At 56.7% G+C, this 68,711-nt stretch overlaps 3 protein-coding genes and 1 non-coding gene across 17 annotated transcripts in view; 1 reads left to right on the forward strand and 3 right to left on the reverse strand.

Moving 5' to 3' along the window:
- The window catches only part of UVSSA (UV stimulated scaffold protein A), a 28,927-nt gene extending 27,584 nt beyond the window's left edge, over nt 1-1,343 (reverse strand). Inside the window, exons 1-2 of one of the 4 annotated variants that reach the window (XM_002688454.7) lie at nt 1,306-1,343; nt 399-498 (exon numbers count right to left, since the gene is read on the reverse strand). In XM_002688454.7, coding sequence (XP_002688500.3) covers nt 399-496 — 98 coding nt within the window. In that variant the 5' untranslated portion in view covers nt 497-498; nt 1,306-1,343. Of the gene's footprint in view, nt 1-398 lie in introns of all 4 variants that reach the window. The other 3 variants (XM_024993754.2, XM_005208299.4, XM_015471760.3) reach the window with 3 other exon arrangements.
- Nucleotides 1,344-7,998: 6,655 nt separating this feature from the next.
- Nucleotides 7,999-35,424, reverse strand: MAEA (macrophage erythroblast attacher, E3 ubiquitin ligase). 5 transcript variants are annotated; one of them, XM_059887464.1, is made up of 12 exons: nt 35,336-35,424; nt 33,280-33,478; nt 31,288-32,011; nt 21,969-22,151; nt 19,914-20,117; nt 16,447-16,569; nt 15,638-15,751; nt 13,236-13,312; nt 13,000-13,108; nt 9,645-9,778; nt 9,178-9,373; nt 7,999-8,900 (listed from the first exon to the last, which is right to left on the reverse strand). In XM_059887464.1, exons 4-12 carry the CDS (start codon nt 22,074-22,076, stop codon nt 8,805-8,807), a joined length of 1,161 nt encoding a protein of 386 aa, XP_059743447.1. In that variant the 5' UTR covers nt 22,077-22,151; nt 31,288-32,011; nt 33,280-33,478; nt 35,336-35,424; the 3' UTR covers nt 7,999-8,804.
- Nucleotides 16,569-19,917, forward strand: LOC101904569 (uncharacterized). Of its 6 annotated transcripts, none has more exons than XR_009495001.1 (3): nt 16,569-18,646; nt 18,758-18,943; nt 19,054-19,917. XR_009495001.1 is itself a non-coding variant. In XM_059887844.1 (2 exons), the coding sequence occupies exons 1-2, from the start codon at nt 17,653-17,655 to the stop codon at nt 19,172-19,174; spliced, it is 621 nt and encodes a 206-aa protein (XP_059743827.1). In that variant the 5' UTR covers nt 17,457-17,652; the 3' UTR covers nt 19,175-19,917. The 6 variants fall into 6 exon arrangements, 1 of the variants encoding a protein (XP_059743827.1); XR_003035250.2 differs by having other exon boundaries at nt 18,758-18,862; XR_009494999.1 differs by having other exon boundaries at nt 16,569-17,856; nt 18,310-18,646; nt 18,758-19,917.
- A 15,403-nt stretch (nt 35,425-50,827) lies between the features above and the next one.
- On the reverse strand, nt 50,828-58,372 carry LOC100299277 (uncharacterized). Of its 2 annotated transcripts, none has more exons than XR_003035252.2 (2): nt 52,961-58,372; nt 50,828-52,185 (listed from the first exon to the last, which is right to left on the reverse strand). It is a non-coding gene; the product is annotated as an uncharacterized protein (transcript). The 2 variants fall into 2 exon arrangements; XR_009495002.1 differs by having other exon boundaries at nt 50,828-52,430.
- Nucleotides 58,373-68,711: the final 10,339 nt, after the last annotated feature.

Raw genomic sequence — 68,711 nt, forward strand, 5'->3', positions numbered from 1 at the left:
AACCAACAAATTTCCTTGCTTCTGTGGCTAGCACCTGAGAGGCTCTTGGCTAAGAGTTTTGTCCACAGACAGACAGGACCCACCCCCAACAGAAGAGTGCACCTGTGTGACCTCTAACCTTCCTCCCACATATGTTCCAACACTAAGTAACCCTTAAGTCACGCGCGTGCGCTCAAGGACAGGCACCCACACAGAGAGCTGAAGAGACCTGTTCTTCCTAAGGCTGCACACCCCTGCCTGGAACTGCTGCCCCAGAACAGGGCCAAGCACTCCCGGGGAGATGTCCTGAGGGGGCTCCTCTGCTGGTTCTTCCCCAGCAGAGAAGCTGACCCCAGGGTAGCCCCACATTTTCCTAGGGTTGGCACAGACTTGCTGAGACATTGAGCCTTAAGACATACTTGCAAATTTTCTTCAGTTGCTTCATTTTCTCGGGGTTCAATTGGGGCTCTCCTGAAGTTGTGAGCTCTTCGACCAACTCTGAAAGCTTCTGATCCATATCTAGAAACAGGAAACGCAAAGACGCTGAACGACCACCTAGCATCTCACAGCTCTGGGTTTTATTAGACGTCGCTGCGTTCCACTGTGTCAGGCCAGAGTGTTGGCACAACGCTGACGAGTCCTTGCGACCTGGCCTCTGTGACATAACCCCCGATGCCGAAACTTAACAAGTCAAGGTGAGATTCCGGGCCGGGTCAACAAGACATTTTTGATGGTAATTAGGAAAAGGGCAACAACAGGTGCTCTGGAGGTCTGCAATCTGAGCCCACCAGCGAGAGCCACGGAGCACGCAGTCACGCTCGGCGGGAAGGCAAGGACCAGAACGGCCTGAATTACACTCAAGCTAGCTTTCCCGCAGGACGGCAGGCGCACCTCTCCCCTCGCCAGCTCGACCATCCCTCCGAAAGCCACAGGGTGGCCTCTAGACCCGCAGGGCGAGTTGCTGCAACTCGACCTGCTCGCGGGCAGCCGCCTGAAGCGGGTATGGAGGAGGCCGGGGCGCCGCGCCGCACGGGGAGGGCCGGAGTCGGGGGAAGCGAGGACGCCCGGCGGTCCCCGCGTCTCCCACCAACAGTAACGTCCGCCGTCGCTGATGCTCGGCCGCCGGGGCGCGGCCGCCCCGACCTCCGGGACAGAGCCCCAGCTCCCCGCCGCCCTCGGGCCAGTCACGGCCGACGAGTCCCAGTCCTAAAGCCCGGGGCGCGGCCGGACCGAAGAGAGCGGCGTCCAGGGAAGGGCGCGGCGGGGGCATCACGGGGCGGGGGACGAAGGAGGCGCCCCCGAGAGAAGGCTCCCAGCCCCACCTACCGCGCTCCCTGCCGCTCGCCTCAGCCCACCCTTCCGGCGAAGGGCCCGCCCTCCGTCACGTGCCCCACATCGCGACAGTCATTGGCCGCCCTAGCCCGTGCGGCGCGGGGGCGAAGGTCGGAGCAGCCAAAGCCCCGTCTAACCCGCTTGGCCGCCGCTCTCTGGTTAGCCCGCCCCTTCCGGCTCAGCCCCCGCCCTCTCCTGTCACGTGACGCCCAAGCGAGGCGAGCAGTGGCCCGCCTGGACCCCGAGGCGTGGACGCGGGGTCAGGGCGAGGCCGGCGCGGTGACGCAGACGCGCTCCCGGCCGAAGGCGGGTGTGTGGGGCGGGGGGGGGGGGGTCTGACGGCGAGCGAGAAAAAAGGAGGCGGGCGGGCGCGGCAAGGCCTTAAAGGGGCCGCGTGCGCGTGGGCTCTGCCGGCCCGACTAGCGGTGCGCGCTCGGCTTTTCGGCGTCAGCGCCGGAAGCGTGGCGGCTCCCCGGCTCCGGGCCGCCCGGTGGGTGCTGCCCAGAGGGCTCCCCGGGCCGGGGCTTGGGCGGACGCCCCAGCCGTCCCCGAGGGGTGGTGCCCCCGCTGGCAGCGCCCTCCCCGGTCCGTGGGCAGCGCGGGGAGCCCGGCCCGGGGGACCCTCCCCGGAAGACCCGCCCTGGCTCGTCTGCCAGCCGCTCGCTGGCCGCACGTCCCAGGGGCGGGACCGGCGCGGGGCTGGGCGTTGGTCCTCCCGAGGCCGCGGCAGGGACGCCCCCAGGCCTGGCGGCCCTGGCGTGCTCGGACGCCCGCCGTAGCCGGGCCCTCGGGAGGCTCCCCGGGCCCACGGCGCCCGCACGGACCGGCGAGCGGCAGCTGGGGTGTGTGCCGGTGTCCGGCACACCGCGCCTCCGCGGGCGGCGGTGCCCGACGCGCCGGGCTCCCGTCTCGGGACGGAGAACAGGACGCCGATTGGACCGTGTGGTACCGCTGACACAGAACGCCCAGAAGAGGGGGACCCCGAGCGGAGGGAGGGGCGGGGGACCCGGGATCGGGGGTGGTGGTTGCCCAGCCTCGTCTGTGTTGAAATGTTGAGTTGTATCTTTGGAAAGGGTGGCTCTTGTGGTATGTGAATTACACTTTAATAAATAGCTATTAAGAAAGGGTGGCGGGAAGGAACGAAAAATGAGACAAAACAAATTAAAAAGCGAAAGAAGAAATGACCGCCGGCCTCCCTGCGCAGGCCCCCACCTCTGGTCTCCCTTCTGTGGCTACAGAGTGTTTCCCGTGCGAAGGGGACCCCCTCTATCCAGCTCCCCTTCCCGGACTGCCCTCCACGGCTCTCGCCGCCCAGCTCCTGGAGACCTGTCTCTGCCCCACCACCCACTCGTCTCAGCTGATGGAGGGTCCTCTGTCCTTCCACGCTCTCGGGCCAATGACCTAGGAGGACCCCTCGACCGCTCTTCCTTCCCCCAGCCCAGATGTCCGGACAGCCCCACCTTCAGAGGGGATTCAGAATCTGCGCACTTGGTCACCCTACGGCCACCACCAGGTCCCTGCCACATACCCTCAGCCGGTCACCGCAGTCACCCCTGCCCTCCTGCCCCCTAGAGACCATTCACCTCGCAGCAGCCAGAGGGACCCCCTAGAGGCTAAAGTGAGATCGTGTGATCCCCTCGCCCCTTCAGTGGCTCCCATCCCAAGGTGAAGCCAGAACCTTTAACAGACCACGGGGGCCTTCCGGGTCTGTGCCGCTCACCGGGCCACCTCCCTCCTGCACTCCCTGCCCCTACAGCTGGTGGGGCTTCCGGAAGCCACCCCACGCCTGCAAGGCTGTGCATCCCACCCTGCATGTCTTCCTTCAGCCTCTGACCTCCCTTGCTGTAACAAGCCCCCACCTGCCCTTTCTTCTCGGCTGTGCTGGGTCTTGGTGCACACGTGGGTTTTTCTCTAGTTGCGGTGCACGGCTTCTCATTGTGAAGCACAGGCTGTAGGTGTGCAGGCTCAGTACTTGTGGCTCCCAGGCTCAGTAGTTGTGACACACGGGCTGTGTTGCTCTGCGGCCTGTGGAATCCTCTGGCCCAGGTATCAAACCCATGTCTCCTGCACTGGCAGGTGGATTCTTTACTGCTGAGCCACCAGAGAAACCGCCCTGCTGCCCGTCCCACGGCGCTTATAACCCTCACACAGGCTTGTAATCTCATCCTAAGGTTATTGGGGTTCTTCCTCTTCTGTTCTCAGGAGGTATGCTCCATGATGTCAGGCACACAGTAGGTGTCAATACTTGTTGAATGTTGAATCAACAAGAACAAGGAAGCACCTTAAAAGCAGTTGGAGAGAAAAGGGACATCACAAAGATAGGAGAGCAGCGAATTTCTTGGCCAAAACAACACAAGCCGCAAGGCAATGAAGGAAACCCTGCAGCAGGAAAAGAAAACACACTGTCCACCTTGGACTGCACCTGCCGCGGAACGCGCCCCCAAACTAAGGAAGCTGGGGTGCAGGCATTTCGGACAAAAGCTGAGGGAATTCATCACCAGCAGTTTTACGGTTTAAGAAATGTTACAGAACTTCAGAATTAAATTCGAATTTAATATTTGGAAAATTTCCACATATTTGGAAATTAGCCATCAGACATCTAAATAGTCATGGGTCACGTGAAACAATCACAAGGGAGACTAAAGTATTTTTAACTGCGTGAAGATTAAACATTAAAATGTAGGGGTGTTTATGTTAGAGATGAAAGGTTCCACAGCAGTGATCTTCCCCTTAAGAAGCTAGAAAAAGAATAATTAAATCCAAAATAGCCTTTATTTTCTTGGGCTCCAAACACACTGTGGATGGTGACCACAGCCATGAAATTAAAAGATGCTTGCTCTTTGAGAAAGCTATGACAAACCTAGACAGTGTTAGAAACCAGAGACGATCACTTTGCCAACAAAGGTCCCTATAGTCAAAGCTGTGGTTTTTCCAGCAGTCACGTATGGATATGAGAGTTGGACCATAAAGAAGACTGAGCACCAAAGAGTTGATGCTTTTGAACTGTGGTGTTGGAGAAGACTCTTGAGAATCCCTTGGATAGCAAGGCAATCCAACCAGTCCATCCTAAAGGAAATCAGTCCTGAATATTCACTGGAAGGACTGATGCTAAAGCTGAAGCTCCAATACTTTGGCCACCTGATGCAAAGAACTGACTCATTGGAAAAGACCCTGATGCTGGGAAAGATTGAAGGCGGGAGGAGAAGGGGACGACAGAGGATGAGATGGTTGGATGGCATCACCGACTCAATGGACATGAGTTTGATCAAACTCCCAAGAGATTGTGAAGGGAAGCCTTCATGCTGCAGTCCGTGGGGTTGCAAAGAGTCGGACATGACTGCGCGACTGAACAACAACAAACCCAAAATAAGCAGAAGGAAGAAAACAAGAGCAGAAATCAATTGAAAATAGTCAAACAATGGGAGGCAGTAATCCAAAATACGCTTTGTAATATCTATAAAATTGAAATTCTGATTGATAGAAAGCTGACTGTAGCTAAACTGATCAAGGAAAAACTGAGAAACAAATGATCGAGAAGAGGAATGGCTGCACCTCATGACAGGTCCTCCAGGCGTTACATGTAACAGCACATTACAGATGATGCGCTCAGCGAGGGCCCAAGCAGGTCAAACCCAGCAATACATAAAGAACACAACATGCCAAGTGGGGTTTATCCAGGAAGGCAAGTTTTGTTTACCCATTCAAATCAAAGAATGTAATTCTCCGTATCAACAGAATAAAGAAGAAAAATCACATGGTAATTTCCTTAGACCAAAAAAGAAAACATTTGACAAAATTCATCAATTCACGATAATAATTCTCAGGAGACTCCCTCAACCTGCTAAGGAACACCCTGGGAAACCTGCAGAAACATCAAACTTCTCAACAGTGAAAGGTGACACTCTCTGCCCAAGAGTGGAGACAAGGCCACGACACCCCCTCCTGTTTTAACCATGAGCTGGAGGCTCTGGCTGGTACAAGAAGGGAAGAAAAAGACACAAGACATGGACATCAGGAAGAAGTGAACTCTCTATTTACAGATGATACAACCGTGTACACAGACTATGTCTTAAAATTTACCGAAAAGTAAGACTAGGGAGGGACTTCACAAGGCACAGGCTACAAGGTCTATACAAAGTCACTGTCTGTTACCACACTGGAACCCCTGGAAAGGGCGATTTAAAGATTGAGCGTACAGTAGCATTAAAAATCTTGAGGTGATTAGGGTTAACAAAATATGTCCAAGGTATGTACACTAAAAACTATAAAATGTGAATGAGAAAAATCAAGTAAATCTGAGTGAGCACGTGGTGAGATGCGTATCATGGGCTGCAAGACTCAGAACTGCTGGCTTTAAGCCCCTGTTACGGACTAGATCAGGGCCCCTCCCGCAAACCGTTATCTCCCGGTGACTCTGTTTGGAGGCAGTTAAGTGAGGTCACAAGGGTGCGAGGGTAGGACCCCAATGCTGTAGGACCAGTGTCCTCCTGTGTGGGCAGGGGGAGCAGGTGCTGGACAGGGGCTCACCAGGATCCAGCTGCCGGCACCTTATTCCTGGACCTGTGGCCTCCGGGATCACGGGAATATCCTCCCATCTCAAGTAGACAGAGACCGTGCTCAAGTTGATCTAGAGATTCTACGAAATTCCAGTTTAAACCCCACAGACTGGTTTTTTCCCCGGTAGACCCTTATGAGCTGGTTCTAAAATGCAGTTTAGAAAACCAAGACAATGAGTCAACTAAAAGGACCCACACTCCCTGGTTTCAAGGTTTCTGGGACACCAGGACACAACAACTCTACTTGCAAGGCGTCTGCCCAGGAGGAATGAAGACACGTCCGGAGTGTGGTATCAGCCATCCTGGGTACCAACTGTCCTGGGAACTGCCTGCGTGTCCGTGGCGGGTGGACAGCCACACTGGGTGTGCGTGGAGAAGCAGGGCCGCAGGGACCTGGGTGTTTCTGGGTGAGACTTGGCAGAGACCCAGAGCTCAGTCTGTGATTCGTTTTGAGTGGAGGTGAAACTCAACCTGAATCATGAAGACAGGCACGATGGCTGTGTGGGGTGAGTAGAGTCTGGGGGGCCGGGGTGCCGGCTACCTGGGGCTGCTAGCTGAGGTGTGTGAACATTCAGCAAAACTCACCCAGCTGTTGACTCAGGACCCATGTTCCCACACATGCCATGCTCACAGCTGAACAAGCCCATGGCAAGCTGGCGCTGACAGCCAACAGCACATCCAGCGTACATGGAAGGTGGGCGCCGAGCCTGACGAGGGTGTGGGGCCCACGCTGGCCAGCTGTCTAGCAAACATTAACACACAACCAGCAACCCCACATCCTCCCATAGAGCGCAAGTGCGTGCTCAGCAAAAGTCGTGCCCAAGAATGCTCATGGCCGGTTTACCTGGAAGCAACCTATGTCCACTGGTGTGCAGACAGAAAGTCACCCTCATGCGCCAGTGGGCACCACGGGCAGCAAAAAGGATGAGCTGCCTTGCCTGTGGGTGAGCCACCAGGGACCTGAGAGTGGGGTTCTGTTTGCACCATGCCTGAGTGGCCTGGCTGAGTCACTCTCACCAAGAAGCAGGGTTGCCCAGGACACTGGCCTGGGAAGGCCTTGGGGGCAGCCCAGAGGGCTGGACTGGCTTGCAGGCCATGCGCACCAGACACGTGGCCAAAATCCATCTCCTCCATGTGCTCGTAAGACCTACTTCCATAGAAAGCAAAGAGCAAGAAAGCAGACCGAGATGCAGGCAAGGCCAGCAGAGACCCCCCACTGTCCCCCGCCCTGGGTATGGATGGCAGCAAGGAACCCATCACCCCACTGACAGCTCTGCCCAAGTGCCTGCAGAGCCGCACGCCCACGTGTGCCGGGCCTGACAGGCGGCGTGTGGACGCGGGCCCGGGGAGACCCCACTTATAGAGTGCTCTATCCTTGGCCCCAACTAAGCAGAGCAGTCACAACCTGGAGGCCACACTCTCCTTGGGACGTGGACCCAGGGCATAGAGGTCAGCGTGGGCACCTGGCAAGGAAGCAGAGAGCCAGATCGAGGCTTGAAGCTAGAGTGGCCAGCACCAACAAGGAGGCCGGGTGGGCTGAGGGCCAGGGCAGTTCAGTGGTGAGTCCAGGAAGGAGGCAGCCAGGAAACGCGGCAGAGAACAGGCGTGAGGAAGTGGTCAGCAGAGGCCACGGAGCCCACCCTGATCCTCACAGGAGGTGTCTGCAGAACGATGGGGACAGAGGTGAGCGGACCAGAGCTCACCTGGGCTGGGCACCGGGGACTTGATGGACCAGGCGGCCCAGGAGGTGCGCCCTGCCTTCACCAGGCCAAGACGGCCTCAGCTGCTTCCGAGCCCTCTTTGGCCACCGTGATGTGGCCCCCGAGTTCTAACCCTTAACCTCCCAGGGCACCATTCCTGCTGATGGTCAGCAGGCAGGGCTGCACAGCAGCCCCCATTCCTGCTTGGGAGGAGGCGCTTCAGATGCCACGAAGGACCCCAGGGGGACCCCCAGTATCGGGGGTTGCTTAGGGATGCCATGAGGCTGAGGGTGCCCTGGGGCAGGACGCGATCACGTGAGTGCAGCTCTCCGGCGCCCCGGGGCCCACCCTGAACTAACAGCCAGGCGGCAGACACCACCCACAGGGTCCGACGTGCTGCCGCCGCACCCGAAAGAAAAAGTAGAAACGCCTTTACTGGCGAGTCTTACGTTTACAGTTTATTAGCTAATCAACATCAACATGCAAAAATAAGCGCTGAGTACAAACCTCTACCATACGGTTTCGTGTAAACTACAACAGTTCGTCTGATTTGAAAAGTCATTGGTGGTTACTTCAACTGAACTACTGGCTTCTGTAATGAATAGTGTTTAGAGCTAGAGTCACTGAGCCGTCGGCAAGGCCTCTGCAGACACCGGTCCAGTGGGTTTCCACGAGATACATTCTCAGGCAGGAGATGAGGCGGCGCGAGGGACGTCACCCTGAACCCACACGGCTGAACGCGGCCTCTCGGGTGCGGCCCCGGGCAGGCAGCGGTCCTGGAGGCCAGCGCCACCTGCAGCCGTGGTGCCCGCATTTTGGCAGCAGCTCTACAGAGAAGTGACAGGGTCCCTCGTGGCACCAACTCACCACAGGTCGGTCTGGCGTGGCCACCACTGCTCCCGGGCCATGGCCAAGGGCCAGTCCGCCCCGGGGCGGGGGGGGGGGGGGGGTTCCTTGTTAGCAGAAGGGAAGGGACTGTGAGAACACAGGGAAGGAATCAGTTCCTGTGGTGAAAGGTTCCAGCCTCCCTCCGCATGGTCAGTCTGTAAAGAAGTTTCTCTGAAAGGTGAAAGCACTTCAGAAGCGTCAACAGCTGACATGTTTCAAAATCGAGTGCACGCTTGTTAAATCTTTCCTCCTCTCTTCCCAGGAGTGTTGTCGTCGCTCACTGATCTTTGGTCGCAGAAACAGAAAGGCAGGTAGGCAGGGGCCTGAGGCCGCTCGGCGTGGCGACCGCCTACATGATGTACACCTTCTCAGCCTGGGAGAAGTGGAAGACCTCTTTGGTTCTCGGGCAGACGACCTTATCATCCTGCCGGATAGAGAGCAGGGACTAAAAAGAAAGACCAGGCGCATTAAGAAGGGCCAATCCAGTTTACATCAAGGTTTCTTATGAGAAACCCACAGAACCGACTCTCAGGAAACAAATCGCTTCATTTCACTAAAGTCACTTTCTGCAGGTACCCCTGCCAAGAAGTCCTGAGCTTTCTCCACTGCCCCCAACCTGCCTGGCAGACAGAACAGGCACCAACCCGCGGGGCGCTCTGCCCTGGCCCCGCCCCACACGTGACCCCGCCCCCTCCGCACAGGCCCTGCCCCCCGGCCCTCACGTTGTAGCCGTAGACGTAGCCGTTGGGCAGCATCATGGGCGGGTTGTTCTCGTTCATGACATCTCCCGAGATCTTGCAGACGAGGCGCGAGTTGGCGCAGTGCGCCATGGGTAGGGGCTGCGCCAGCTTGTTCAGCGAGCGGCTGCATACCGGGCAGTCAGGGCTCCGCGAGCTGCCGTCCTCCTTGTAGCACTGCCTGCGCACGGGTTAAGGAGGGTGGGCCAGCCGAGGTCCCAGGGTCCCGAGCACCCCACGGAGGCTACTGAGCGTTATGGTCCCTGTCTGGGCACGGGAGCCCTCCTGGCACTGTCTCAACACTGGGGCTGCAATGCAATTAAGGCAGGGGCTGGGGGCTGGGGGCACTGCACAAGCTTCAAGGACAGGGACTAACTGGTGAGGAGCGGGGTCTGGACACCAGCCCCGCACTCGGAGGGGCACGTGGGGAGCACTCCCCGAGAGCAGGATACGGGGTCTTTATGGCCGAGAGGCCGGCCTGCAGGGTGAGGGTGAACACTGAGCTGTTTCCCAGCTGGTGCAGTCGGTAGTTGTCGTACCGGAACTGCTGGATCAGCATCCGCCACCGCGCCGGGTCCAGCAGGTCCTGGAAGAAGCGGGGCAGAGTCGTGATAACAGGAAACAAGCTCGAAGTCTCTTCCCGGCAGACGCAAGATGAGAGCCACCCCGCTCAGCCACGCGCCGGCGCCCAGAGGACAGCCTCGACTTCCGCCCGCTGCCAGGCCACCGCTGACTCCCTTTCTGGGACACCGACTCGTTCTGAGCCTACGCTGATGCTCTGGAGTGTGTGTCCTGTGGCCCGGAGACAAGTCAAGGACTCGGGGCTGGAAGGAAAGCCACTCACTGAGCAAGGTCCAGAACCTCTTGCTAAGAGCATTAAGGTTTGCAAGGAGAAGCCTTATTCCAGGGAACAGCTTATTAGAATAGAAAGTTAAATCTGGCTCATGTTGGTCCCTAAAACCACCTAGGTTTAGACTCAAGAAGGGGTGGGGGCAGGAACGGAGGGGAAGGCAGCCAAGCAAGGGCACAGTCAAAGGTTCTGTGAGCTCCTCAGAGCCCTGGCATAGGGCGCACATCACACTTCCAACATTTACAAAATGATTTTTAACATTTCTTTCATCCAACGGTCCATGGTGAAGGAGGACCACCCCTAGGGGCTGCCACACCCAGCACCAGCTGTGAGCCCTGCAGTCTCTGATGCTGCTGCTGCTAAGTTGCTTCAGTCGTGTCTGACTCTGTGTGACCCCATAGACGGCAGCCCACCACGCTCCCCCGTCCCTGGGATTCTCCAGGCAAGAACACCGGAGTGGGTTGCCATTTCCTTCTCCAGTGCATGAAAGTGAAAGGTGAAAGTGAAGTCGCTCAGTCGTGTCTGACTCTTAGCGACCCCATGGACTGCAGCCTACCAGGCTCCTCCGTCCATGGGATTTTCCAGGCAAGAGTACTGGAGTGGGGTGCCATTGTCTTCTCCGAGACTCTGCTACAGCCCCTCTCAAAACAAAGTACTTTTGTCCATTCCCACTGTGACCCATCTGGACACGTCTGACCTCTTGCCACAAGGGATGAAGGCATCACTCCCTTAATGAGGCGGCTCCAGCACGTGTCAGGAGTGTCTGGTCCCCTGCTCCTGCTTCCAGGACAACCGTCCCAACTCTGTTTCTGAGCTTCCTGTACCTGAGACCCCCCACCTGTCATGGGGGGGTCATGGCACTCCTGTCATCCAGGTCTCTTTGGTGCTACTTAACCTGCCAGACCAGCTTTCTTGGACTATAAAGAAAGCTGAGCATGGAAGAGCTGATGCTTTTGAACTGTGGTGTTGGAGAAGACTCTTGAGAGTCCCTTGGACTGCAAGGATATCCAACCAGTCCATCCTAAAGGAAATCAGTCCTGAATATTCACTGGAAGGACTGATGCTGAAGCTGAAACTCCAATACTTTGGCCATCTGATATGAAGAGCTGACTCATTGGAAAAGACCCTGATGCTGGGAAAGACTGAAGGTAGGAGGCGAAGGGAACAACAGAGGATGACATGGTTGGATGGCATCACCAACTCGATGAACGTGAGTTTGAGCAAGCTCTGGGAGTTGGTGATGGACAGGGAGGCCTGGCGTGCTGCAGTCCATGGCGTCGCAGAGTAAGACATGACTGAGTGACTGAACCTGCCAGACCAACCTTAACAGCCAAAGGCTGTTGTGTCCCAGTTTGTGGAGAACTCTGCCCAGGGGAGGGGACGCCCGCCCTGGGGTCTGTTCCGAGGCTCGGTCCCTCTGGCTCCAACAGCAGCGATGACATTGCTGCCTGGCTCTTTACAGCTGCTGTGAGGCCTCACCAAGGAGTGAAGGGACGTGCTCCACACCCTCCTGAGCTGCTGTGAGGCCTCACCAAGGAGTGAAGGGACGTGCTCCACACCTTCCTGAGCTGCTGTGAGGCCTCACCAAGGAGTGAAGAGACGTGCTCCACACCCTCCTGAGCTGGGCAGCTCACCCCCAAGGGCAGCCAGCCTTTGCTGCACTTTGAAGAGAAAACGCTATGAGTTAAAATCTGAGTTTAGACCTGAAGATCTTTGTGACCTGCTGATTTATTACATTCCCAAACACCACAGAAAGTGTGAATTCAGTTGGGAAGAAGCTTCCAGCAGCTTTCAAAGGACCTGCAGGCACTTTGGGCGGTGGGGGCTGGGTCTGCCCAGAGGCTCCCACACAACACTGAGGGGCAGCGGGGCTGCAGGGCAACACTCAGCCTTGGACAGAGGCCAGCTTCACGGCCCAGAGGACACAGTGGGTCCAGCACCCAAGGGTTTTACCCTCTGCCCACAAGTACACCGCTGAAACACTGAGGCCCACACTGACGGCTGGGAGAGGCCCTCTGGGAGGGGATGAGGTCATGGGCAGGGGCTCACAAATGGGATTACTGTCCTTCTAAGAAGAGCCCCAGAGAGCTCCCGACCCTCCCACTGTGGGAGGACCCAGCAGAAGTGACCCAGGCTGGCGCCTGACCTTGGACTTCCAGCCTCTCGAACCCTGAGCAGTCCACCCTGCTGCTCACAGCCCTGGTCTGTGGTGTGCTGTCGCAGCCGCCAGGAGAGGTTAGCAGAGGACGGCTACCAGGCGTGGACGCTGTGGTGACAAGCACCTGGACCCGGGGGTGGGCTCCACCACACGGAGCAGCAGCTAGACCAACAGAACGGGCCCTCAGAGTGAGGGTTCAGGAAGAGAAGGGAGTGGCAGAGCACACCCCAGTCTCCATAGAGAAATCTAAGAGCTGTGCACCAGCACCATCAAGGCCACTGTGATGAGACCTCAGACCCCGCGAGGACCGAGGTACTGGGAACTGGAGCGAAGGCTCCTGTTACACAGGGTGGCGACCTGGCAGAGCTGTGCTTGTGGACGGGGGCTGTGGGTGGTGAGTCTAGCATCCAGCTGAAGCTGTCTCTGGGCAGAGTGGGGAAGGTGTGGCTTGGCTTCTCTTGGGTGTTTATCCTGGGAGTGGGGGGGTGAGGGGAGATGAGCCCAATGATCCTGACGCAGGGAAGAGAACACAGAGCAGGAACAAACGAGGTCAGCAAAGACGCCAGCAGAACCATGCAGAGGCCAGGCCTGTCCAGCCTTGACCGGGCCTCCAGAGGAGTGAGCAGGCACTCGGAATTGCCCTTTCCAGCAGAAGTGCTTTAGGAGCCATTCTGATCAAAGATTTTGCCAGCAAAACGGGAACAAGGTGGGAAAAAATGCCTAGGTGGTGTACGGGCCATGCTGGTCAGTGGCAGTGACTGCAGGCCCAGCCCAACCCTAAGCCCGGGGCACGCAGTACCTTGTAGGGGGAGATGTGTGTGTCCGGCGGGAAGGCCAGCATGCCCATGACCTGGCGGACCTCGTCCAGCTGGCTCCCCTCAGCCTGGCTGAAGTGCTTCCTCGCGTGTCTGGAAAGGCAAGCGCAGCCTGAAGACGTCTGCATTCCCACCGCCCCCACCCAGGCACCAGCTGCGCCTGCCCACACCTAGCCCGGGAAGGGCCCAGAAGCCTGCCCCGCACGTTGGGGGGTCCTACCTCACTGCATCCAGCCTCTTGTTCTGCCTGATGAGCTCAATGAACTCCTGGATCCTCAGGCTAAACTCCAGGCAGCTCTGAGGGTGAAGACAAGATAAGGACCAGCTTAGCCAGGCCCACCTGAAGCCACGTCCCGGCTTGAGGCCGCACGCACTGCTACAGAAGCTCGGCATTGCCGGGGAGGCAGGGCTGCTGCTGAAATCCTAATTTCAACCTGCCGCCAACACTTGCTGGGTCCTGACAGGCCATGGCCCGGCCCCACCCCACATCTCTCAGGGCCAGGCCAGGGAGGGCCGGGCGGACATGGGGTGAGGAGCAGCAGGGGTGCTCCCAAGCTGCAGCTGGCTGCACGGACGCAACAGCCTGGTCAGCAGACTCAGCACAGTGCCCTCGCCACTCCCTCCTACCCACAGGCCTCCTCTTTCCAGCCCCGGGCCACACTGAGGGCTCCGGGGGGACAGAGCCCCGCATGAGGACCCTCTCACAGTGTGGGCCACGGCGAACCTGGGAATGAGCCAGCTCAGAGGCCCTGGGTGGGCGGGGCCTCAGCACGTGGCCAGGACCGGGCGAAGATGCCAGAGGTGGACAAGCAGGTCAGGGCCGGCTCCTGGAAGAGCCCAGGATGTGCCGCGGGTGCGAGGGCCCTGGGGCTGGGGCTGCTGTGCTGGGAAGCGGCTGTGGCCCAGCTCCATCTGGGAGGCATCTGTCCCGAGGCTCTACAGGAGACCCGGGGGGATGCTAATACGGCCGCATCAGTGGGGCAGCTTGAAAGGAGCCAAGCGAACTTTGAAACCTTAGCAATATCAACCCAATTTGGGCTAAAACTCCTGCAGCTAGGGGTAGAGGACAAGCAGGCAAAATTAACTTTTGTGACCTAAGATAAAAAACCTGGATTATTTTACCAAAAAACTAAGACTATAACATCTTCAGCATGGCTTCAGAAAACACTCAGTGTTTCCAACCAGAAAGAGTATGTGGAGTACACAGCACGGAGGCCAAGCTCAGGACTTCCGCTGTCGTGCCCACAGTGCCCAGGCCCTGATACGAGGCCCTGCCTCATGCCTGCTGCTTCCACAAGTCTGCCAACCTCATGACTTGCTCCCCGCCCCCCAGCCTGGCGTACACACTGCATTCTGGGCAAGGGCCTGGGCTGGAGGGACCCTGGGAGGACACCCTCCACGAGCCCCCAGCCTGGCCCCAGGCACATCAAGTGGAGCGCAGGCTGACCTGACTGCAGACCGTGCCGCCCGGTGTCAGGGGCACAGCAGAGGTGCAGAACCACTCACCTGGTACCCACACGTCCACTCCGCAGGGGCTCAGAAATGGTGGTCTGTCTCCCTGCCCAAGCCCCCCTTCCCAGCCTCTGTGCAGGGCACTGCGCCCTGGGCAGCTATCTGTCCTGACCCCAAATGGGTGGGGCAGGGCGAGGGTGGCGTGGCAGGCGTCACATAAACCAGTGAAGAAAAACCCCTTTCCGAGGCCGGACGGGCAAGGCGGAGCCGGGGACGGAGAGGGGGGCGCTGCCTGCCTCCAGGGAACGGTGACCGCTTCCATCTGGGGCTCCCGGTCGCGGAGCGTTACCAGTAAACCCTAGGTCAGCTCTATAAAACCAACCCAGGGAAATGTGTCTCCTTATTTATGGTGGGTCTTTGCTCTCCAAGTTAACCCTCAGACAGTCCCCTGAGGGCGGACACACGCAGGTGTCCAGACTGGACAAGGACGGCTACCATCTGGTGAGCATATCACACACGACCTGAGCAGCTCTGCGCGCTCCCGTTCACAGCCCCACTGAGGCTGCAGACACAGCACGCACGCTGCCCCTGCCGGCCTGATGTGTCCAGAAACCCGCCTCAACTCACTACTTTGGAGGTATTTTCAACGACGGGAAATGCGGGTCTCAAAGCTTCTTTTCCCATCTAGAGCCTCAGCACGGATCTGAGGGACCCCTGGCATCTGGCATGGGCCCCCTGACCCCCCGCCCCCAGCCTGCACATGTGATCAAGTACCGGCGCTCACGTGTGCCCACAAGGGGACAAGCTGGACAGAGCATGCACACCGGCTTGTGTTCAGCGGAACTCTGTACTGAACGCGTTCTGGTGCCCTCTCAGCTTCTGGACGCGCTTCTGGACAGCTACTTATGTTCCCTCCGGGTACGTGGCGAGACCACAGGAGCCTGCCCTGGTGGGCTCGCCCCGCCAGCCCACCCCCTGGCAGGCAGGTGCAAGGCTCCCCGCTGCAACCCGACCCCCGTGGCGTGCCTGGCCAAGCAGCAGTGTTCTCGGGGAGGGAGCAGGGCTTGCAGAAACTGCCTGTTGCACCGGAGGCCTGTTTTCCTTCTGCCCTGGTTCCCGCCGAGCGCACAGCCGTGGGGGTGGAGCAGAGCGCGGGCGCGTGTTACATACCAATTCTGGCTTTCCTTTTATGGTTTCCATACCAAGATCCTCACTCTCTTTAGGGGAGCCACTGGCCACTCTACTTTTCCGTCCCGTCTTCGCGTCGTGCTCGCTTTGGCGGCCCTGAGTGGCAGAGAGTGTCACCCTTGGCTGGTGACTATGTGCACACGACAAGCTCAACGGGGCGGGGTTAAAGGCACTCGGTTTAGAACACAGTTTTTCTAATGGAGGCAGGAAAGGTTAATACAATCAAGCATTTCTGCAAGCCCTAAGGCGTTGACACCTTTCAGGAAACAAGTTTAAATTCTGCAATTTATGTTTAAGTGTCTATTTTTTAAGCTGCTTCTGGGTCTTAAGAAAGGCTGTATTCGAGAATATCCCAGCCTGGAACTCTGCACCCTCACAGGCGGGCACCCACTCACTCCTCGCAGGGTGCCTTCCTAAGTCAGTGAGTGGGTGGGTAGGAGCTGGGCCCACCCGCTCCCATCCCCGGCAGCACATGCGTGGTCCACACCATGTGCCTTCAGAGCTTCACTCAGCATCTGTCCAAACCACAATGCAGAGTGCCCTTCGGAGGATTTCCCCCAAAACCCAACACCACCCTCTTATGTAACAGCCCCAAACCCACACCAAACCCAACAAGCCCCCGTTATGCATCCACACACAACTCCGAAACAACAGGCTCTGGGGCAGGTGGCGCTGCCCCTCCGGGCTCTGCAAGCTCTGCCCAGGCACGCCCCGCCCCCTCCAGGAGCCCTGCCAGGTAGAGCCCCGCCCCGGCGCGGCCCCGCCCCTCCGGGAGCCCCGCCCCCGCGCACCTTCATCTTGCGCAGCCGGGACTTGTTGTCATGGCACCAGGCCAGGCAGGTGGCGGTCTCGCGCCTCTCCAGGGACTCCTCCACCTCTTTGGCAGTCAGGAACATCTCGATGTTCACTAAGTCCTGCAGTGAAGGGAGCCCTGGCTCAGAGTACTGGACCCCGGGCCCGCCCAAGGCTGGACACGGCGCCCGGCAGTTGGCATCCCGGCCTCCTCTCATGCGAACACCCTATCCGGTGCTGAGACACCCCGCCGCAGGCCGGGTCTGCACAGCACGCAGGCCTGGGGACAGCCCAGGTCCTGCCAGAACCTGGGGCCCCACCAGCTCTCACAGGGCCAACATATGGAGAGCCCGGTGGTCCATACTCTCAATTTCTATGGGTTTTACTCTGCAGATTGATTTCAAGTTTAGGCTTTTGAGAAGGGGCAGCTGGGGGGCTGCACGTCTCTCGTCTCTGTGGTCTGCTTCTCTCCCACCCTGAGGAGTGCAATCTGTGCAGGCCAGCCCAGTACCGCTGAGCTGGAGGATCCCAGCAGAGCCAGGGACCCACAGGAGCAAACCCACCCACTCAAGTTCACACCTGCAAAGTCGAGGGGGCGCTATGGTGCCAGGAAGTGTGTGGGGGGGGGGGGCGGGGACAGGAAGCTTGGGGCCCAAGCAAGAGGTTGGAGTAGCCAGCGAGAAGGACCTCCCTGACCACACTGGGCAGGTAATGGACGTTCCGAAATGACAAATGAGGGGTCGCTGGGAGAAAATTTCAGAAAGTGAGTTTCTCTTCCCTCAGGAGCAGATTGAGGAGGCCATTTTCTGTTAGCAGGTGGAGGGATATCCAGCACACAACAGCCCTGGAGCTCTCGTGTCTCCAGAGCCTCCACCTAGGCCTCGAGGCCATCTGGACCACAGAGCACGGGACAGGACACCGCCTCGCCCGCGCTCTCTCGGCCAAGGCAGGCCACGCAGAGCAGCTCAGAGCTCGCCACGGAGGTTCCGTGTGCAGCACCATAGCCACGTCAAGCTCCGCGCGGGAGCTGTGCTGCAGAAGGACGCAGAGCCCTACTGGTGGCCACAGCACGAGGAAGGGATGCCTGCTCTACTTCAAGAGAAAGTCAGTGGAGGCACACGGCCAACGATGTTGCCGTGAAACCAAGGACTCACAGCAAAATCAACAAGAGGCTCCACCAGCAGCCCCGGGAGGGACAGTGGCAGATGCTGGCTGGAGCCTGCAAGACGCGCCCCCAACTGCCCCAGCCTGACCCCTCCTCGGCTCCACGTCCTAACTGCCAGACAGCAGGACACGGTCAAAGACGGCTGGAGCGTGGCCGAGCCAGCACCGGATTCCAAGGCTTCCCGCCACAGCCCGTGCTCTGCGCCCAGCTGCTCCCCCGGCTTCCCCCTGAGCGTGGGGCTCAGGTGAGGAAGTGCCCTGTGGTTGTCCAGCCAGGACTCACTAATCCAGCCCTTGGCTCGCTGCCCTCCCTACAGAGGGAGCCGTGTTCTGGTGCTGCTTCCTTGGCCGTCTCTGCACAGTCTTCTTTTTCCAGAATGTTTCCCGCTAGGCCACGGCTAGGCTGTCAGATGACACGCTGTCTTCCTTCTCTCCTGTGTCCCGTCCTTTCCAGGCCTTTTCTAACTCGCAGGCGGTGGCCTCTCCTACCCACCCCCAGAGTCTAGCCTTTCCAAGTCTCTCCCTTTCCTGTGGACAGTCCTCTGATGACTATGGACCCTGGGTTGTGGGAGCCACGGTAAAAATGCTAAACCAGTCAGCCGAAAGTGAGCCACAGCAAGAGAGCACCACCCACAGCCCCCTCCCGGGAGGCGCCACCATGGAGGTGGCTAACACGGGGCCACGGCTGACTCCACCAGGCTTCCTGCCCGCCACAGCCACCAGTGTGGCCCGTGCGCCCTTCCGTCTTCACTGTGTCTTTGGATGAGAAGGAGCCCCAGCGCTACAGCCTGTTCCTGGGAGGCCTCGCCCACCCCAAGGCCAGGACAATGCCCTCCTGTGTCTGCTTCAGAAAGAGAGCTGCGTTTCTGTGCTCAGTGTGAGGCTGGGGCTCCACGGGAAACCCCTTCTGGGACTGGCTCCTAGACGTTCACACCAACTGACCTTCTTCTGAGGCCCCTGCCCGCCCCCCGCTGCCCCTCTGCAGACAGGTGACCACCAGCCCCTGCCCGCCCGCCGCTGCCCCTCTGCAGACAGGTGAACACCGGCCCCTGCCCACCCGCGCACTGCCCCTCTCTGCACCTCTGCAGACAGGTGACCCCCAGCCCCTGCCCGCCCCCCCAACTGCCCCTCTCTGTGCCTCTGCAGACAGCTCACCTTCACCACATCTGGTCTGGCTTCACGCTTCTCCCCCACGGAGCACACCCAGGGGCCAGGAGGCACAGGGAGCTTGGGCCTTGCCAGCCAGCACGGGTGGGTGAGCCTGGCCACGCCCTCGCAGGTGCAGGGGAGGGCGCAGGAGTGAAGCCTGACAGACGGACAGGCTGTGTGGAGGTGAGGCAGGGAGAGCCTGTGGTGAGGCGGAAGCTGGCATGGTGGGCTAGGGATCGGGCGCCGGGGACCACTGGGCACCAAGCTGAGACTGGCAACTCTGTCATCCACAGCAGGAGCCTGGGCCTGGGCACACCCAGGCCCGGGGCTGGGGTGCAAGTGGGAGGACGCCCACCCCTAACCCCCCACGAGTGTATCAGCCACGTCGGAGGAAAGGCCTGGAGCTGTAACTAGGTGAGGACACGGAGCCCGTGGGAAGCAGCTGGGCCGGGCACGCTGCTGGGGACCCCAGGTACCTCCTGGGACGGGAGCAGGGTCACACACTGGGGTCTGGAGCCACAAGGGCCGAGCCCTGTCAGCCCCGAGCAAGAGCCACGCACACTGGGTGGGGATGGATTGTGGTGGGGGCCGGGGGGCCTGAGGACACGGGGCGAGGAGACTCAGGCCGGGGGTCCCAAGTGCAGCAGAGGAGCCGGCTGGGGCAGGACCCGGGATGCAGAGACAAGGACACCGCCCTCAACAGAGGAGCTCCCGCCAGAAGCTCCAGTCATGGGAAGTGGGCACATGGGGCCGGCCATGCACTCCTGCCAGGCATGCCTGACTGCTATGCCCGCCGCAGTGAAGGTTGCCCCTGGGACACTGGGGTACCGCTGCCCCCAGCCAGCGGCCTGAAGGCTGGAGCACGGCACAGGTGGACCCGCAGAGGCCAGCGCAGGCCACGGACAGCCCGATCACCACCGCACACAGCCTGGGGCATTGAGCGCTTCCACACCTGCACCCTGGGGCCACCACAAAGGGACTGACGGAAAGCACACCCAGCCCAGAGAGAGGCTCACACACGAGGAGCGGGCACAGGAAGCCTCTGGCTTGGGGTGGCAGGTGCGACCCCGTCCATACCCCTGTTACTCCAAGTCATCACGCGAGGGAGGGGCTGCCCGGCTCAGGACACGGTGAGGGTCCCGTCCGTGCCCACCTCGATGCCGCTCTGGCGTGCCAGCTTCACAGCCGTGTTGTAGTAGCCGCAGCGCAGCAGGTGCTCCACCATCATGCGGTCCATGCGCTTCCTCTTCCACACGCTGGCCGCCGCTGGCTGGTCACTGCTGTGCTCCTTGAGGTGCTCAATCCGGCGCTTGCACAGCTTGGCGCTCTCATCCTCCGCCTGGATGGACTCCACCGCCTGTGCCAGTCACAAGCGCTCAGGATCTCCGGCTGCCCAATGGACCGCCCAAGGGACTGCCACTGGACTCCCACCTGGACCGCCCACCGGACTCCCACCCGGCCCACCCACCTAGACCGCCTACCCGGACCACGGAAGGCTGGGCAGCAGGGAGGCCAGAGTGGGCAGCAGGCCCCTGGGCCACACAGGAGGGGAGGGGAGGAGCTACTGTTTCCAAGGCGAAGGTAGGGTCTGTCCTTCCCCACAGGGATGTTACTTTCTGTTTTAGGTACTCAAGGTGCACTGCCCGAGGCAGAGAACTTTACATATGTCCAGCTTCCCGGTTAATGAGCCCACCTTGTCGTTATAACCTGAGTTTCATCTTTTGTGATACTTTCTCTAAAGGCTATTTAGCTCAGAATTACGATGGCCAAGCGGCAGTGTTCATACCCGCTAACCACACAGCAGCCACTGGCGACCACCTCAAGTGTGGCTGTGGGACCCTGGCACCGGGTCCGTGACTTTTCCATGGGAACGTCAGTGGCACCGGCGGCTGGTGGCTACGCACTGGACACCATGTGCGGAGTCCTGGTCAGCCCTTGGCTGCTTCCAGCACATTCCACCGTCAAGAAGTCGGCTGTCACGGTATTTGCTGCTCCTTGAAAAAGGGACTCTCCTCTACCTGCTTTTTTAGGTTCTTCAGTCTCACTGAGTGAAAATCCCAGGTAGGCTCGTTTGCATTTATTGTGTTGAGGTCTCTGAGCTGCGGACCGTCAGTGAAAACCTCCCGGTCCCTCTCCCTGCACTCGGGGCCCACGGCAAGCTCTGCCCCACTCGCCAGTCTCTTGCCCTCTTTTCATCTCTGTGCTGTATCCCAGGTAATTTCCTCAAGCCCACCTTCCAGCTCTTTAACTCTCCTTTTAGCTGGATCTGATTGTTAAATGTTAAAATATTTGTTTTAAATAAAATCTGAGTTTTTCATTTATCTTTCTTTTCTTGAATTTTTACTTGGTTGTTTTTAACTTCAAATCACTTTCACTTTCTACCTCCTGCAGATATCTCCAAGCTGTTTTTCCATCCTTTAAACACAGTGAAGTGTGATAGATAGCTTCTACCTCTGAAGTCTGTGCGGATCTCCTATTCCTGCTGAGTCTCCGTCATGGTGTCCTGTGTACCTGTCACCTCCCACTGTGCTGGCTACTGTCGCAGAACAACCTGATGCTCAGATGGAAGGCAGTCTCCACCGGAGGCCGGAGGTAGCAGCTGCTGGGTCCACACCTACCAGACGCAGGCTGGGGGCGGAGTCATGGCGCACAGTGTGCGGCTGTGACCCCGGCGCCAACGCCTGCTGGGCAAGCCGCTTCTAGGCTCCCTCACCAGAGGTGCAGCGTTCTTGCCATCAGACCCCTGCTCTTAACAGCCCGAGGCCTGGGCCAGGGAGGCCCTTGGTGGGGGCTCTCCCGAGGCAGCAGGGATCCCTCGCCTTCTGCCCCACCCAACCCCAGACCGCGTGTTCTCCAAACCTGATGATTCCTCTGTCATGAACTCCTGATACTTGTGATAAAATGTTTTCAAATATCTTATCTCACTTTGGGGGTATATCTACCATCCTCAGAAACAAGAAAGCCAATGTGCTGTTTTGAGGTGAAATGGTAGAAATAATAAACCTGCTCCCATCCTGGGCCCAGGACACGTGGAGGCAGGAACCGGGAGGGGGGTCGGGAAGCCAGCCTGGCGGCGGCAGAGGCCAGAGCAAAACAGGGAGGACCACCCTCCGCCCCAGCTCCCCCCCAGGGCAGCCGGGGAAGGGGGCACCCGCGGGTGCTGGCAGCTGGGGGCAGGGCAGGCGGCGCGGCCCGGGAGAGCACTGACCTTCCTCTTGAGGACGCTGAGCTTCTCCACCACACCGTCCAGGAGGCTGACCACAGAGTCCACGGCTGGACAGCCGCTCAGCGTCTTCTCCAGCTCAGCCACCACCATGGTGACGTGGCTCGTCTCGCGGTCGATGTTCTTCTGCGCAGCGCGGAAGCGCTTGTTCAGTGTCTCGTAGGGCACCTGCGGGAGACGGAAAGCCGCTGCGTCCGCGCCCCCAGCGGGCAGGGCGCTTCTGTCTCCTCTAAAACCTGCCTGAGCCCACAAAAGGCCCATGTAAGCGAGGGTCACCCATGTTCCCAGGCAAGGACACGAAGGCTGACATGCGCCCAACCCACGTGAGACGCAGGGCAGCCTCCACTCTCCCCAGAAACCTCCCTGTGCTGGAGAACAGAAGCGCCCCTAAGTTCATCTAGAACAACACAAAGTTAAGGAAAAGACCAAAAAGCAGAGCCATGCTGGGGGCGGGAAAGCCCGCAACGACCCTGTGCTGGCCCCGGGGCAGCGAGCAGGACGCTGATGAGGCCAGGAGCACAGACAGGAAGCAGCCCCTTGGACGCGGGGGTCAGGAAAGCGGAGGCAGGAGAGGACGGGCAGATGGATTCTCAGAGGACGCCCATTCCCCAGAACACAGGACGGCAGGCAGCCCATGAAGCGCCACTGAAGTCACCGCGCCCTGGGGACTCCAAGAGGGACTCCCCACCAAGAGCGGGGCTCCCCGCCGGCACACGCTGCTCACAGGGTGGGTCTCCGCGGAGCTGTGCAGCGGCTGCCCCAAACCCGCCCTGCCCCAGGCAAGGACCGCTCGCGGGGGCCCTGCTGGCGGCCCGGACACTCAGGAGGAACCAATCCTGAGCCAGGCGCTGTGCTGGGCAGGCAGGAGATGGGGCCTGACCCAGAGCCCGGGCTTCCCAGGAGCAGAGATCCCCGGGGTGACGGCGGGGCCTGGCCAGGAGACTGGGAGACCCGGGAAGGCCACCACCCGCATGCCCCGGCTGCCACTCCCACTCAGCGTGGAAACACGGCTGCCCATACCTCGGCTCTCACCAGCGGGAAGCTAAGCCAACCCACCAGGCCTCGGGCTCCCTGATGACTGTGGGCGGGGTGGTGGCTCTCAAAACACAACTGAGCTACGAGCGCAGGCCCAGCGGACACGGGCGACGGCCTGACAGGCCGTTCAGGCCCCTGCTAGCGCTGGACAGCACGGCCCCGCGCAGACCACTGCCTGGTCCCCTGGTCCACCCCGCACACCGCCAGCCCTCTGGACCCAGTACTCCTGTAAGCAAAGTGGAGGCTCCTGAGGGGCCCACTCGCAGCACCGTGCACCAGCACCCAACACAGAACCAGGCTCGAGGCAGATGAACAACCAGTGACTCAGCCCCTCGGTGGAGGGTGTGCCCCGCCTCCAGGTGCGATTTCTGGAGGGGGCAGGCACACCTGGCCTCCAACCACTGCCTGTGGGAGACCAGACTCGGCGGGCGGGGGGCGGGGGGGGCATCTGCAAGGGGACGACGGCAGGCAGAGCCCCCAAGACCACACGGCGCCCACACTAGGGAAGGCGCCTCAGGGCGCTGAGCAGCCTGGGGTCTGCGACCCAGCCCCGCCAAGCAGCCTGCGTGGTAAGAGCATGCGAGACACCGTGGGGGCGCAGGGCAGGGGCTGGCGGGGGCGTCACTGACGACAGCAAACCCCCTTCGAGAACCCGGGCAGTCTGTTAAACCCAAGTGGCAGTGCTGGCTCCACTGCGTGACAGAGTGAGCGCTCGGCTGCAGGGACCCCCGCCCTGCCTGCTGTGCCCCAGGGACCCCACCAAGCAGCTGTGCCCCAGGGACCCCTGCCGGGCAATGTGCCCCAGGGACCCCACCCAGCAGCTGTGCCCCAGGGACCACCCTCCCCCCACCCCGGCACTCAGGGGCCACACACGCCCGGTGCTGAGTGCTCCAGTCCCCCTTCTGCCACCCAGGCCTCCCACGGACCCAGCCTCCCTCCCCGTCACCCCTTCACAAGCTCCTGGAACCCATGTCCTTTCCGGGACACCAGACCACCCAGGCTTTGCCTCTCCCACTGTCCCCAACTGTCCTGTCATCAACAGCTCCACAGGCAGCTTCCTGAAGGGCTTTTGCCAAAAGAAGGGATAGAATTTCAGAAACGCTGCAGACTGAACCGCTCTAAAGTATCACTGAGAACAAGGCAAAACTGAGATGCTTTCAGAACGGCGAGACTTCAGGCTTAGCTGCCAAATCCTCTGGCAGGAGAATTACTCAGAGACAGTCCTGGTGCACATGACAAAAAAATCATGGAGACGCAAGAGATACCAGTGAGGATGGAAACCAGGGAAGAGCCAGACCCAAGAGGAGGCGCCGCTCGACACGCGCCCAGACTCCGGGAGGAGGTGCTGCTCCTCGACACGCTCCCAGCAGGACAGGCAGCAGAGACGGGATGAGCAACATTCAACTTTAGAACTTCCGTGAAACCAAAGAAACCACCATCAGAGGGAAAAGGCAACCTAGGAACAGGAGGAAATTGTGAACCACAGGACCTGGCTGCGTGAGGAGCCTGACGACCCCCATGACAGACAGACAAGAACAGACTGAAAAACAGGCAAAGGACCGGAACTGACACTTCTCTGAAGCAGACAGACACCGCCCCGACATGTGAGCACGGGCGCTCAGCCCCTCCGCTGTCGGGGCAACGCCCCCCCAAGCCTCCCAGAGTGCGCACACCTGGGACCTGTGGAGGGACAGTGCTGGGGGCGTGCAGGTCCCCCCTGCCCTGGGTCCCTCCTCCAGGACTGGGAGGAACACGTGTGCTGTGGCACGCCATCAGATCATCGGAAGCTGATGAGAGGGGGAGCTGAGCTCCGTGCACGACAGCCCTGCTGGACGCTCAGGAACGATGAAGATGGTCACCTGGTTTTTATCACAGTAAAAAAAAGATTCTGAATGATTTTGTTAACATATGGACAGTGGTGCCTGATTCAAAGCACTGGTCCAGGGAGGCTCGGAGACCAAGGAGAGGTGGACCTGGTGGGAACCCACGGGCACAGTCTGTATGGCCAACCGAGGAGGCAGGGCAAGTCAGGGCAGAGGACCAACCACATCCGCAGCAGAGGCACCGGGATGGACCCCACATGCAGAGGGCCAACCTGCGCCTCATACAATCTGCAGATTCCCTGGAAAGGGACCGCAGGTGAAAACGTGGATGCTAAAACTGTAAGGTGCCCAGTGGGAATACACAGGGTGAGACTTCCTGGCCCTCAGGGAAAGCTCTCCTGCAGGGATACAGACAGCACCAACTGTAAAAGAAATCAACTAGTCAGTCTTTATCCAAACCAGGATGCCTGCCTTTCGAAAGACAATTTAAGAATAAGGACAATTTACAGTAAGCCGCATCACTTTCTATTTTACAAATTTCTGACGTATAATTCAGACACCATAAAATTGACCTTTGTAACTCAAGTATACAGCCCAGCGGTGTTTACTATGATCGCCAAGGCCGTGCAACCATCAACACCATCTACTTTCAGAACATTCTCATCACCCCGAAACAGAAACTCCTGCCTACAGAATTCTTGCTCCCAGGCAAGGAACCAGCCAGGGATCTCCCGTCTACCTGAACGGACCTGCCTGTGCTGGACACTTCGTATCAATGTAACACATAATATCCTCTGTGGCCCTTCATGTCTGGCCTTTTAACCGAGCGACATGTTTCCAGGGTTCAGTCTGATACAGCGTGCGCGTCACTCCTTTTCACGGCTGAATGGTGTTCCCTTATGGGACCCACATTCGTGTCTGTACTGGTAGAGAGATGGACACTGAGGCTGCGTCCACTTTCAGAGAGATGCCTGCACAGGTTTTGTATGGGCATGTTCGCATTTCTCTCAGAGGGGAACTGCTGGGTCATACGATAACTGTTTAACCGGATGGCTTTCCTCAGCGGTCACACCATTTTACACTCCTTTAGCAAGGACCAGGATTTTGGTTTCTCCACATCCTCATCCAACAAGCCTACTGTCCATCCTTCTGATCAGTCACTCCGTGGGTATAAAGTGGAGCCTCACTGCGGTCTCACGGTTTCACTGACAATGGTGCCTGTCAGCCATTTGTCTCTCTCTTCAGAAGAGTCTCCTCATAACCATCTGCTCGTTTTTGCAGCTTGTTTGTGTTATTGAACTGTAAGAGTTGTTTATATATTCTGGATACTAAAGCCTTAGAACTTATTTGCAAATATTTTCCTTCTGTAAGTAGTCTTTTTACTTCTTTAAACAGCATCCTTTGAAGAACAAGCTTTTTCAGTTTGATGAAATTCAATTTATCATCATTTAACTGTAAACAAAATTGTTTCCTCCGTTTCCCTTTCACCGTTCATTTCTAGGGTGGAAAACAAACACCATCTGTACTTGCCGGTCTCGTGTCCTGAGGCTGCTCGGAACCAGACCATCATCCTGAGGCTGCTCTGAACCCGACCATCATCCTGAGGCTGCTCTGAACCAGACCATCATCCTGAGGCTGCTCTGAACCCGACCATCATCCTGAGACTGCTCTGAACCCGACCATCATCCTGAGACTGCTCTGAACCAGACCATCATCCTGAGACTGCTCTGAACCAGACCATCATCCTGAGGCTGCTCTGAACCAGACCATCATCCTGAGGCTGCTCTGAACCCGACCATCATCCTGAGGCTGCTCTGAACCCGACCATCATCCTGAGGCTGCTCTGAACCAGACCATCATCCTGAGGCTGCTCTGAACCCGACCATCATCCTGAGGCTGCTCTGAACCAGACCATCATCCTGAGGCTGCTCTGAACCAGACCATCATCCTGAGGCTGCTCTGAACCATCAGTTCCTGTAGGTCTGCGTGCGCGCTGCGCACGTGTCTTCCTTAGGACCTTCCACGTACACGATCATTTCATCTGCAAACTGTCACTTCTTTTCCAATCTGATTGCCTGCTATTTATTTTTCTTGCCTAAGCCCCAGTGAGAATCTCCAGGGCAACACTGAATGGAAATGGTGAGTGGCATCCTTGTCTTTCTGCTGACCTTTCCGCGTTTCACCACAGCGTGTGATGACGTCTGTAATTTTCTCAGAGACGCTCTTTATCAGGTTGAGGACGTTCTCCTCTATTCCTAGCTGGTTCACGGTCTTTATCATGAAACGCTGACGGGTTTGTTAGTCTGTGTCTGTTGAGATGATCATGTGGTTTTGTCCTTTATACTTTCAGGGTGGCAATGCACTGGCTTTTGCATGTTGAACCAACCTCGCATTCCTGGGGTGAACCCCGCTTTGTTACGGCACATGACCCTTTTCATGTGTTGTCAGATCCAGTCTGCAGGCACTGCTGAGGAGCTCAGCACCTATACTCATTCATAAGACTGGTGCGGTTTTCTCGTGGTCTGTCTGTCTGGTCCTGGTATCAGGGTAAAACTGACCTCATTAAGCTGAACAGTGTTCCTCTCCCATATTTTGGTTCTCTGTGAGGGAGCAATGCTACTTCTTCTTTAAACACTTAACAGAATTCACCAGAGAAGCCATCAGGTCCTGAGTTTTTCTTTATGGGATATTTTTAAAATCTCTTTACTTGTTACAGACTATTCAGTCATCATTTTCACAAAAGAGCAATTTTATGGCTCAACTCCACACATTCTTCCTTCTACATTTTTGTGTTCCTTCTACATGTATTCTACGCGTGTATTCCTAGTCCAACACTCAATAAGGAAGAGAGTCTTGGAGCTTTCTCATCAACTGGAACCAGCTCTTTATGGTTCACATGTGGTGGATTTTTTTTTTAAGGTTTGTCATTTGCTTCTGAATTCTGGTTTTGGGACTTTCTGGTGGTCCAGTGGCCAAGACTCTGCGCTCCCAATGCAGGGGGCTCAGGTGTGACCCCTGGTCAGAGAACGAGATCCCACATGCCTCAACTAAAGCTCCCCTGTGCTAAAACTATGACCCAGTGCACCCAAAACAAAAATAAGAAAAAAAAAATTCTAGTTTTACCTCATCTAGTTATACCAAAGATTTAAACCTGTATTAATCAAACCTACTTAATGTTTCCTTGGTAACGTGCAGCGATACAGCTTTTAAGATTACAGGATTTCCCCACTTAATTAGCTGATGTTAAACTATTTCCTCCAGCACCTCCTTGACCTTCAGTGGCTCACAGAAAGTAACCCTGCCTGTTTTCGTGACTGAAACAGATCCTGGCAAACACCCTCCGCTGAGACCTGCAAGAAACCTCTGTAACTCCCGTCCAGCTCTACAGCCACCCTCCCACACAGTCATCTGCTTCAGGATGTGTTGCTTCAAACCTTCTCCAGGGTTTGCTGTGGGTTTCCTCATCGTATTTGCTGACAAAGAAGTGCATTTTCGTTTGTCATCATGTTTTCAGCCACTTTCGCAAGCACAGGAAGGAAGCATTTTGCCAATGGCACAGGCCTTTTATCTTTCACAAGAACCTCAGAGGAGGTTTCTACATATTTATCACAAAGCTAACGGAATCCTCTGAAATTCTGGGCTGCACCCTACACACAGCAGATGCCCCTCCCTGTCCTGGGCTGACCGCCCCCGGCACAGCACACCCCTGCAGAGGCTCGTGAAGGACAGAAGGGCTGAAAATCCCTATTTCTAAGCCCCCTTCTTAGGAAGATGACGTTTCTGGTCCCCGCCTGTGGGCATGGGGTGAGATGGACCAAGCTGGAGGAGGGACGGGCATCGCTGGCACCTCCGTGCTCCCTGTCTCAGCTCGACCGGAGTCCGAAGTCTCTCCACGCCGCTGGCCCACCTCAGCACGGGCAACAAGCACAGGGACAGGGGAAGGGCTTTGCACAAGTAAACAGCAGCAAAGACTCTGAGGGCCCTAGTGCTGGCATGTCCTGTAGCAGTGGGGAGGCCACGGCGGCTCAGTGTCTGAAGGGGTGGGGGAGCAGGTGGGAGGGGGAGTGGGGAGGGCAGATGGGGGAGAAGGGGGGAGAAGTGGGGGCAGTGGGGGAGGGGAGTGGGGAAGCGGAGATGGGGGAGGAGGAGGTGGGGGAGGGGAGATGGGGAAGAGAAGGGGGAGGGAGTGGGAGAGGAGGAGGGGGAGGAGGGGGAGGGGAGGGGAGATGGGAGAAAGGGGGGCAGTGGGGGAGGGGAGATGGGGGAGGGGTGGGAAGGAGCAGTGGGGGAGGGGAGGGGGCCGGGGGAAGCTGGAAGGAGGGGGAAGGGGGTCAAGTCACTGCTGGCCAGGGGCCACTCTAACAGCCCTGGAAAGTGAAAGTGTCAGTCGCTCGGTTGTGTCTGACTGCGACCCCATGGGCTGTAGCCCACCAGGCTCCTCCGTCCGTGGGATTCTCCAGGCTAGCACACTGGAGTGGGCTGCCATTTCCTCCTCCAGGGGGCCTTCCCTGGTCTCCAGGACCGCAGGCCAATTCTTCACCACCCGAGCCACACTGGACTTCAGTCCAAGTGAGATGGGAGCAGCCCAGCGGCTGTGCGGGGCACAGCGGAGCTGGGACAGCGAGGGCCGCCCCGCATCCCAGGGAGCCAGGGCGAGAGGCGGCCAGAGTGCGAGTCTGTCCTGCAGGCAGAGTGAGGAGGGGAAAGCTGGGAGAACGGGAGGCCAGGAGGGCTCCACGGTGTAGCCCTAGGTCTGACTCAGCCAAGTCTCCCCACCGGGACTAGGACGATGGGGAGTGGGTCTGGGGAGGCGGCGGGCACGGGAACAAGTTTAGACCCCCAGCTGCTAAGAAGCTGGACAGACCAAGACGGGACATCTGACCAGCTCCAGGCCACCGCTCTGGGGCTGGAAGGGGTCCCGCTGGGAGTCAGGGCACACAAGGGGGTGCTCAGAGAGGGTCACCAAGGCCACGAGCGGCCCCGATGGGGGGGTGAGGTGCGGCCGGGAGCATGGGAGAGCCAGGCGCGGCCGCGCTGTGGGAGCCAGTTGGGGCCGGATTCGGAGGAGGGGCCCGGGGCAGGAGGCGAGGTGAGCAGCAGACCCTGTCAAGGGTGCACCTGGAGGCCCTGGCCAGAGCCCTGCTGGGCAGCAACTGGGCAGGGCCATCCTGGAAGCCAATGGCTCACGAGGCTGGGTGGTGGCCCTCTCAGGGGGCCCAAGAGGCTGCCCACTCGCCACCCAGAAGGTCCCAGCGCACACCTCTGGGCCAGGGCCAGGGCCGTGAGCAGACCCTCCTCCCCATCAGCTGACCCTTCAGAGAGGAGAGGGGTGCGGTCAGAAAGGACCCCCACGGCCTCACACCCACACCGCTGCTCTCAACAACAAGCAGACGCCAGCACCCGCGGGGCCCCTCGCACAGAGGGGAGGCCCACCCGCAACAGCGGCCCCAGTGCCCGCCTCCCTCAGGCCAGGCGCCATCCCAGACACGGCCCCTCCCAGAGGACCAGGGGCCCAAGAAGAGTCTGACAGAAAAAGCACCAGACGCTGAGTGAAGACAGAAAGAAGAAACCAGGGCGAGGCCAGGGCCACGGGGCCACGTCCTGGCGGCAGCGCACGGGCCCAGCCGCTGCTGGGGCGTCCGGACGCCCGCTCCGACGGGCAGGGCCCAGGGAGAGCCACAGGCCGAGGTGCGGAGGGGGCCGGGGCCCAGGAGCGGTCTGCTCGGATGGGGCCGGTGACCCGCTGAGAAGGGGCAGCTCGCCCACAAGGGCAGGCCGCGGCTGAGAGAGGAAAGCGGCAGGGGTGAAGGCTGGGTCTCTGGTCCATGAGGTCCCTGGGCAGCCAGGGCCCCTCTACTCAGCGTGACACGTCCCAGAGTCAGAGAGCGAGACAGTTACTAAAGGATCTCTTTAAATGAACAGACTGAGGTATCTCTTTAGCGGCTGAGCAGTCACTGCTCGGCAACACTCAGTTGTTAAGTGACAGCTTGCAGTGACCGAAACAGTGAACAGCTCTCCTTTCCAAAGAGTCTGAACGACGTGCACCTGAGAATAACCGACCGCCCGGGGAAGCTGCTTGGCAGGCGCAGGCGGCGTCAGACTCCGCCCTGGGCCTTTTCTGCCCAAGTCCCCACGCCGTCTCTTCCCTGCCCCAGGCACGCAGTGCCCCTGCCCTCTGCAGGGCTTCAGGGACGCCTGGAGCCGCCTGCTCCAGCTGGACCACAAGCCTTCAGGGTCAGGCCTGCCAAGATTTCAACTCAGCCCACGCGGCTCCTCTCCAAACCGGCCAGCCCGCCCCGAGGGCCCTCCTCCCCGCCGGGCCTCCCTGAACCCCAGGTCCCCAACTCGAGGCCTCCTCCACCCAGCGGGTGATGGGGACGACCCGACGGGGCTCCACCTGGCCCTCCGCACGGCCACCCAAACAGCGCGCACCGCGACGGAGGCACCTGTGGGGATTCGCCTCCCAGGTGCGGCCCTGAGTGTGGCCCGGCTGTGTTCTGAGCCTCACTGGAGCACAGAGGTGACGATCTCGGTGGGCACGGTCATGACAGAGCTGCCCGAAGTCTGGGGCCTGCAGCGCGTGGCAGCGGCGGGGCCCGCGGCCAGCACTGCCCGGGGCTAGGCTCCGACTCCCACAGCTACACAGGAAACTGGAGACCAGGAAGCTCTCTTTCCCAGACTTGAATCTGCTTGAAATACAGCGACACTTAAAGCACAGCCAGCCTGCAGGGCGTGCAGAGCACCTTCCGGTCAGGCTGCATCTCTGTGGGAGGGTCTGGGACAGAGGCCGTGCCATCGCGTCTCCTCCATGACATCCCACGTCCCAGCGTCAGCAAGCGACGCAGCGATGTCAAGCCGGGAGGCCGTGCAGGGTGGGCGCGGGGCTTCAGAGAGGGCCTTCCAGCGAGCGCTTGGTCTTCGGGCTCTGGGAGGCCAAGGCTGGGCCGGGGGCGCTCTCAGGTGAGAGCAGACAGCGTCTGCAGGTGTGACGAGGCTGGACCCGCGAACGGGAGGGCAACCGCGCTGCAAGTGTCTGCGGGAGAGGCGGTCACTCTGTGATCACAGAACCTAAAGTAAAAAGCTCCCGGCTGGTGCTAGTGGTAAAGAACTTGCCTGCTAATGCCGGAGATCGAAGAGATGCACGTTTGATCCCTGGGTCAGGAAGACCCCCTGGAGGAGGGAACAGTAATCTACTCCAGTATCCTTCCCTGGAGAACCCCGCAGACAGAGGAGCCTGGAAGGCTACAGTCCATAGGATCGCACAGAGTTGGACACGACTGAAGCGACTTAGCTCACACGCAAAGAAAAAGGAGGTAAGGACCCAGCCCGCCGCCACCATGCCCTCATCACCAAAGCCCTGTGCTTTGCGCCACTGGCACCTCTCAAACCTGAGACCACACGGATCCCCAAATCCAGCTGAGACCAAGTTGGGAAAACTGAACTGAAACTTGTAACTTTAGGCATATACTTGGCATGCAAAATACAAAGCCAGGATTTGAAATTGCAGATAAGTACTTGGTCAACAAAACTGTCACCACGCTAAAAGTAGAAAACTTAAATACTTCTGTGGAGAATTAAAAGACACAGGCAAACCCGTCCCCAGATAGAGTGAGGGGCGACGTGCCGAGCAGGGGGTGTTGGGAGAGGGTGCTGATGCGGGGGACCCCTGGCCAAGGCGCCCAGACGAGGCTCCAGGTGCCCGGGGGTGGGCCCAGGGGGACCCACGGGAGGACTGAGGTGCAGGGCCGGTCTCCCACAACCAACGCCACGTCCCTGATCCTGGCTGAGCGGACCCCGCTGATCCGTGGGATGACAGACAGGCCTCTATAAAATACGATTTTCCTTCAGCTATCTGAAGGGAAAAAACAGAAGTAAAAACCCCAAAACTGAATGGGACAGTCAGCAAAATAACTTGGAGAATAAACACAAATTGATTGCTTTCATAATCAGAAAACACTTCCAAAGACGAATTAAAACAGGGTTTCCAGTTCACAGGTTTCCACTCCTCCTTCCCTGAGGCCCGGGGGCATGACCCACAGCCTGACACCCGACAGCACTCCAGGGAACTTCCCCAGCCAGGCCAGGGCCCAGGCGCGTCCCCAGCACCCGCTGCAGGGAGAACGCCTTCCCCACAGCGAGGGCGTCCAGGCCAGCGGCTCTCACCTGGCGGGGTGGAGGCCAGGGCTGCTGCTGGGCCTCCTGCAGCCCCCACTGCAGAGACGCGCCCCAGCGTCCCCAGGCCTGGGGTTGGGGAGGAGGGCAGGTCAGAGGGCGCCAGCAGCCTCAACCCAGGCCGCGTCCCACCGCCCCCCACCTCCACCCCCCGCCTGTCTGAAGGAGGCTTGCCCGCGGCGTGCTCGTCCCCACTGCCTGCGGGAGGACCTGCCTTCGCGCTGGAGAAGCACGGCCTTCCAGCACCGGCCTCAGCCCCCACGCACCTCTGCACCCCGCTCAAGATGAGACTATCAGAGCTCCGGAGGCAACCGCTTTCCTGTGCTCTGTCTACTTCCCAGCCGAGCAGCCCTTGTGCCCAGTGAAACTTCCTCATCACCCAGCAGGAACTAGTCCTGAGAAAGGTTTACCAGCAGTGACACGTGTGTCAAGAGGAGAGGAATTATTCTGCAGGATCTAAACAATCTGTAAGGGAAAAATGGACAGAGTACCTTGTGAAAATTCTACTTTCCAAAATCATTCCAACAAGGAACTGAAACGCTTTGACCTGGCAGGCTCGAGGTGCCACTAGAGCGTTTCTCTGCCTCTAAGAACGTCGGCACGCCTCCTCTGCGCCTGTGCGCTCAGTCGACTGCAGCTCACCAGGCTCCTCCGTCCATGGGACTCTCCAGGCAAGAACACTGGAGGTGCGTTGCCACTTCCTCCTCCAGGGGATCCTCCTGACCCAGGGATCGAACCCACGTCTCCTGTGTTGCCTGCATTGGTAGGTGAATTCTTTACCACTGAGCCACCTGGGAAGCCTGCATGACTGCTTTAGTCAAAGTCTATTTAATAAGTTTGGAACTCAAACTGCGTTCATGATTATGAAATGAGAGAGGAGGACTTGGAGGAGACATCCTTCCTGTCTGGTGTTTGCCACCTTCTCATGTCTCAACTTTCTCGTCTGTCAGTCGAACGGCAGGCCTGACGGGGTCTGAGTGAGATAATGGGTCAGCAGTTAAGGGCTCCCTACTCACACTTTGTTTTTTTTTGGTGGAGGGGGGTGGGACACTTAGTCGGGTGCCTGGGGCAGCAGAGAACCCTGGCCTCTGAGTTGCAGGGTCTTGCCCGAGTTGCGTGTAAAAACACCACCCCCTACAAGCAGGGTCCAGCAAGCAGCCCTCTGGTTCACGCCAGCGATGCAGGGCTTCCCTCCCTCCCTTCCCGTCAGGGCTCAAGGAGTAAGGACTGTGGCAGTACCTCCCCCAAGCCAGAGCCCACACGGCACCCTGAGCGGGGTAAACAATCTCAAAGGGTTGAGGACCCTCCCCAGGTCTCCCGAGAAGTGAAAAGAGCTCATGGCAATCTTGCCACATCGCACCCACCACCTGTCACCGTTTTGGTGGACAGGGAAGCTGGGCCCTCCAGGAGCAGAGACGCTACCTGACCCCCAGGGAAAGGAACTCGGACTCACACAGGCTCAGCCGCAGCTCTCCTGGGAATGTTACAACCTTGACGGTTGAAGGAATTTACTCCCAGGTGTTTCATTGCAGCCAATCACCACTGAACCCTCTAGTAACGAGGTAAGAACTACGAGGGTCCCTCTCCCAGGAACAGCGATTGCACTGCAGTCTCAGTCGACTTGCCCAAGTGACCATCCAAGGTCACGCAACTGGCGACCGAGCGGTAAGGGCTGTATTTCAGGTTTGGTGACGCCCCGCAAATGGGCTCCCATTGGGTCGTGAGGCCTCTCCTCACAGGTCCCTAATGAGAGGCTGGAAGCCATCCGTCAACACCGTCTGACAGAAGCTTCCGGGACGAAAGCTGGACACAACCGCCGGCTATGGTCTCTCTCTAGCTGGGTGCCCCCGACCCCACACCCCCGAGACCCCCGCCTCCAAAGCAACCAGCCTGCCTACGGCCAGAACGGTCCCTGATGAGATTCGCGTTCTTTTCAGGACGAAAGGGCCACCATCGGGCTCCAGTGGGCGAAGTGGGGCGCCAGGGAGACGCGCTCCCTGCCCTGTCACGGGGGCAGGCGGGGGCATAGACGGCCACACGCCGCACCCGCCCGGCCAGCAGGTCCCCGGCCCCCGGAGGGCACGGCTTCCAGCCCCCAGGCCTCCGGGGAGCCCGGGACCCAGACAGCACCGCACCCAGGCCCCAGACCCCGGGCAGCCCGGCCCCCAGAGCCCGGCCCCCAAGCCCTCGGCCCCTGCCCGGCGCCCCAGGCCGCGCCCCGGCCTCGGCCCCGCCCCGCCCCCACCCCCCACCCCCGCGCCCGGTCGCCGCCCAGCCCGCGGCCCCTGACAGGCGCGGGAGCGCCGCGGCCGCAGACCCCACCTTGAGGGTCGGGTACTCCTGCACCTTCAGGGTCATGGAAAGCTGAGCGGCGGACTCCTGCACCGCCATCTTGGATCGGCCAAAACATTAGCGGGCGGAGGGGAAGTGCGGCGCGCGGCACGCCGGGAGTGACGTCGAGGGGCGCGGCGGGCCGGCGTCCGCACCAATCGCCTCCGCTCCCCGTTCTGCGGCTGAGGAAGAAGGCGCGGCCACCGGGCGCGCGGCGAGAGGCGTCCTGTCCACCCAATCAGCGCCCGCCTTTCTCCCGTTCAGCCAATCAACGGGAAGCCCGGCTGGGCGGGGTCCCTCCTTGAACCTGAGGCGGGGTGGAACGGCTGATCAGTGCGGGAAGCTCCCAGTTCCCTGCGGCTCTGGTCCCGGCGCTGGCGGTCTGGGGCTCCCGCGGGGTTCGGAGCGGGCTCCCGCCGTGGCGGTCACTGGGCTCTCGCGGGCCGGCCTCCAGCTAGTGAGCCCGCTGTGCCAGGACGTCTGCAGGCCACCAGCGCCTGTCCGTGGGCTGCTCTCCGCAGAGGGGTGCGGCTGCAGCCCGAAGCGGGGCCCAGGCACCCCCGTTGGGGAGGGGAGGTGGCGGTTCTGAACTCGGTAAGGAAAGAGGCCGCCACAGTGTACAAAGGCCCGGTGCGGGCAGAGCCTCCGGCGTCCCTGGCTTCCACACCGACTCAAGTTGCCTTTCAAACCACTCCATATACTTACCCCTTTAGTCCTTTCAAAAATAGAAATTAAATTAGGTTTCACTAGTTAGAAGACTTTCAAATTAAGCCAAATTTCACACTCTTTTTTGAAATGATTTTTTAAAAGAAACATTAGTGTTAAAAACCCATACACCTGAGGCGACACAAGAAATCCACTGTTGCAGGGGGGAGCCGCCTGGACCTCTACACCCATCTTCACCAGCCTCACCACCGCCCGCCACCCGCCCCCCCCTGCCCCCGACCATGCCCTGCAGCATTCTAGCAAAATCCTGGTGATAACAACCCCACGAGGATGAGAAGCTTCCTGTCCTGGATAAACCAAGTTCCTAACCTGACCATGTCAACCTGAGTAAATGCATCAGGGCAATCAGAGTCTGCGCAGCTCAAGGCTAACGAAGCCTCTGTCAGCTGTAATAGTATGACAGCCAGTTGTTTTCACCAGAAAACGAGGAATAAGTGCGTAAATGAAAGTCGCTCAGTCGTGTCCGACTCTTTGCGACCCCATGGACTACACAGTTCATGGAATTCTCTAGGCCAGAACACTGGAGTGGGTAGCCTTTCCCTTCCCCAGGGGATCTTCCCAACCCAGGGATCGAACCCAGGTCTCCCGCATTGCAGGCAGATTCTTTACCAACTGAGCCACCAGGCAAGTGCAGAATAAAAAGATCTGTAATTTAATAATAACGTAATTTTTTACGTGGGCAACACATTTCAACAAAGAAGGTACACGGATAGCTAAAGAACAAATGAAAAGATCCTCAATACCATTAGCCACAAAGACATACCACTTCAAGCACCAGATTAGCTATATTAAAAACAGTGGAGGAACTATAACTCGGAACGCACAGAGAGTGGCCGACCACCGGCAAATCCAGACTACAAGCCCTGGGAACTTGCTTTTATAGGGAAAAAACCTGGGCGGGGCTCTGATAGCCAGAGTCCACTGGAGGAGCAAAGCCTGGAATCTCCCGATTAGCTGAGCTGCTGCCGTCTCTGATTGGCTGGGCTGCTGGGGGCGGCCCAAGGAAAGTTTTCTTCTTCCTGTGGGACAGTAGGTAGAAGTCTCTTCCGGTTAGGGAAATTGACCTGCGAGGAGGGTGTGAGAGCGCCTCCTACGGGCCTGCCTTAACGCCAAAGGTTAGCTGACTATTCCTTAACGAATTCCACATTTTCCCCTTTTGATCAAGATCTTTCCTTGAAAGCATCACTGATAAGGAATCAGAGTCTTCCCACCTAGCGGTTTGCCAGTGGCTTGTGGGAAAGGCTACCCACTCCAGTATTCTGGCCTGGAGAACTCCATGGACTATAGGGGTCGCAAAGAGTCGGGCACGACTGAGCGAATTTCACTCACTTCACTTTGTAGGATCTTAGTTCCTCCACCAGGGATGAAACCCAGGCCTCCTTTGGAGTCTTAACCACTACACCATCGGGGAAGTGCCAGCTCACCCCCTCTTCTTATGATGTCCCATCTCTGGGGGCTCCGCCTCCAAGTGCCTCCAAATACAGCAGGTGGGATATCAGTATAAGACTCCAGGAACAAGAAAGCCCAGAGATTTGCATGTCGTAGACGTTGTATAAATCCCCCCACAATCTGTCTGGGGGAATTCATTCTCAGAATTCTTGTATTTGAAGACAAAACTGCATTTTAATTACTTGGCCCTTTTTGAATAACCTTTATTAGTATAAAAAAAAGTTACTTACTTTGTGTCCCTTGCATAAAGATGAATCATGCCCCAACCCAGGCTTCTGGAACCATGTTGGATGATGGGCCAGGCTTTGTGGCTGGTGCTCTGGCCAGTCAGCCCCATGGAAATGGTCACCCCTTCAATTCTGAGGGCCCGGGGACTGCACGACCCCATCCTCTGAGGGAAACAAGTTGACACCTCATTTAAACACCTTTCAGTTACCCTCTGTTCTGTGACCTGCCGGGTACGAGGGATGCTCTTACCCCTTTGCTTTAGTGGACTGTGAGGTGCCCATGTAACAGAGACGCTGATGCCAGCGGGGGTGGGGGTGGGGGTTGGGGTGGGCTGTTAGCCTCCCAGCCTCGCCTCCTACCACCACCCCACCACGTGAGAGCTCTGACCCTGTCTCCAGTCCCGCCCTCCTCCCCCAGGTCCGAGGCTGGGGGCTGGGGATTCTCCCCCCTGGTCACTTTGCCCTTCTGGTGACTGTCCTGATGCTATTCGGGGCCCCAGCAGAGTCACCTCATTGGCACAGACAGCTGTGCTGGGAGGGGCTGGTTGTGAATAACAAAAGACTCTCTTGTCACCCAGGAACAGTCAGGGATTCAAGGAGCAAAGGCCAAAGCTGATTTTGTTATTCCTCAGTGCCTACCAGCTGCTGGGTCCTCTCCAGCAAACTTCCAGAATCTTAGTAGCCAAAGTCCACACTCATGAGCTGTGTCGGAGCAGGGGTGGGTCATGTGAGGGTTCTGAGACCCCCTTCTTGGCAGGTCAGGGGACCTAGAGAAGAAAAGCTGGTGGCTCAGGGTCACTGGGAACTTGACCCCAGGCCACGGGCTTTGGAGATGAGGGTGCGGACTGTCTGTCACAGGGTGGGGGCCAGCCACCCTGTCTGGACCCAAGGGCCTTCTTTCATCTCAGCAGCCCAGAGAACAGCGGAGTAACAACCACCCACCAGGGCTCAGGAACACTGCCCAGTCCAACTGGAACTGACCTCTGATGATTTTGAGCTGCATTTTGACCTCATCGGGGGCAGCCAACACCTGTTAATTCTGTTTCAAAAACGGACTCTTCAATTAAGCATGTGCCCCACCCAGAGTGATGGGCTTTATCCATAGTTGGCTGCTTACTGGTAAGAAAATGACATCACTCGGTTCCCCTGAAATTATTCAGTAATACAACCTATAGTTAGTTTCTATGACAACGATAGAGGCTGAATCCACCCAAACCACATAATCGTTATTTTGATAAACTCTCCAGGGGAGCTTCCAGGGTCGTGAGGCTGGAGGCCAGGGCACTGCTGGGCAGAGGGGGCCCCCGGGTCCTGAGGTGGGTGCTCGAGAGCCTTCCCTCTGAAAGATGCTATGAGCCTGAAAGTAAGAAGCCTGGGACTCAGAGCAGAGTTGAGACCTCGATAGTGTGGCCGACGCTGCTCGCAGCTGCGAGCAGATGGGCACTGCTGTCCAGGTGTCTGAGCAGCTCCAGCTGAAGAAATCAGGCAGCTGTGTGCATGCGTGTGTGCGTGCGTGTGTGTGTGTATTGTGTGCGCGGCCCCTGCTCCCCAGTGTGAAGCCTACCTGAAAGGATGCAAGCGGTGTCTCGGGAGGTCTGCCTGGAGACACCCCCCGGGTTTAATTTGGGAAGTGGGTGTTGGGAGGGAGGAAACGGTGCCCAGGGTGGAGAGCAAGTGCTCTGGGCGTGACGTCACCGTGGGCAGAGTTTTCTTCTTCCTGGGGTCACAGTAGTGGAACAGCGGCACCCTGCCCCTAACTCTCACCAGCTAAGCCCGAAGATAATCCCTGCGCTCACAGCAGAGGCGGGACGACTGCCGCCCACTCCAGCAGGTTGCTAAGGAGACCAGGACCCTCGGCTTTCTTGATCATGTTGCACTCAAACTAGGAGAAAAAAGTGTGTTTACCCCTGAAACAGCAAAGCCTGTCTCTGGAGCCAAGGAGGAGCTAGGAGCAGAGCACAGAATTTCTAGAGAACAGTTTAAAAAAAAAAAAAAGAGCACAGTGAATTCACAGCTTCAAAAAGTCTCATTAAAATTAAGCCATAGTGAGATATCAGTTCACACCTGTCAGAACGGCTGTTAGAAAAACAGCGCAGGTAACAGACACTTAGGAGGACGTGCAGAAAAGGGGATCTCGGTGGGCTCTTGCCGGGAATGTCAACTGCCACAGTCGCCATGCGAAAGAGTCTGGCCTTAAAAACTAAAAGTAGAATGACATGATCCGGTAATTCCACTCCTGGGTATCCATCTGAGAAAAACAAAAACCCTAATTCAAAAACATACATGTAGCCCAGGACTTCCCTGGTGGTCTAGCGGCTAAGACTCCTCGCTCCAGATGCAGGGGGCTGCTGTTTGACCCCTGGTCGGGGAGCAAGATCCCAAATGCCGCAACTAAAGGTCCTGAATAACGCAACTGAGGCCTGGCACAGCCAAACAAATAAAAATATTTTTAAAGTAAAATAAAAATTGAAGTTCTCTACATTTACACGAAGCATGATAGGTTCAGGAAGAAGCAAGTGTGAGATGCATTTTAAAGAAAGATACATGTGCCCCGACGTTCACAGCAGCTCTGTTGACAACAGCCAACGCATGGGAGCAACGCAAGTGTCCGTCGACAGGTGAACGGATAAAAAAGATTCGGTTTATATATACTGTGGGACATTGCACCTGTGATGTGCATGCTGACTCTCTCAGTCATGTCGGACTCTTTGCGGACTCTCTGGACTGTAGCCCGCCAGGCTCCCCTGTCCATGGGATTCTCCAGGCAAGAATACCAGAGTGGGTTGCGATGCCCTCCTCCAGGGGATCTTCCCGATTCAAGGATCGAACCCATGTCTCATACATCTCCTGCATTTGGCGGGCGGGGCCTTCACCACTAGCACCGCCGGGGAAGCCCACAACGGAATACTGGCCATAAAAAAGAATGACATTTTTGCCATTGGCAACAATATGCTAAGTGGAATATCAGAGAAAGACAAATACTGTGTGATATCACTTCTGTGTGGAGTCTAAAGAAGAAAGCAAGCAAATGTATATGAGAGACAGACTCACAGATAAAGAGAACCAGTCAGTGGTTACCAGTGGGGGGAGGGAAGTGGGGAAGAGAAAGAGCGAAGCATCAAAGACTCTTTCACTCAATGAAAAAGTTGTATTAATTACAAAAGAAAGAAAGAATAATCTACAAGCTGTATTGTTTAGACAAGATAACAGTAAAAGAAAGCAGAAAGAAGAAATAATAAAGGAAAAATTAAAAAGTTAGAAATCTTTACAACAGTAGAACCGATATATAAATGCAGAATATGGTTGTTCACAAAATAACACAGATAATTCTACTAGCTGACTACTTTCTTTTTAAAGAAAAAAGCAAAATGACAGAAATATGGAAGGTAAGAAATTACAACAGGGAAACGGCTAAGAAATAAAAGGAATTACAGGAACCGTAGAAGAGCAGAAGCTTCTGGAAATGAGGGAGCCCTGCCTTCCACCCGGTCTGTCCATCAGGTGGACCCACACGACACATGGACGTCCTCACCTGGCTTCTCCCGTCAAACAAGCAGGCGAGGTCCTCACAGTCCGTCAGTCAGCAGGCCATCCCTCGTGTTGCCAGCACATGGCTTGTCCATCCGTCCTGCTGAGGCGGGTGTTGGGGCTCTTTCCAGTTGGACGTCCCCGCCGAGCACTGCTGTGCCCCAGCGCTCAGTCCTCTGGGAGTGTGTCTGGGATGGAGGTACTGGGTCAAGGCTGGGGCGTTGGGTTGTTCAGTCGCTCGGTCATGCCTGACTCTTTGCGACCCCATGAACAATAGCACACCTGGCCTCCCAGTCCCTCACCATCTCCCAGAGTTTGTTCAAACTCACTTCCACTGAGTCAGTGATGCCGTCCAACCATCTCATCCTCTGTTGTCCCCTTCTCCTCCTGCCCCCAATCCCTCCCAGCATCAGGGCCTTTTCCAATGAGTCGGCTCTTCTCATCAAGTGGCCAAAGTATTGGAGTTTCAGCTTCAGCATCAGCCCTTCCAATGAACTCCCAGGACTGATCTCCTTTAGGATGGACTGGTTGGATCTCCTTGCAGTCCAAGGGACTCTCAAGAGGCTTCTCCAGCACCACAGCTCAAAAGCATCCATTCTTCAGTGCTCAGCTTTCTTTATTGTCCGATTCTCACATCTGTACATGTGAGATGTTGGGAGAGGAGGGTTAACTTTATCAGAAACTGCTCAACTGCTTTTCAAAGTGACTGTCCCAACATCTAATCCCACCAGCAGGAGACAGTTCCAGTTCCCAACGTTGCGCCTTTTCAGTTTTACCGTTTTCGTGTATGTGCTTTAAGTTTACTTTTCACCTGACTCATGGCATTGAGCGTCTCTGCATGTGATGATTGGCTATCCATATGCAAACACGGTGTGCGAGCTTGCTAAGTCACTTCCCTTATGTCTGACTCTGACCTATATAACCCTATGGACTGTAGCCTTCCAGGCTCCTCTGTCCGTGAGATTCTCCAGGCAAGACTACTGGAGTGGGTTGCCATACCCTCCTCCAGGACTCATACACAACGTAAATTGGCTGTTTAAATGGTTTGCTTCTGTTTAAATTGCCGTTCATCTTTTCATCGTTGACTTGCCCAAGTTCTTTTAAGTTCTTCGTATACTCTGGACACAAACCTTTTCCCAGAAACATGTTTTGTGATATTTTCCTCCCAATCTGCTTGGCTTTACTATTTACTGAAATTGCCTTTCAGCCAGCAGATAATGTTAATTTTAATGAAGTTTAATGTAATCTATTTTTTTTATGGAGCATGGTTTTTGTTTCTTATCTAGAAACATTTGACTATCTGAGAAATTAAATATCCTAACTCTGGAAGCTGGATAACTTTAGTTTTCACATCAAGGCTTATGTTCCACCTTGAATTAATTTGCAATCTGTGAGGCAGCAGCCAGGGCTCATTCCGTACAGACACAGGCGGAGGAGGAGATGTTCCGCCCTGTGCGTTTAAAGCGTTTCCGTTTCCCCATGGAATTGCATTGGCAGCTTCGTGTAAAGTCAATTGATTGCCTTTGTGCTGGCCTATTCCTGGACTCTTCACTGAGTTCCACTGACCGCTTGGTCTGTCCCTACAGCAAACCACGCTGTCCGGATTTCTGCAGCTTTGTAATAAATAAGTCCTGAAATCACAGAGTGCAGGCCCTCCAACTTTCCTTTTTTCATCAAGATGGTCTTGGCTACTTTAGGGTTTTCCTGGTGGCTCAGAGGCAAAGAACTCACCTACCAAAGCAGGAGACCTGGTTGACCCCTGATCAGGGAAGATTACACACGCCATGGAGCAAGTACGTCTCCGCACCGCAACTACTGAGCCTGCGCTCTAGAGCTTGGGAGTCACGACTCCTGAGGCCCGAGCGCCCTAGAGCCCGAGCTTCTCAACAAGAGAACGATGAGAAGCCGGTGCACCGAACCAGAGCGCAGCCCCCGCTCAGCACAACTGGAGACAAGCCCGAGCAGCAGCAAAGACCCGCACGGCAGATGCATAAATGAATTAAGGCAATTATTTTTTGAAGAGATTGTCTTGGCTATTTTAGACCTTTCTGGTTCCATTTAAATTTTAGAATAAGTTTGTCAACTTCTTAAAAAAAATAGTCTCGTTGGGGCTTTGATTAACAGTGCGTTGAATTTATACATGACTGTGGGGGACAACTGACATCTTATGCAAAAAAAGATCCTCGCGGCCCAGATAACCACGATGGTGTGATCACTCACCTACAGCCAGTCATCCTGGAATGCAAAGTCAAGCGGGCCTTAGGAATCATCACTATGAACAAAGCTAGTGGAGGTGATGGAATTCCAATTGAGCTACTTCAAATCCTAAAACATAATATTGTGAAAGTGCTGCACTCAATATGCCAGCAAATTTGGACCACTCAGCAGTGGCCACAGGACTAGAAAAGGTCAGTTTTCATTCTAATCCCAAAGAAAGGCAATGCCAAAGAATGTTCAAACTACCGCACAATTGCACTCATCTACACACTGGCAAAGGCAATGGCACCCACTCCAGTGCTCTTGCCTGGAAAATCCCAGGGACAGAGGAGCCTGGTAGGCTGAAGTCCATGGGGTCACTAAGTCGGACATGACCAAGCAACTTCACTTTCACTTTTTGCTTTCTTGCATTGGAGAAGGAAATGGCAACCCACTCCAGTGTTCTTGCCTGGAGAATCCCAGGGACAGGGGAGCCTGGTGGCTGCTGTCTATGGGGTCACACAGAGTCGGACACGACTGAAGTGACTTAGCAGCAGCACACACTGGCAAAGTAATACTCAAAATTCTCCAAGCCAGGCTTCAATAGTACACAAACTGAGAACTTTCAGATGTTCAAGTTGGATTTAGAAATGGCAGAGGAACCGGAGATCAAATTGCTAACATCAGTTGGATCATAGAAAAAGCAAGAGTTACAGAAAAACATCTACTTCTGCTTTATAGACTAAGCCAAAGCCTTTGTGTGAATCACTAGAAACTGTGGAAAATTCTTAAAGATACAGGAATACCAGATCACCTTACCTGCCTCCTGAGAAATCTGTATGCAAGTCAAGAAGCAACAGTTAGAACTGGACATGGAACAATGGATTGGTTCCAAATTGGAAAGGAGTACGTCAAGGCTGTGTATTGTCACCCTGCTTATTTAACTTCTATGCAGAGTACATCATGTGAAATGCCGGGCTGGATGAAGCACAAGCTGGAATCAAGATTGCTGGGAGAAATATCAATAACCTCAGATATGGAGATGACACCACCCTTATGGCAGAAAGTGAAGAGGAACTAAAGAGCTTGTTGATGAACATGAAAGAGGAGAGTGAAAAAGCTGGCTTAAAACTCAATATTCAAAAAACTAAGATCATAGCATCCGGCCCCATCACATCCTGGCAAACAGATGGGGAAACAGTGGAAAGAGCAACAGACTTTCTTTTCTTGGCTCCAAAATCACTGCAGATGGTGACTGCAGCCATGAAATTAAAAGATGCTTGCTCCTTGGAAGGAAAGCTATGACCAATCTAGTCAGCATATTAAAAAGCAAAGAGAGTACTTTGCTGACACAGGTCCATCTAGTCAAAGCTGTGGTTTTCCCAATAGTCATGTATGAATGTGAGAGTTGGACTATAAAGAAAGCTGAGCACCAAAGAATGATACTTTTGAACTGTGGTGCTGGAGAAGACTCTTGAGAGTCCCTTGGACTGCAAGAAGATCAAACCAGTTAATCCTAAAGGAAATCAGTCCTGAATGTTCATCGGAAGGACTGATGCTGAAGCTGAAACTCCAATAATCTGGCCACATGAAGTGAAGAACTGAGTCACTGGAAAAGATCCTGATGCTGGGAAAAATTGAAGGCAAGAGGAGAAGGGGCCGACAGAGGATGAGATGGTTGGATGGCATCACTGATTCAATGGACAGGAGTTTGAGCAAGCTCTGGGAGTTGGTGATGGACAGGGAGGCCATGTCAAGCGCTGCAGTCCATGGGGTCGCAGAGAGTCGGAGATGAATGAGCGACTGAACTGAACTGAACTAACATCTTAAAGATCCTGAGTCCTCTAAACCATGACCATGGCCTCTGTGGGTGCTGCAGTCTGAACGTGTGTGTCCTGCGCTGGCAGTGGGGGCGGGGATGAGGAGGGGGCTGGGTTCGGCGGTCTGCAGAAATCTCCTGGGTTCCTGCTCCTGCCTCAGGCCAGTCTGTCTTTGGGCCACAGCACGCGGTCCTTGCCCTTTGTGAGACTGGCCTGTGTCTCACTGCACCCAGGGAGGAGGGCCTTACTGCCTCCAGCACCGGTGCACACTCAGAGCCCCTTGTAAACATTCCGCCCAGAGGCTCGCTTTCCTGGACGGTCACTCACTCCATCTGCTGCTAGAACACAAGTGCCCACAATCCCCACGGATGGAGGAGCCCGGCGGGCTACAGTCCACAGGGTGGCAAGGAGTCAGACACGCCTGCAGAGGCCGAGCACGCACGAGGAACGCTGATGGACACGAGTGCTCACAGAGCCCCGTGATCCACAGCTGCTGTTAACTCGCTTCTCATTCCGAAGAGTTCTTGTTCTCTTGTTTTCCATTTGAACAGAAGGACATGCCTTCCAGATGCTTGTGTATTTTTTTTTATTTTATTTTTAAACTTTACAATATTGTATTAGTTTTGCCAAATATCGAAATGAATCCGCCACAGGTATACCTGTGTTCCCCATCCTGAACCCTCCTCCCTCCTCCCTCCCCATACCCTCCCTCTGGGTCGTCCCAGTGCACCAGCCCCAAGCATCCAGTATTGTACATCGAACCTGGACTGGCGACTCGTTTCATACATGCTATTATACATGTCTCAATGCCATTCTCCCAAATCTCCCCACCCTCTCCCTCTCCCACAGAGTCCATAAGACTGCTCTATACATCAGTGTTTCTTTTGCTGTCTCGTACACCGGGTTATTGTTACCATCTTTCTAAATTCCATATATATGCGTTAGTATACTGTATTGGTGTTTTTCTTTCTGGCTTACTTCACTCTGTATAATAGGTGTATAACAGTTTCATCCATCTCATTAGAACTGATTCAAGTGTATTTCTTTTTAATGGCTGAGTAATACTCCATTGAGTATATGTACCATAGCTTTCTTATCCATTCATCTGCTGATGGGCATCTAGGTTGCTTCCATGTCCTGGCTATTATAAACAGTGCTGCGATGAACATTGGGGTACACATGTCTCTTTCCTTCTGGTTTCCTCAGTGTGTATGCCCAGCAGTGGGATTGCTGGATCATAAGGCAGTTCTATTTCCAGTTTTTTAAGGAATCTCCACACTGTTCTCCATACTGGCTGTACTAGTTTGCATTCCCACCAACAGTGTAAGAGAGTTCCCTTTTCTCCACACCCTCTCCAGCATTTATTGCTTGTAGACTTTTGGATCGCAGCCATTCTGACTGGCGTGAAATGGTACCTCATAGTGGTTTTGATTTGCATTTCTCTGATAATGAGTGATGTTGAGCATCTTTTCATGTGTTTGTTAGCCATCTGTATGTCTTCTTTGGAGAAATGTCTATTTAGTTCTTTGGCCCATTTTTTGATTGGGTCATTTATTTTTCTGGAGTTGAGTGCTTGTGTATTTTTTAAAGACCAAACTCTATTTTAATTGGCAAACACATGGATCTACTGCTTTTATAGATCAGAAATTGCAAAATATCAACAATTTCTTTGGGAGTTCAACCTAAAATCACTTTTACTTTAAAAAAAATATTTAAGAGCAGCGTTAGGTTCAAAGCAAAATTGAGAGGAAGATATAGAGATTCCCATGCACCCCGTCGCCCCCCAACCCCCACCATGAATACCCCCCACATACCATCATCAACATGCCCCGCCCCCACGGCCACATCAGCATTGCCCTCCCCCCACCCCCTGGGATCCCTCCACTGGGAGCTGTGATGTCGGAGCCCTGCCTCGTCCAACACGTTTAGGAAGGATTTGGCCTGAACGATTTTTCCGTTTTTATTTAGTATTTATTTGGCTGCATCAGTTCTTGGTTGCAGCGTGTGAGCTCAGGGATCAAACCCAGGTTCCCTCTATTGGGAGCCTGAAGTCTTAGCCATAGAACCACCTGGAAAAGTCCTTTAAAAAATGGTTTTCTAAAGTACGATAAAACTAAAGTTATTATCATCTGCAGTTGGATGCCCCTTTTGCTTCCTAGGGGTAATTATTCATTCTAGGTTTTCCACATTTCACACTGTAACTCCTTGTTTTTGTTTTTAGGCTGTGCTGGGTCTTCATTAGTGTTTAAGGGCAATTGCCAGCTACTCGTCACCGAGGTGCTTGGCCTTCTCACGGTAGTGGGTTCTCTTATTGCAGAGCACAGGCTCCGGGCGTGTGGGCTCAGAACTTCAGGCCTGAAGGCCCTAGAGCGCGCAGGCTGGGAAGTTGTAATACACGGGCTTAGCTGCTCTGCAGCATGTACGATCCTGCGGGACGAGGGATCCAACTCGTGTCTCCTGCGTCGACAGGCAGATTGTTAACCAGTGAGCCACCAGGGAGGCCCTAACTCCTTGCTTTCTGATGATGTTTTCATGCTAAATCACCACTGCATGCTGACAGGTCTGTTTATTTTACTCACTTAAGCTCACATGCAGGATTTTACTGAGAAAATCTCTTTAAAGCACTAATAGTAATTTTAAATTCCTTTATAGAAAATATGAGACAAAGAAGGAAAGAGCTGAGCTGACAAAGTCAGTCTCCCAGGTCCCCTCTCCCGTCTACGTGTAAGCCCCCCTACGAGTGCACAGATGCTCAATATCTTTAAGATGTTAGTTCAGTTCGGTCCAGTCGCTCAGTCATCTCCGACTCTCTGCGACCCATGGACTGCAGCCCACCAGGCTCCTCTGCCCATGGGATTCTCCAGGCAAGAACTCTGGAGTGGGTTGCCATGCCTTCCCCCAGGGGATCTTCTCAAGCCAGGGATCAAACCCAAGTCTCCCACATTGCAGGTAGATTCTTTACCATCTGAGCCACCGGAGAAGCCCAGGAGTCCTGGAGTGGGTAGGCTATCCCTTCTCCAGGGGATTTCCCTGACTAAGGAAACAAACCAGGATCTCCTGCATTTCAGGCAGATTCTTTACCAGCTGAGCTACCTGGGAATCCCAAGCCCTGCCGTACTGATGGTTAATTCAGTTTATACAGCCCTTTCCTACTGGGAAAGTGACCCTGCGCCCAGCGTGGTTTGCACTCTCGCTGCTGAATGGAGGCACACCAGACAGCATGGTCCTTGGTGTCCATCTCAGGCCACGCCTGCGCTGCCCCCCAGACCCCACTGCAGATGGTTCACAGCCTCGGAGTCCCATCTCCCACCCTGGAGCTGTCCCGGCACCTGTTCCCCAAAAGCCGGGGGTTGGCTGGAGGCCGCTGACAGAGGAGGAGGGCAGGGTGGCCATAGAAGTGTGCCTGCTGCCCTGTGGCAGGACGCATGGAAACCGAGGTGCAGCCCTGGAGCAGGGAGCGTGGGACAGAGGCTGGGGCAAAGCCTCCCTCAAGAGACCTAGGACTCAGCTCGGTCATGATGCCTAGACATGATGCCAAGCGGCAAAATTTGAAAATACAAAGATTACACTTCATCAGAATTTAAAACTTGTGCATCAAAGGACACCATCAAGAAAGGGAGAAGGCAACCTTCAGAATGGGGGCTGCTGCTGCTGCTAAGTCGCTTCAGTCCTGTCCGACTCTGTGCGACCCCACAGACGGCAGCCCACCAGGCTCTCCCGTCCCTGGGATTCTCCAGGCAAGAACACTGGAGTGGGTTGCCATTTCCTTCTCCAATGCAGGAAAGTGAAAAGTGAAAGTGAAGTCGCTCAGTCGTGTCCGACCCTCAGCGACCCCATGGACTGCAGCCTACCAGGCTCCTCCATCCATGGGATTTTCAGAATTGGGGGAAATACCTGCAAATCGTGGACTTAGTGTCTAGAATACAAAAGAGCTCGACTCAGTGACAAAGACAGACCAAAAAAAGACATAGGAACAGCAAAAAGCACAGCAAAGAATGCTCAGCATCCCTGGGGCAGGGGCTCAGACATGCCGCTCCATGCAGTGCCAGTGACACTCGGGCTCTTCGGTGTTAAAGGCACTTGAGACACAGCAGGCGCAGGAAGGGCGGTCTCACAGCCCTTGTCTTTCTGAAAGCAGAGGTGAGAGCCCGTGTGGAGGACACCCTCCTGCAGCGAGAGGACACCAGAGAGGGGTGACTGGTCGAGGGCTCAGCAAGCAGACCCGCACGGACATGTGGAATCCCCCCGCTGCAGATCTTTCCGCTTCTTTCCCCAGAGTGCCACTCTTCTGTTCAATCTTCTTAGTAACACCTCGTCACCTCTCAGGGTGTGGTTCTGTGAGGACCCCCACGCCCATGTAGAATTTTGTTATTAATAAATAAAACGTGCCTGTTTTTCTCCTGCGGACATGTCCTACATCCATGTAGCTGAAGGATGAGGAGATACAGGAGAAGCCTGACCTCCAGTTGCCAAACAAAAATCCAAAGCCAGAAAAAACAAAATCATCCAAAAAGAAAGCAGCAAGTGTCAGTGTCTGTGAAGGTGTGGGCAAGACGGAGCCCTCCCACTTTGCAAGCGGGAAGGCCGCTGCTATGGAAGCCAGACTGGCGGCCGCTCAGCAAGTTACGCCGGACCCAGCAATCGCTCCTGGGGGAAACCCCAAAGAGCCTCCCAGAGAACCTGACTCAATGCAGTCCCTTCTGCTTTGCCGTGGGAGGTGAGTCCTGGAGGGTGGCCAGGGGCCGGGCCTGGCGCTACCCAACCGCCCAGTCCCTCTCGGAAAGACGGGTCCTGGTGCACAGCTGGCGGGACCACAGTCAGCGTGTCAGGACGTTTGGCTGTTGCTGCTGAGATCGTCCACAGCCGTACCTCATCAGTTCTGGAGAATGAATGGAAGCCACGTGCCCACAGGCTCTGTACCTATGACAGAGAACCCTGGTCGGGGGAGAGGCCTCAAGCAGTGGGCCCACCATGCTCAGTCCCCACGCAGACGCCTGGCCAGGCTGCGGCTCCCCAGGGCTCCAAGCACCTTCCGTCCCAGGCCTGGAGGCTGGGCTGAGTGGACAGCCCAGTGGCGGCCCCCACCGTGCATCTCCACATCCTTTGTCCTGGGACTGCCTTGGGCCCCGCCCCCGGGTACGCTGAGCATGGACCACCCAAGCCGCGGCGCCCCGGTGTTCTGTTCCCACGAACCCAGGGCAGCCGGCGCCCCAACCTGTCTCCAGCCTGGCCTCGCCCACCCCCCCCACCACATTTGCTCCCTGGAGTTCTGCGTTAGCCTGGCACCTGCTGCCACAGTGTTGAGGTCCAAACCCAAGTTCTGCCACCAACTGGCTGGGATGCCTCCACCAGAAAGGGTCTCTGTTGGAATCCCTGGGTGCGGCTCCCCTCTGCTGGTTTCTCTTCCATCAGAGTGGCACCTGGCGCTGGCCGTGAGCCTGAGGGATCTGCAGTTCAGGCCCGGCTGGCTCGAGGGTGAGGACACATGTGGGCTGGAGCAGCCCTCAATCCCAGCACAACCATCACGGGACACTGTCTTCCAACACAACTCTTTATTCACAACTCATACACATGCTGGTCAGGCCAGCTCCTTCCCAGGGTTGGGGGGTGCACAGATGACCGGTCTTTGTGCTGTGAACCTGTCCCGGGACACAGGCTTCCAGGAAGCCCAGGAAGTTGAGGAAGAAGCCCTCCAGCTCTCAAACCCGTGCCTCCTGCCGCCCCAGGTGCTCAGCGTTTTCTTGTGGTGCCTCCACCTCCCCCTCCAGGTGGGAGAACCTGTCCCCGAGAAGCCCCAGCTCAGCCAATGAGTCCTCTGTGCGTGGGGCCTGGGGCTCTCCTGGGACACGGCCACGGGTGCCCTGCTCAACGTCAGCCATTCCACTTGGCAGCTCTTTCAGCCTCTCCTGTCCGAAGGCAGGGCATCCCTCTCGCCCTCTGGAGAGAACTCTCCAGAAGACCAAGACACCTCAGCACTGGAAGAGCCAGCTAAACCTGGTCCCAGGCCAGCGGTCTCCAGGCCCACGGCCCATCAGTACCTCAGCACTGAGACCCACCAGGGGGACCACACCCTGCACGGCTCCAAGCACCGGCCACGAGACGCTGGCGCTTCCGAGCCTGTCTCCCAGGAACGCAGCCACCACCAAAGCCTGCAGAGACAGCCGCCTACCCGGCCCCCGCGGTGGAAGGCCGAGGCCCGCCGGGGCCAGGGGTCTCGGGTTGGTCCCGACTAGGTGAGGACGCCGTGCTTCTCTGGATGCAGGTGGCTCTCCCGCCCCCATTTCCCGGTCTCCCGCCAGCCTCACCGAGTGATTGAACTGCTGCTGGGGGTGAGGGGCTACTGGAGCCGGCCCTTCCCTTTCTGGGGGTTGGGGCGCCACCGGGGCATCAGGGAGCCAGCTGGGGCCAAGGTTGCCTGGCAGCTTTGGGAGGGTTCCGAGGCCGGCCTCCTCACCCTCTGCAGGCTCTGGGCGCTGCTACTGGGAGGAGTACGCAGAGGTGGGGCGCACACTGACAGGAATGAAATTTTTCTCTTCCACCAGGTAGCAGCCCCTTCCAGCCAGCTCCCTTGGGCTGAACAAAGGCATCGAGGCCACAGGCAGACAAGGACTCAGGTGTCATCGTGGGAAAGCTCTGGGCTGGGTTTCCGGCCGGCATGTGGGAAGGGTCCTGAATGAGGGGGTGCGGGGGATGGCCGCTGCCCTTGAGGGGGAGAACGGTCAGTGCTGGAAGGCCTGGAGGGTCTGCAGGGCTGTGGAGATGGGCACGTACACTTAGGGTCTAGCTGGAGGCCAGGCGCGTTTTGGGGGTGCTATGCTGGCGTGTGCGGAGCCGGTGTGCGGTCCCGGAGGCCTGAGGGTCCCCTGCGCTCCGGTTCTCGGCGCCCGATCTCCTGCTGTGGGAGGGGAACACCAAGGCAAGGAGTCGGGCCAGCTCCAAGGGGCTTGAGTCCAAGGGGACCTTGGTTTTAAGGTCCCTAGGTGGGTGACCACACAAGAGCCTGTGACCCCTGGTCTGTGGCTGCCCTCGGCTCTTCGGGGAGCCCACTGAGAGGTTTGCTGGCCGTGGGTAGGAGTCCCGGGAACTCTCCCTATGAGTCAGCGACAGTCGTTCATGGAACAGACATCCTAGGTGGGGGCCCTGTGAAGGAGGAAACATAAGGGGCTCTATCTTGAAAGCAGGACGCCATCTTGGGTCGGACTGTGGACTTTGAGCTATATGCCCAGTATCCATGGAAACGGCATAGCAATGGAAAACCAGACCCCTGGATGAAGGAGCCTCGGGACTTGTACCTAGACTGTTCCTCGCCTAAACGAATATGCTAATTATCTCTAACAGAACAAAGTCGTAAACCCCATTATGCTTAGCGGGGTATGACCACAGGTCTATTGATCAATGCCCACTGTTTAACTATCTAGGCTTATGACACATGAATCATGGCTTAACTTCGATGGTATCTCTCTTTTACCTTGTCCAGACTAGTTTCAAGGAATTTGGGCAGGTGCGTTTGGGCACATATACTTAGGGTATCTAAGGTTTTCACAAACACTGGTCGGGGTCCTTGGCTAAGAAGAGACTCTGCCTTGGGCCTGCGGGTGTAATAATCTACCCTCCACCATCTGCACTGTCCTTCTGAGTGAGTTGTTTCCCGGAACGCGTGACTACAACACCTGGACCTGTTGTAGGGCGCTGCTCCAAGGTCGACGAGCGTCCGAGTCGGAGTTGGAGGCCGCCCTCTGCTCAGCGCTGAGCTGGAGGCCAGGCGCGTTTCGGGGGCGCTCCGCTGGAGTGTGCGGAGCCGGTGTGAGGCCCCGGAGGCCTGAGGGTCCCCTGCGCTCCGGTTCTCGGCGCCCGATCTCCCGCTGCGGGAGGGGAACACCAAGGCGAGGAGACGGGCCAGCTCCCTCCGCCGAAGTGGGTGCGCGGACTCGCAAGCCCACCTAGCGGAGCGAAAGTGGCCGCGAACATGAACGTGGAGTGCACGGTATGGGCCAGAGGCCCGGGGCAGGAAGAATGGGCGCTGGTCGCCAGAAGGGCAGCCGAAGAGGCGGCGAGAAGAAGCAGGAGCGGCAACAGCCCCCATCTCGCCTCTCCGCTCTGCTCTCCCTGAGACACCGCAGCGGCGCCCGGCAGGTGTACGCGCCCCGTGCGTCACCCCGCCTCTCTGTGACGTCACGGGCACCTCCGACCAATCGCCAGGCGGATTTCACCGCTGCGCGCCGCGGGCCAATTGCGGGGCGGTTCTCTCCATCTTCCTCCAATCTGGCCCCGCCCCGGTCCCCGCGGGATCCCTGAGGCCCTGGGGGGCGGGGCGGTGCATCTGAGAGCGGGTCGGGGGAGGGCGCTCCAGGGGTTGCCATGGTGACATTGAACCTGCCTGGATCCTAACGCTCCAAGGGCTCCCTTGGCGTCTCAGCCTCCGATAGCGTCTGATAGCGGATGGAGGACAGGCGGTCCGCGAAAGCGAGGCGGTGTGCAGGGGGATGGGCTGCAGGAGATGTGGAGAAGGATAGAGGAGGTGAGATACTGGGAAGGAGGCAGGGGCTCCCATCAGAGGGTCGGGGCAGCAGAGGAAATGGGCGACCCCCCTCTGCTGGTTTCCCTCCCGTCAGAGTGGCACCCGGCGCTGGCCGTTAGCCTGGGCGATCTGCAGTTCAGACCCGGCTGGCTGGAGGGCGAGGACACGTGTGGGTGGAGCAGCCCTCGATCCCGGAGCCACCATCAGGGGACACTGTCTTCCGACACTACTATTCAGAACTCATACACATGGTGAAGGTCAGGCCAGCTCCGCCCCCGCTTCCAGGCCCCCTTCCCGGGGTTGGGGGGCACTCGGACGACCGGCCTTCGTACTGTGAACCTGTCAGGCTTCCAGGAAGCCCAGGAAGTTGAGGAAGAAGCCCTCCAGCTCTCGAACCCGCGCCTCCTGGGGCCCCAGGTGCTAGGCGTGTCCTTGTAGCGCCTCCACCTCCCCCTCCAGGTGGGACAACCTGTCCCTGAGCAGCTCCAGCTCAGCCAACAAGTTCTCTGTGCGTGGGGCCTGGGGCTCTCCTGGGACATGGCCACGGGTGTCCTGCTCAGCGTCAGCCACGTCCAGGGACACCTGTCCTTCCCGGGACAGCTGAAACAGATGTTTCCACCTTTGGTTGTTTTCTTCAGACATTCTGAGCAATTCCTTCAGTTCAGACACTTCCCTGGACAGATTTTAATAATGTCCCTCTTTCTGTGAAAAGCTGTCTTTGCAGATTTAAGTTTCCTGTCAAACTCATACAAAGCTTTATCCATGAGTTTCAGTCCAGTTCGGCAGCTCTTCCAGCTCCTCCTGTTCTAAGGCAGGGAATCCCTCTCACCCGCTGGAGATAACTCTCCAGAAAACCAAGACACCCCAGGTGACACAGCACCAGAAGAGCCGGCTAAACCTGGTCCTAGGCCAGAGGTCTCCAGGCCCGCGGCCCATCAACGCCTCGGCAGAGACCCACTGGGGGACTACACCCTGCACGGCTCCAAGCTCCGGCCACGAGGTGCTGGCTTTCCCGAGCCTGTCTCCCAGGGACGCAGCCACCATCAACGTCTGCACAGACAGCTGCCTACCCAGCCCCCACGGTGGAAGGCCGAGGCCTGCCTAGGCCAGTGGTCTCGGATTGCTCCCGACTGGGTGAGGACCTGGATCCCGGGCCTAGGGGCCGAAGTTGACATTTTTCTCCCTGGGAGCCCTAATGCGACGTGGCCCAGAAACTGCTTGTAAATGCATCCTGTTTCTGTTGTCTTCCTTCTGCCAGAGCTGGCTTTGCTCCCCACTTCAGCATTTCGGATTGCCAGGGGGCTAGCTGCTGCCCTTGAGGGGGTGAAGGGTCAGTGTTGGAGGGCCTGGAGGGAGGGTCTGCAGGGCTGTGGAGATGCAGATAGGCCTCTTTGCGGGAGGGAGGTTTCCCTTGGCTGAGTGGGGAGCCCATCTTGGGAACAAAGGGGCTGGAGAATGCAGGTGGGCGAGCGCACGTGGCGTTCCGAGGGCAGGCCAGGGGCAGCCCCGCGCCAAAGGCACTGCCAGGTGCAGAGAGGTTGGAAGGAGGCCGTGCCGGCAGATGGAGTTCGGGGGGCCCTTAATGTGAGGGGACTGTTGCTCTCTGCTGACCAGGGAGTGCTCGGCGCAGACCCCAGCTTCACGGTCCATGAGAAGATGAGGGTCTGTGGGCTTCTGTCTGCTCCTGCTGGATGGCCCTTGGCTGAGAGGGGCCTCAACTGCAGGCAGCTTGGTGGGCAGCGGGCAGGGGCCCGCAGGGCGCTCTCAGCTGCATGTGAAGGTGGCCCCTTGTCCTGGGGGGAAACTGAGCCAGAAACCTTGACTTTGGTTCCCCAAGTTGAGGGGCACCCAAAGGCCTCTTGGTGCTGGTGAGTGGCAGTCTCCTACTCAGCAGGGCATCCAAGGTGGGGACCCTGGATGGAGAACATGCAACTGCGCACATGTTGCGGAATGGCAGACTGTGGGATGGGGCTTTTCCGGCCACGGGAGGACACTCAAGCCCAGTCAGATGAGCTGGAGGGCCGCCAGGCTCAGCGGGGGCCAGGGGCATCCCAGTGTGCATTAGTGACTGACCTTTGCCCGGCCTGGAGTCCAAGGGGACCTTGGTTTTAAGGTCCCTGGGTGGGTGACCACACAAGAGCCTGTGACCCCTGGTCTGTGGCTGCCCTCGGCTCTGCGGGGAGCCCACTGAAAGGTTTGCTGGCCGTGGACAGGAGTCCCGGGAACTCTCCCTATGAGTCAGCAACAGTCGTTCGTGAAACAGGACATACAATGCTGCTCCAAGGTTTACAAGTGTCCAAGTCCGGGTTCGAGGCCGCCCTCTGCTCAGCGCTGAGCTGGAGGCCAGGCGCGTTTCGGGGGCGCTACGCTGGCGTGTGCGGAGCCGGTGTGCGGCCCCGGAGGCCTGAGGGTCCCCTGCGCTCCGGTTCTCGGCGCCCCCGATCCCCTGCTGCGGGAGGGGAACACCAAGGCGAGGAGTCGGGCCAGCTCCGTCCGCCGAAGCGGGTGCGCCAGGCGCCGCGTGCGGGTGCGCGGACTCGCAAGCCCACAGAGCGGAGCGAAAGCGGCCTCGAACATGAACGTGGAATGCACGGTATGGCCAGAGGCCCGGAGCAGGAAGAATGGGCGCTGGTCGCCAGAAGGGCGGCCGAAGAGGCGGCGAGGAGGAGAAGCAGAAGCGGCAGCAGCCGCGGCAAAATCGCCATCTCGCCTCTCCGCTCGCCTCTCCCTGCGAGACCGCGGCAACGCCCGGCCTTTATACGCGGCTCCGCCAATCTGGCCCCGCCCCGCTCCCCGCGGGGTCCCTGAGGCCCTGGGGGGCGGGGCGGTGCATCTGAGAGCCCGTCGGGGGAAGGCGCTCCAGGGGTTGCCATGGTGACGTTAAACCTGCCTTGATCCTAAGGCTCCAAAGGCTCCCTTTGGTGTCTCAGCCTCGGATAGCCTCTGATAGCGGATGGAGGACAGGCGGTCAGCGAAGGAGAGGTGGTGTGTAAGGGGGATGGGCTGCAGGAGATATGGAGAAGGATAGAGGAGGTGAGATGCTGGGAAGGGGGCGGGGGCTCCCACCAGAGGGTCCGGGCAGCAGAGGAAACGGGCGGCCCATCTGGTCAGGCGGGTGTGTGCTCCCTAGACGGATCCCAGCACTCCTGTGCAGGTGAGTCTGTGTGCCACTGGCACAGCGAGGCCAAACGATGCTGAATCCTCGGAATCTAGAGCAGAGAAAGGTTTATTGCTGCACGATGCGAGGAGACGCGTGGCTCCCACCTTAAAAACCCCAAACTCCCCAAAGGTTTCAGCAAAGCCCCTTCCTGGGAAAAGTGAGGTGAGTCGTTGCAAACTTCCTGGTGTCAGATTCTTTGTTCTTGAGGTCAGGTCATGGTCAGGTAACAGTGTTCCTGTAAATGTCTCTAAATGAATGCCATTCTCTGTTCTGACAAGACAAGACAAGGTCTCAAGGCTCAGCTTTCACCCTCCAAGGTCCACCTTCCTGGCTAAGGCGGGGGTGGGGGGGGGGCGGGGGGGGGGGTTGGCGCTCCCTGCTAGGGCCAGTCAGCCTGCCCAGGAGTCTTCGTCCAGCACCCAGTCTGGGTCCTCCCACTAGCACCCAGGCCGGGCTGAGGAGGCAGATCTCAGCTGGTGGTGCCCTTGGAGCCAGGTCCCCAGACCCTGTCCAGCTGTCATCTCTGAGGCAGCTAGGCGCCCAGGACCCAACTGGTTTTCAGTCTCCTCAGGCCCTCCAAACAGCAGGGGGTCAGGTCCCTCGCACGGCAGCCAGGCAAACTGCTGCTGCCCTTAGGTCCCAGTGTGGGGACTGGGGAGACCTTCACTGCGGCCTCTCGGCCTGGGCCCGGCCAGCGGGCAGCATTGGCAAGGGCTGTGGAGCCCAGCAGGACAGAGCCCCTAGCCTGTCCCCCGACCCCATCCACTGGCCTGAGGCCAGGTGAGCAGGAGGGCTCCGGGGTGAAGGCTGGGGTCCGCCTCTTACCTCCCTCTCTGCCTGACTACCACCACTCCCCTGACCGCTGGCCTAACAGGCCTTTAATCACCACCCTGGCAGTTTCTCAGTAGCGGCCGCCTGGTGACTGCTGCCTGGTAACGGTAGCTGTACTGGCCGCTGCACCCAGGCCTGTCCCCACCACACACTTGTCCTTTCTCTGTCACGCACTCATCCTTGGAGACGTCAGCCCCACTTGCTGGCACCGCGACCCTCCTGTCTGTATTTTCCACCGGACAGTCTGTTTTGTCCTTCGGCTTCTGGTGCTTGAACTTCTTGCCTCCCGTTGTAAACACTGCTGCTCTTTTCCCCAGCAGCTGTTTCTTCTATGCCGAATACAATAAATACGAATACATAAAATGTCAGCTGTCCTGGTCTCCAGATGAAATGGGCTCACAGAAAGTAGGCCCATCCCCAGGGGATGAATCTTGACTGGAGGAAAGCAGGCATGGCCCTCTCTTTCCTCTGCTGGAATGGTGGGGGTGGAGAGAACACATGACCCAGTTCTGCCCAATAGAGCTGAGAGGAGCCCTGTTTCGGAGGCAGGTGGTGTTTGGGAAAGTTTCATCTCTTTAAAGGAAGGCAGGTGGTGGAAATCAATCATCACTGTTTTCCTTCGACCTGGTAGGGGGAATGTGATGGGAGGAGATGTAGCAGTCAAAGTGAGGCCGTGAGGAAAGAGCTAAGGAGAATCCCAGAGGAGGTGGTTCAAAGACCTGCCCTTGCTGACCAAATAAACTAATCAACCCCATAGCCTCCGGACTCTGGAGTCTTGTTGGCAAGATCATCACCCCTGCACTGAAGCCATGTTGGGGCAGAAGTTCTGTTATGGGACCCATTTCATTCATTAATTCAGAATAATTAAGTACCTTATTAAATATTTCTTGTGCTGATTCCACTTTCTAATCAGCAAAATCTGACGTGCACAGAGATGATGAGGGGCAGTGGAGAGGATGAAGGCGCAAGGAAGAGGTCCCAGAGTGGACAGACTGTAGACAGAGCCTGAGGACACGTGGACCTGGGGCACCACAACCGCCCTGCAGTCCACCCCAGTGGGCTTGTCCACAGCTTGCTAGCGGGTGGGAGAGACGCTGGGGATTGCTAGGCGGCCTGGAGGTGGTGCTGGGGTGATGCACCCTGGGAGAGAGACTGGGGAGGGTCACCAGGTGGCCCTGGAGACCAGCCCAAAGGCTGAAGAGGGGCAGCCTCAGGGCCGACCCTTCAGGGCGCAGGTGAGGTTCTCCTTGGTAATAAGCCCTTTCCAAGTCCGCCCTGTAAACACTCCTGTTGGTATTTCAAACCAATGCAGGCAGCGCTCCTCCCTGCCCTCCCAACACTATGCCCTCCAGGCGTATCAGCCTGGTCCTCTGTAGACCCCACATAGGGTCTAGCGGGGGTCAGATGACCACATTCTGCCCACCACTGCTGATCTCTGGCTAGAAAGAGGCAAGGGTTCACAGCCTCCATTTTCCATCGCCATTTCACCCCCTCCTGTTCCCCTCCCCCTGGCTCCATTCAAAAAACTAAGATCATGGCATCCAGTCCCATCACTTCGTGGAAAATAGATGGGAAAAAATGGAAACAGTGGCAGATTTTATTTTCTTGGGCTCCAAAATCACTATGGACAGTGACTGCAGCCATGAAATTAAAAGATGCTCGTTCCTTGGAAGAAAAGCTATGACAAACCGAGACAGCATATTAAAAAGCAGAGACATCACTTTGCCGACAAAAGTCCATATAGTCAAAACTATGGTTTTTCCAGTAGTCATGTATAAATGTGAGAGTTGGACCATAAAGAAGGCTGAGTGCCGAAGAACTGAGCCTTTTGAACTGCGGTGTTGAAGAAGACTGTTGAGAGTCCCTTGGACTGCAAGCAGATCGAGCCAGTCAATCCTAAAGGAAATCAGTCCTGAATATTCATTGGAAGGATTGATGCTGAAGCTCCAATACTTTGGCCAGAAGAGCCAGCTCATTGGAAAAGACCCTGATGCTGGGAAAGATTGAAGGTGGGAGGAGAAGGGGATGACAGGATGAGATGGTTGGGTCGCATCACCGATTCAATGGACAGGAGTTTGAGCAAGCTCTGGGAGCTGGTGATGGACAGGGAAGCCTGGCGAGCTGCTGTCCATGGGGTCGCAGTCGGACACGACTGAGCGACTGAACAACAGCAACGCCCCACCTGTGGGAACAAATTTGTGGGGACGAATTTCCCATCAACCTACTTTAACCTTCCAGCTGACCCAAAAAAAGTCTTGTCAAACACCCATCTTCTCTCGGCCCTCTTTATCCTCCCAACAGCCCTCAAAGAGGGGATGTTCCGGGCAGTCCGGTAGTTAGGACTCCGCACTACCACTGCAGGGGGCATGGGTTTGATCTCTGGTCAGGGAACTAAGATCCGTGAACTCCCAGCTGCCCACAAGGAAGGTGCTACTGCAGCCCCCACTGCCACGAACGGAGAAGCAGGCTCAGAGACCACGAGCCCCTGGCCACACCTGCTGCCTAGCGGAGGCCCCAGAACCAAACTGGCCCTGAGCCCTGGGGTCCATGTTCCACTCCTGACAACAGCAGCTTTCCACAGGACTCAGGAAAATGGACACATATGTGTCAGAAATGCCAGATAACCATCTGGAAAGGAAAGCGGAAGTTTATCTGAGCAGAACCTAGGACCTGAGAACGGGAGCAGAGATCGGCGGTGACAGCGTGAAAGGCCTCCTGGCGGAGCGGGGACGTGGAGGGCAGCACTTTCCAGGGACTTCATCTGGATGTGGGCTCTGCTGGGAGCGGCCGGCAGACCCTGGCTCATCCGTGCTCCATCCCCGTCTGCCCCCCCGAGGAGGAGACCCTTTCCCAAGCCCCGATGCCCACTGGTGCCCACCCCCCACCCAGCGCAGGGGAGACAGCGGAGTCCTCAGCTCCTGAGTGTCAGCATCTTCGGTGGCCTTGGTTCCTCGGGTGCTCAGCGCCACGCAGAAGGCTCAGCTCTCATCTCACTGAACAATCTAAGCCTGAACTGGGGAAGTGAGGGTCTAAGGGCCGGGGAATCTTCGTTGACCCTCCCAGCAAGGGTTTGCGGGGGAGACAGCAGCTCTCCCGAGCCTGTCGGGGCGCTTCTGTGCTTGACAGGGTAGGGGCGGGGGAACCCAGGGTCTCCACAGCCATCCCCAGGCACCGCCACCCCACGCTTCCTGCTGGAGGAGGAGAAGCCATTTCTGTGCAGTGAGAAAGCTTCCTCGCCCCTTACCACCCCCCAGCAGACCAACTGCAACAGCACCCAGAGCTGCTGGAGGCCTCTTCCACCCTCCTCCCTTTTGGCCAAACCCTGACCTGCCATCTGGGCCCCTTGTCAGAGGACCTGTGTCCTCAGCCTACCTGGGCTCCTCGGGATGGACTGTAGCAGAAACAGGAGGCCACTTTCTGGGAGGGCCAGCCCTGAGGAAGGCCGGGAAGGCGACAGGAGCTGCGCAGAGGGCTCTGCAGGCGGGCAGATCCCCAGGTGGGCGAGTGAGTGGCCAAGATGGACGGTGGGGCGGCTCAGAGGGTGTCTGTGCCAGGTGTGGGGGGCGAGGGAAAGCGGAGCCTGGAGCAGGAAGGGCCTGAGGACTGCCAGGTCAGCTGGTCTCTGTGCACCTTCCCCCAGCATGAGGGGTCTTCCTTCAGGTGGGCCGAGGGGAGCAGGTTTGGAGAGACAGTCAGAACACAGCAGCTGGGGACCCTTGGGGTTGCAGGCATGCCCACGCCACAAGGGCTGGCATTCTAGGTGCTATTCTGCACCTGACTGGACCCCCATGCCCTAAGCAGTATGTCAGCAGGAGGAGTTCTGTCTGCAAAACAAGAGCAGCTTGGCGTGGGGAAGAATCCATTACTCGCAGAGGTTACTCTCTTTTAGGTTAAGCTGGGTTGATTGGAAAGCGTAGCTGAGGGGCCAAGGAGCTAGCAGCACATGCACACAGAGAAGTTTTTCTGGAATCCAGCCTTGGGGACAAAGAGGTAAGAAAGCAAGAAGGACAAATCACAGAGCAGCAGCATCCATGCTCCAGGAGCGCTGCAGGGGCTGGGCGGCGCGAGCGGCAGGACCCAGAGGAGCTGGATCCTCCGGAATTCTAAGCCTCGACCAGCAGGCTGGAGGGGCCACTGGCTGAGCAGGGGACACACTACAACAGAGCAGGAGGGACGGGGCAGCCCTCGCCCTCGCCTGCTGCAGGCTCTGCGGCCCGCTCCATCGAGGCCCTCCGCAGAGGGACGCCCTGCATGCCCCATGTCCTCCCGGAACTGCTCTTTCCTGGCTTTCTTCCTGGCCCTTGTCAGCACCTGGCATTATGGGATCTGCTCTCTGTACCCCGTGGCCTGGCAGTTCCACAAGCCAGGCTTTGTCTTTCTTGTTCCTGGCCACGTGCCCAGCCACTGGAGCGGCCCCAGCATATAGGAAGTGCTCAATTAATATTTTTGAATGAGTGAATTGTGGCAGCATATCCCGTCAAAAAAGCCACTAGAGATCAAAGTCCATTGCCCACAAATGAACAGTAATCTCATTGACAGCAGACTTCTCCTCAGCACTGCTGAGCAGTAGCTCCAGATGCTGAGGGGAAAGAACATGCAGCTGGAGTTCTGTGCCCAGCCAAGGGGTCATTTAGGACCAGCCAGGAGATGCCTTGTTTCCTGGCATACAAGGATTCCAAAAGTTTATGCTCAAGCTCTCTGAAAGGATCGTTAAAGCAAAAAGAAAACCAAATCTTGGATACAAGGAGCAACGATGAGCAAAAAAATTGCTGATGTTTACAGCTGAGTGTAAGGGTACATTAGTGAACTGGAGGGTTTTAAAAATAAACTTTTAAACAATTATCTGTGCCTTTAAAAATAATGACTTTGATTTTAATAATGATACTGATTATAAATGATATCAACACAGAAGGGGCACGTGAGCAAAGGGCACGGGGGCAACCCCACGTGCACAGAAAGCGCCTATGCGCAGTGGACCCCCGGAACATCCTGCAGTGCTGAGCCGAGGCTCGCTGGCCAGCGCCCACCCTCAGACTTCTCCACACCTGGCATCTCCAGCTGGGGCCGGGGGCATCTCCACCAGCTCTGATGGACAGCTCTGCAGAAAGATGGATCCGCTGAGGAAGTGAGAGGCCCTCTGGCATGTTGGACCCCAACCAGGTATTCGGGGGTGAATTGCACCCAGCAGTGAGATATGCTGACGTTCTGACCTCCAGGTACTCAGGAAGTGACCTGAATTGGAGACAGGGTCATCGAAGATACAATTAAGGCGAGGTCACACCAGAACAGGGTGGGCCCTTGGTCCAACGTGACCAGTGTCCTTATAGGAAGGCAAGAAAGACGAGAGCACGTGTGGTGATGGAGGCAGAGACTGGAGTCTGCAGCGTTTATCCAGGGAACTCCTGGGGCTCTCAGAAGCTGGAGGAGGCAGGAAGGACCCTACCTGGGAGCATGCGGGAGGAGTGCAGCCCTGAGGCCACCTTGATCTCAGGCCTCTGCCCTCCTTGACTGCAGGACCATAAACCTCTGTTGTCAGAAGCCACCTGGCTCGTGGGTTCATTGTTATGCTACCCACGTATGGCACCCTGGACTTCTGGAAGCAAACCCGAACCCTCCAGCCCGTGTGCAGTAAGCCCGTCCACGGCCCCAGTCGTGGTGAGGAAAGTGCAGCATTTGTTGTCGGGCGCCCAGCACGGAGCCCACCAAGGAGAGTGGGCAGCCTGGGGCTGGGGGCTGCAGGCTGCCTGCTGAGCCTCTGCACGTTCTCTGATCGGTTGGGGGTGAGGCAACCGGGAGACGTTTCCGGAATCTCAGCGATCAGTTTTCTCGTTCCAAGCGGCCTGGGGTCTGCGGTGCATTTCCTGGTAGGCAGGGTGTGTAACTTCTCCCACCTGGTGGGGCATTCAGTGTGGGCATGACCGCTCAGAAATAGGGCTCAGGATGTTAACTGCAGCCTTGGAGGAAGAACTCAAGGTCCTCGACTTCACGTCTAAACTACTCTTATTTTGTCTTGTTGACTGTTTTCGTTTCTGCATTTTGCCACTTCAGTTAAATTTGCTCTTTAGAATCCAGGGAAGGCCTAGGAGGCTGAAGCTTGTCTGTAAACAAGAGGCAGGCTGGGGATGTGGCCCCCCCAAGGCCCGGCAGGACCCTGCTTGGTTACAGTAGGGAACCAGCACACCAGTTCAAGATGGTTTTCTCTCAAGATTTTTGAATCAATGAAATGGTACAAAGCAACACTTAGCAGGGAGAAAGAGGGGCTTCCGTAGGGGCTTCTGTGGGCCCTGGCTCCCGAAGCGCCTGCTGTCCTGCCCAGCAGCGGGCTCCACACCTGCAGCTCCCAGGTCTGTCCGAGGTCTTTCGATCTGCTCAGATACTACTGTTCTTAATAAAAAAATAATGCAATCTTATGATAGCAACCCAGGAAATAGAGAAGTACCAAACTTCCAAAAGCAGCTGCCAGCTCCTCGCCCGCCGTCCATCTCTCACCCCGTGAGCGTCCTTCGGGACGGCACATCCAGACGTTCCAGCCAGAGTTAGAAAAGGCGGAGGAAGCAGAGGTCAAATTGCCAACATCCGCTGGATCTTCGAAAAAGCAAGACAATTCCAGAAAAACATCTATTTCTGCTTTATTGACCATGCCAAAGCCTTTGACTGTGTGGATCACAATAAACTGTGGAAAATTCTGAAAGAGATGGGAATAGCAGACCACCTGACCTGCCTCTTGAGAAACCTATATGCAGGTCAGGAAGCAACAGTTAGAACTGGACATGGAACAACAGACTGGTTCCAAATAGGAAAAGGAGTACGTCAAGGCTGTATCTTGTCACCCTGCTTATTTAACTTATATGCAGAGTACATCATGAGAAATGTGGGGCTGGAAGAAGCACAAGCTGGAATCAAGAATGCTAGGAGAAATATTAATAACCTCAGATATGCAGATGACACCACCCTTATGGCAGAAAGTGAAGAGGAACTAAAAAGCCTCTTGATGAAAGTGAAAGAGGAGAGTGAAAAAGTTGGCTTAAAACTCAACATTTAGAAAACTAAGATCATGGCATCTGGTCCCATCACTTCCTGGGAAATAGATGGGGAAACAGTGGAAACAGTGTCAGACTTTATTTTGAGGGGCTCCAAATCACTGCAGATAGTGATTGCAGCCATGAAATTAAAAGATGCTTACTCCTTGGAAGGAAAGTTATGACCAACCTAGATAGCATATTCCAAAGCAGAGACATTACATTGCCAACAAAGGTTCGTCTAGTCAAGGCTATGGTTTTTCCTGTGGTCATGTATGGATGTGAGAGTTGGACTGTGAAGAAAGCTGAGCGCTGAAGAATTGATGCTTTTGAACTGTGGTGTTGGAGAAGACTTTTGAGAGCCCCTTGGACTGCAAGGAGATCCAACCAGTCCATCCTAAAGGAGGCCAGTCCTGGGTGTTCACTGGAAGGGCTGATGCTAAAGCTGAAACTCCAATACTTTGGCCATTTCACGTGAAGTTGATTCATTGGAAAAGACTCTGATGCTGGGAGGGATTGGGGGCAGGAGGACACGGGGACGACAGAGGATGAGATGGCCGGACGGCATCACCGACTCAATGGACGTGAGTTTGAGTGAACTCCGAGAGTTGGTGATGGACAGGGAGGCCTGGCGTGCTGCGATTCATGGGGTCGCAAAGAGTCAGACACGACTGAGCGACTGAGCTGAACTGAACTGAGAGCCCATGTTCAGGGGGCGAGTAATGCTGAGGAAACAGGAGGATGAAGGGGCAGATAAAAACAGAAGTGACTCCATCACAAGGCTGTGGCAAGGCAGGCGCTAGTTTCATAGCATTCATTTTCGTTTTCCTCAAAGTAACAGAAGAAAAAAGGCAGGGAGAATGGAACAGACTGGTGAAGGGCAGATGTGGGTTTTCTACTACAAGAGATACTTGTTTCCCCAAAGCCCCTCCAAATTAAGAATAAAGATGATGAAAGGCAACAGGGGGTGAGCTCTCGGCCAGCTCCCTGCAGCAAAGCCACGCAGCGGGGGTGCTCATTCAGCCCCGAGCCCAGAGGTCACGGCCCCCAGTGGCTCCAGGGCAGGCCCTTCCTGTCCTTTGGCTTCCAGGTGCCTGGCGGCCTGGGGCAGTGCTGGGCTTGCAGCCATGGCCTTCCTGTCTCCGCCTCCCTCGCCATGTGGCTTCTCTGTGTCTGTGTCCACGTTCCCTTCTGCTCATAAGGACGTCTGTCAGCTTGGCTCAAGCCCACCTAAGGACCTCGTTTTAACTTGACATCTGCAGAGACCCCCGCTTCCAAAGCAGGTTGCACCCGCCAGATGGCGTTAGGTAGAACATGCCTTTGGGCAGGACGCAGGTCCACGCACACCAGTCATTCTGGGTCCCTCTCAGAGCGAGTTTCTGGTGTGAGCCAGCGCCTTCCACACCGCCTGGAACCCGCACCCCGAGCCCCGTCACCCCCGCCCCCTCCTGCGGTCTGCGCTCTTTCTCTTTTGCCTGTGCCTGCGCCGCCCCCGCCGCGTGGCAGCTCTCTGCCTTTGGTTCTTGCCTGAGGGTTTGCACCACAGTCTGCTCCCGATGACTCCTGGGCCTGGAGATCCTGAGCTGATCCAGGCCTGCAGGGCCACCCTGTGGCTCCGGGGAGAACCGGCTTCCTGCCCCCAGTGGGTCTGGGGGTTCCTGGGGCACCTGTGCTGGGAGAGGAGCTTTGCTCGCTGAGCCAAGGTCGGCTGGGCTCTGAGGAGGCCCCTGCTTCGGCTGCCACCACCCAGTTCTCTGCAAACACCACCTCACTAGGAAACGCAGTCTTTCCTTCCCTTTGGATGAGCCCTGCCGGAGGAGGCACAGCTGTTGCTGTGGGGACAGTGCTCGCTCCTCTGCCCTGCAGGCAGGACCGTCCACTCTGTCTTCAGAGCCGCAGTGCTGGGGCGCTCATACACCCCGAACTCCTGTCACAGAGGGAGGGAGAGCAGAAGGGAGGCAGGAAGACGGGAGGCAGAGGGGGAGGAGGGGGGGGAGGAGGGGACATATTTAGCATGATTTTTGTAAAAAATAAAAACGGAGTAGCTATGGTCCAGGTTGGAGGAGGAAATGGCAACCCGCTGCAGTATTCTTGCCTGGAGAATCCCACGGACAGAGGAGCCTGACGGGCTGCAGCCCATGGGGTCACAAAGGGTCACACACGACTGAAGCGACTGAGCACAAGCACACACAGGGTCCGGGCACCCACAGTGCAGCCAGGAGTCCAGTGTGGATGTGGTTCAGACACTTCCTGCATCGCTGAGAGCTTGCAATTCTCTGAACTGCATCAAACTCAAGGACACCACCAGCCCTGTTCAAAACAACACCTGTGAGCAGCGGCCACCTGCAACCTTGCAGCTTCAAAGTCCCCCACTCATACTCACTTAGCTTCTTCCAGCTCCGATCCGGATCCTTGGGAAGCATTTTCTGTCAGCAAGCCACGTGCTGCCTCTCTAGGCCCGCACCTTGTAGGCTGCAGCTCACAATTCCAGTGCCTGGATCTGGGCTGCACACCCCAAACCAACCCCCAATAAATGCCTCCTGATTACAACCAGGTCTTCGCTCTTGGGCACCGGAGGGAAGAAGCAAGCAACCATTAGGGCTTTCGGTCCTGGGGGCTGACAGCTCTGGCCTCGTCCTGCCTTCTTTTTGGCACTGGGCTGTTTTCCATGGACATGTGTGACCCTGTGTGGGGTTGAGATTTGACGTCAGATGAAGGAAGTGCATCAGAGAGGCCCCTCCTCCCCTTCCGCACCCTGACCCTGGCCCTGGGAGGACCCCGTGGTCCACACACTTGTGATCTGTGATAAAAACAACATATGGGGGTGGGGATGGGACTAAGTGGGAGCAAAGTTTTGTAAGCTTTGGAAACTGTGCATGTTAATTCAGAATAGATTATTATAAATTGTTACTTGTAATACACAGAACAACCAATAAGATAATAAAAAATATATGTATATATTCCCTCCTCCCCAGAACAAAAATACTTAAGACAAATAGAAAACAAGTAGCAAAGTTGGTGGAAGGAAGTCCTTGTTTCTCAGTAATTACACTAAACATAAGTGTACTGAATTCTCTAATAAAATAAGCCAAAAAAGTGGAGACCACTCAAATGTCTATCAACTGAGGAAGATAACAAAATGTGTATCTATACAATGGAATTTTATCCAGCCAAAAAAGGAATGATGCACTGACATATGCTACAGCATGGATGAACGTTGAACACATTATGCTAAGTGAAAAAAATAGACACAAAGAGCTACGCATCACATGACTGCATTTAGATACATTATTAAATAGGCCATGAAAGCCATATAGCCTATATTAGGTTATTGGGCCATAAAGAAGGATGAGCACCGAAGAATTGATGCTTTTGAACTGTGGTGTTGGAGAAGACTCTTGACAGTCCCTTGGACTGCAAGGAGATCCAACCAGTCCATTCTAAAGGAGACCAGTCCTGAATATTCACTGGAAGGACTGATGCTGAAGCTGAAGCTCCAATACTTTGGCCACCTGATGCGAAGAGCCAGCTCACTAGAAAAGACCGTGATGCTGGGAAAGATCGAAGGCGGGAGGAGAAGGGGACAACAGAGGATGAGATGGTTGGATGGCATCACCAACTCGATGGACATGAGTTTAAACAAGTTCTGGGAGATGGTGAAGGACACGGAAGCCTGGTGTGCTGCAGTCCATGGGGTTACAAGGTCCATGGGATCCATGGGGTCCGACAGCACTGAGTGAACAACATCATTAGTATAGGCAAATCCATGGAGATATTAACCGGCAGATTAATCTGAAGTTGTCAGGGTCTGAGAGGAGGGGGAAATGTGGAGTGCCTGCTAAATGGCCACAGGGTTCCTTATCAGTTCAGTTCAGTTGTTCAGTCGTGTCCGA

This window comes from Bos taurus, chromosome 6 (genome assembly GCF_002263795.3).
Source record: "Bos taurus isolate L1 Dominette 01449 registration number 42190680 breed Hereford chromosome 6, ARS-UCD2.0, whole genome shotgun sequence".
Classification (NCBI taxonomy): Eukaryota; Metazoa; Chordata; class Mammalia; order Artiodactyla; family Bovidae; genus Bos; species Bos taurus.

Bases quoted from the DNA above. Each gene is read 5' to 3' on its own strand.
- LOC101904569 (XM_059887844.1), top strand. From the start codon at position 17,653: ATGCTGGCTGGAGCCTGCAAGACGCGCCCCCAACTGCCCCAGCCTGAC. The intron at 17,857-18,757 runs GTGAGGAAGTGC...GTGCCTCTGCAG, and splicing joins CCCCTGAGCGTGGGGCTCAG to ACAGCTCACCTTCACCACAT.
- MAEA (XM_024993166.2), bottom strand. From the start codon at position 35,404: ATGGCGGTGCAGGAGTCCGCCGCTCAGCTTTCCATGACCCTGAAGGTG. The intron at 13,313-16,446 runs GTGCGCGGGGGC...CTTCACCCTCAG, and splicing joins CCCGGCTGCGCAAGATGAAG to AGCTGCCTGGAGTTTAGCCT. The intron at 9,374-9,644 runs GTATCCTGCTCT...ACCCGTGCGCAG, and splicing joins CTCTCGGCCATAAAGACCCC to GCAGTGCTACAAGGAGGACG.